Raw genomic sequence first — 72,089 nt, 5'->3', positions numbered from 1 at the left:
ATGAAAATCCTTCTTAATCAATAGATAGTTATTGATATATTATCTGCTGTATCACTGCACTGCTATAAATCTTGAGAGAGGTTTAGAAAATGTCTAGACATGGTTCAAGCTTTCAGGAGACTTATCAACCTAGTGAGGAAGACATAATGTGCACGTGTGAAACAATCCAAGCAATATATGGTTAAGTGGTTGATTTTGTGGTAAAGACTAGAAGGGATTAAAAAAAAAAAACCCATTGCCATGAATTGGGAAATACGGAAGATCAGAGAAGTCTAATGCTCTCAGAGGAGGTGTGACTTGGACTTATGTTCAAAGATGGCTAGGACTTGGCTAGATAGAGGGGGAAAGTGAAGGTGTGCGTGTGGGCACCAACAATAGTTGCCTGGATGTCCCCATCTGGGTTGAAACTGATGCAAAATATTTATTCTTATCTTTTGTTGCCGCTCGAGATAAGGAATTATAAAATAAAAATAATTCTAATAAATATGGAATTTTAGAATACAAAATTATTTTACATAAATTAAGAACTTGAAGGTCATTGTGCAACCTGGTTACAGCTTTTGTTTTAATAAAAAAAAAAAAATGTTCCCAGCAGCTAAGTTTCAATTGTCTTCTCAAATGTCTGGTGGACTTACATAAAATGGGCAGAAAACCTGCTCTTCCTAATCTGCAAGGTTTTAAGTATGAAACTGGATTAGGGTAAAAATAAATAAATAAATGTAAAAAGAAATAGGGTATAATAATAAAATAGAAAATACTATTATTGTTACAGAGCAAATGGTATAGATAAAGGAGACAAGGATGGTAATAAGCAGCGTTTTAAGAGTTATACTTGAGGCTCCTTTGGATCGCAGAGGTGAAGACTGGACTCTTACTGGCAATTCTGAGTGCAGTTTAAAAACTTCCACCCCTGTGACTCGGACTCGTTTATAGCGACTAGATCAGCTCGTTTACACCTGTGTTTTAACCTGAATCTCTTATTACCTTTATCTGTGCAAGGCTCCTTAGATGGTATGTTCATTGAGTGGAATGATTTTTGTTTTCAGAGAGGGAAATTTTACAAATTGTGCTTCACTTGTATTTCAGGACTTGAGCTGTTTTCTCCTGGGAAAACAGCTTTTTGCTTGGCAAAAATGGATGTGAAGCATTGGCGCAAACGAAAGGCCGTTTTCATTGCAAAGAAAACTGCCTTTTGCTTTTGCCAAAAAAAGCAAAACATATGAGACAAAACCCACAAATATTTCCCTGTTTGCAAACCCTGTGAAAACGTGGTTTTTCACCAGTGGTGAGAATATTTTCCCGCACAACTCTTCCTGTTTCTAAAAAATATAATTTCAGTGGTAAAAGTCATACTTTACACCCGCAAGACCTCATTGCTATCACAGAATATCATGAATATTGTTATTGAACATGCTGACTACATTTTCTGTCAGTGTGGTATTGGAGGAGATATGGTCCCTACCCTGTAAAATTATGGTCTCAACAAAGTAAAATGAAAAATGTACTGAGAAATGGTGGACCACTGACACCAAGCAACAAAGATGGAAGAGGAAAGGTGTTTGGGTTCAATTTGGATTTGATATATAGAACCTAGGTGAATGAATAAAGACTTAAGGAAACAGTAATGAAAGAGAATTAAAAAGTGGTAATAATATAATGTGGTTGAAATAGCATTGAAATGATGTTTGAGAGAATTGGATTCCAGCCCTGGGTGCAACCTTTGGCGAATCAGCTCAGTCTCTTGTGGGCTCAGATTTACCATCTGAAAACAATATGCTTCAATGAAATGACCATTCAGATTCCTTTCAGATCTAAAATTTTGCAATAACCAGAATTCAAATGCCTTTGTAAAATACTGAAATCATGAGTATCAAGGGGTCACCACTAATTATTTGACCCTCTTGATTCCAACATGACCCACTGAAGGCAGAGGGTTACTTCAGTGTTTTTAATTGCTCTTACATGGAGGTATTCACAAAACAGATTTAATTGTTAATTTTTTTGTGCCTATGATTGCCTTTAGTATCAATATGCTTTTCCTCATGCCTATGCTAAGCCCTTCCTACTGTAATTAAGCTAATTTTTTCTCATTTTCCCCAATGAAGTAGCAAGCATCCACTCACCATTTTTATATAATTAAAATATTTAATATATTCATACAGGTGTGATTCCCTTGAAGTAATAGATTTGCTCAGTAAAATGGGGTGTAAATAAATTTGTGGTGTGTGGAATATTTTTAAAAATATTCAGCTTTTAAAGCAATTCAATGACGAGGTTTTTTATTCAGCAAGGAACCATTTTATTAAATGCATTTCCAAAAGTGAATTTATTTACACAAATTTATTTTTGTGGGCATTGCAGAGAACTCTACATTCATGAAGCGTTCAGATATATTTATGGATGTTGGATCCATAGCGGATTTTAAAGACAAATTTAGATAAGTTTGAGGCACATTCTTAACCTGTGAGGATAACATATGGAGTGACTACACTCTCTGAGATTTGTGTCGAGATGTCGTAGGTTTGTATTTACAAAGGTAAAAAAAAAAACAAACAGTTGCCATGGAGTCTATTCCAACTCATGGTGACCCCATGTGTGTCAGAGTAGACCTGTGTTCCACAGGGTTTTCAGTGGCTGACTTTTCAGAAGTAGATTGCCAGGCCTTTCTTCTGAGGTGCCTCAAATCTCCAACCTTTTGTTTAGCAGCCAGTGTGTTAACCATTTGTACCACCCAGGGACTCCAGCATTCCCAAAATTCCTGTTTCTCCTACATGTGATACCTGAGACTGAGGTATTTGCCACCAGCTGAACAATTATCCCGGGCAAGTGGATTTTCAATGCCCACTGCTGTTGAGTCGGTTCCAACTCATAGTGACCCTCTAGGGCAGAGTCGAACTACCCCTTAGGGTTTCCAAGGCTGTAAATCTTTACTGGAGCAGACTGCCACATTTTTCTCCTGCAGAGAAGCTGGTAGGTTCGAACCATCGACCTTTCGGTTAGCAGCCAAGCGCTTAACGACTATGCTACCGGGGTTCCTTGGATTTCTGAAAGGTGTGGCTCGTAGAAAAGCAGCTTAAAACCACATTCCACATGTTTATATTATCTGTATAAAAACGTGATTGCTATTAAACTAATAAGCGTAATTGTAACTAATCACTACTTGCATGTTCAATTAGTTATATAATTAATAAGTTCAAGGTAGCAAATTACTATTAAAGAAAATCTATGAAGAAAGCATTTAGGAACGGTCAGATACCTTTTAAACTACTTTAGGTTTATAAATACTCTACTACCAGTACACTCATACTTACTTAGGTACTTTCCTTCTCTCTCTTCACCCCTCCCCTCCCCTTCCCTCTCCTCTGTTCTCTCTTTCTTGCAGCACAGCTCACTGTAAAACAAACATTCAGGTAGAATAAGACTGTATGAAGTAAAACGAAAAGTTTTCCAAAGCCCCACTTCTCAAAAGTTACCATGGTACTCGACTGATATCTTTTCAGCCAGACATCGTCTGTGGAAATGTACACGTGCACACATTCACGTATGCGCACACGCAGACGGTGCAGATTGCATCTTGGTAAACTGTAGAGAGTAATGGTTAACAGCTCATTCTGGAACCAGGCCACCTGGGTTCAGTTCCCAACTCTGACAATCATGTGTCAGACATTACAGCAGGCACATTAATTATTATACATATATTATATGTATATATATACACATATATATAAACCCAGTGGTGTAGTGGTTAAGTGCTACGGCTGCTAACCAAAAGGCCAGCAGTTTGAATCCACTAGGTGCTCCTTGGAAACTCTATGGGGCAGTTCTACTCTGTCCTATACGACTTAATGGCAACAGGTTTGGTTTGGCTTTTTTATATATATAATACATAGGTATATACATATATATATATAATTTGTTTTTGTTGTTGTTGAGAATATACACGGCAGAACAAATACCAGTTCAACAGTTTCTACATGTACAATTCAGTGACATCGATTCATTCTTCGAGTTGTGCAATCTTTCTACCCTCCTTTTCCGAATTGTTGTCCCCCACGAGCATAAACTCACAGCCTCCTAAGTTTCCTATCTAACCTCTCTAGTTGCTGTGTCCATTTGATCCCATATAGATAGGTCTTAAAAGAGCACAGTGCTCAAGGCAGGCATTCTTCATTGGTTAAGCTAACCTATTCTTTGGTTTTAAGAAGTTCTCAGGGGATATTTTTGGTTTAAGCTTTAAGGTTTAAGGTTATCTCAGGGCAATAGTTTCAGGGCTGCATCCAGCCTCCTCCATGGCTCCAGAAAATCTTGATTCCGTGAGAATTTGAAATTCTTTTCTGCATTCTCCCTCTTTTGATCAGGATTCTTCTATAGACTCTTTGATCACAATGTTCAGTAATAGTAGCCGGGTACCATCCAGTTCTTCTGTTCTCAAAGGGGCAGTTGTTCATGGAGACAATTAGTAATACATCCCCTTTCCCTGTCCTATTCCTGACTCTCCTTCTCCCTCTGTTATTCCAGGTGAATAGACACCAGTTGTTGTGCCCTCCATGCCCTCTTACAAGCTCTTAAGACCCTGGGCACTGGGAGGTAGAACAGAAGCACTATCCATGATATTAGCCAATTAGTTGGAATGTCCCAAGGAATGAAATCCCATAAGGTGTTTGCTTGTACATAACCTCAGCAGCTATTTTTTTTTGTCACTGTTGTAAATATATCTGTCCCACACTTTTTGTCAATTCAACTTTTTACAGATGTATGACTTACTGACAGTAATTACATTAATTGACTGTGCAATCCTACCCTTAATCAATGTGATTTTTTCATCACTGTAAACCGAAACTCCGTGCTCCATAAGCAATAACCTTCCTCCTCCCCCTCCCTCCTGCCCCTGGTGCCACTAAGAAACCTTGGTCTGTATACATTTGCCTGTTCTTGTGTTTTCATATAAGTGAGGTCATACAATATTTGTCCTTTTGTGACCGAGTTATTTCACTTAACATAATGTATTCAAGCTTCATCCATATTGTATCAAGACTTCATTTCTCTTACTGGCTGAGTAGTATTCCATTGTATGTATGTACCACATTTTGTTTAACCATTTATCCATCGTTGGGTATTTAGGTTGTTTCCACCTTTTGACTATTGTGAATAGTGCTGCAGTGGGCATTGGTATACTAGTCTCTGTTTGAGTCTCTGGTTTCAAGTCTTTTGGGTACATACTCAGGAGTGGAATTCCTGGGTCATATGGTAGCTCTACTTTTAGTTTTTTGAGGAACCACCACACTGTTTCCCAAATCGGGTGTACCATTTTGCATTCCCACCAGCAATGGATAAGGGTTCCAGTTTCCCCACATCCTCGCCGAGATTTGTTATTTTCTCTTTCTTTTTATTAGTATTTTTTTTTATCTTAGCCATCTAAGTGGAAGTGAAATGGAATCTCACTGTGGTTTTGATTTGCATCGCTCTGATACCGAATGATTTTGAGTATCTTTTCATGTGTTTGATGGCCATTTGAACGTCTTTTGTGAAATGTGCGTTCAATTCCTTTGCCCGGTTTTGATTGGGTTATTTATATTTTTGTTGTTAATTTGTTCAAGTTTTATATATGTTTTGGTTATTAGATTTTTATCAGATATGTGGTTTCCAAAGATATTCTCCCAGTGGGTAGTTTGTCTTTTCACTTTTTTGGCAAAGTCTTCTGATGAACAAATTTTTTAATTTACACGAGGTCCCATTTATTTTTTTTGTCTTTTGCTGTTTGTGCTTTTGTTATTATGCTAGATAATCTATAGTTAAAAGCTAGGCCTGACAGTGTTATCCCTGCTTTTTCTTCTAAGAATTGTATTGTTTTAGTTTGCACATTTAGGTCTTTTATCCATTTTGAATTTGGTTTTGTGTATGGTGTGAGGCATGGATCCTGTTTCGTTTTTCTGCAGGCGCATTCATTCTTTATCAACTTATCAGTTGTTTACGGATTGCTGAAAACATAGGAGACACTGTTGTTGTTGTTAGCTGCTATGAAATCGGCCCCAACTCATGGCAACCACATGCACAAGGGAACAAATGCTCCCCAGTCCTGTGCCATCCCCATGATTGGTTGCTGATTGGACCACTGTGATCCATAGGGTTTTCACTGGATGATTTTCAGTAGTAGACAGTCAGATCTTTCTACTTGGTCTGTCTTAGTCTGGAAGCTCCTCTGAAACCTGTTCAGCATCATAACAACATGTGAGCCTCCATTGATGGATGGGTGGTGGCTACCAGACACTGTTAGGCACTTTAAATATATTCTGTCATTAATCATTGTAACAAGCCCCAGGAAAGAGTTGTTGTTACTATCTTTGTGTGACAGGGCAATGCTCTACATGGTTTGGATTGCTCATAAAGTATGGCTACTCAGTCCCAAGAGGCGGTGCTTCATTTGACAGCCCTCCCCTCAACATCTTGATCTGCTTATCTACAAGGCTGCAAACCTCTTAAAAGTGTTTGATGTAAATTTTTGTGTGTACGGGGTGGAGGTTGAATAGGGAATCTTGACCGGCTTTCTGCTGCCAAAGGGCACTGCTTCCTGAAAAGAGGCTGGTCTGGGAATCATACCCAAAGTGTGAAGCTAGTGAAGCCCATAGCTCCTGTGGTAGCAGCTGGTTCTAAAGAGGCTTCTCTATATTGGTAAATTTAAGGGGTAAGCTGCCCCTCCTTGAGAATCTTGGTGGAAGGACTCCAGCCACAGTTCCAGGGCTCTTAGAATTAAATCACTCTCAAATCCCCCTTCCTTATTTTATGGGAGTTCTGAGCTGAACCAGTCTGTCCCTTCCAGAGAAGCCATTTGAAGCCCATTGCCATCCTACGCACATGGTGTCAAGAGTGGCCCATGGCGGCCATTTCCTCATGAGTGTCGCCTGTGTGGCTGGCACTGTTCTAGGCACTGAGATAGAGCTTGTCACAAGGCAGGTAATGATCCTAGCCCCATGGAGCTTGCATTCTACTTGTAGGAAACAAACAAAAAAGAAACAGAAATAAAGAAAACATCAGGTACTAACGTGGCTCCCAAAGATGGCTTAGAGCCGTTGATCCTCAACCCCACCAAACACAAAGCTCTCTTTAAAATAATAACTAGGCCCCCAGGCACCCTTTTCACTCACTACTGAAGTCACTCCTGAGGTTCACCCTTCAGCCAAATATTAGGCCCATTAAACAAAACAGGGGCCAGGACGAGAAGGCAGGAGGGAAATGAGGAACCCAAGGTCAAGAAAGGGAGAGTATTGACATGTCATGGAGTTGGCAACCAATGTCACAAAACAATATGTGTATTAATTTTTTAATGAGAAACTAATTTGCTCTGTAAATGTTCTTCTAAAGCACACACACACACAACAGATGAATGGACTAACTGTAGTACATACACACAGTGGAATACTATACAGCTTGTACTGCTCCATTTACTGCCTTGGTATGAAATTCATAGAAGATATAACAAACCTACAAATATAATTTAAAAGTTCACGATATAATACAATTTACTTGAGTATGAGTATATTTATATAAATATATAAATAAACCAAAACAAAACCCTCTGCTGTAGAGTCGATTATGACTCACAGCGACCCTATAGGGCAGAGTAGAATTGCCCCATAGAGTTTCCAAGGAGAACCTGGCAGATTCAAACCGCTGACCTTTTGGTTAGCAGCCATAGCACTTAACCACTTCACCACCAGGGTTTCCAAATATATAAATAGGAAATAAATATTTTAAAAAATTTATTTTTATTTAACATACATAAATATATATTAAATATAATATAAAAAGATATAAACAAAAGGGGAGTAATTTATCAAAATGTAATATGTATTGCAATATGTAAATGCGAGGGCACAACTACCCTAGATGTTGCTATTTCTCTGGTGGCGACCCCCAGCTTTATGTAGATTCTCACTTGTGTTTATTTTTCTCTATCACTGTTGAAAGCTTATACATATTTATGTCTTCCCTCTGAATGGGGAAAAAAAGTTTTAGCATGTTTTCTGGTCTTTTTTTTTTTACTTTACCCTGTCCTTCTGCTATTGTTTGGAGTTTTAGGTCTGAATTATCATAGATATGATAGTCCCACATATCCACAGGGGATATGTTCCAAGATCCCCGTGGATGCCTGAAACCGCAGATAATACTGAACCCTAGTTATACTATGTTTTGTTCTATACATACATACCTATGATAAAGTTTAATTTATAAATATGGTACAGTAAGAGGTTACCAGCAGTAACTAATAATAAAATAGAACAATTATAACATATACTGTGTATAAACATACTGTATTAAAAGTTATGTGAATATAGGCCCCAGTGAGACAGAGCGGGACAGAGAGAGATTTCATCTCGCCACTCATTTAACATTTGTGCACCATGGTTGACCACAGGTAGCTGAAACCATGGGTAAGGAGGGCTACCGTATTTGTGGTGGCTGGGTCGGGGGGCGGGGATCATTACCATTACCACTGGCCTGTCAGTGGAGGCTTGTGTGTTGCTGTGGTGCCAAACAGGATTCAGCAGAGCTTCCAGGCTAAAACGGACTAGGAGGAAAGACCTGACAGTCTACTTGTGAAAATCAGCCATTGAAAACCTATGGAACACAAAGACTGGATATGCAACCAGCCAGGGTATCATTTCATTCTGTCGTGCACGGGGTTGCCATGCATTGGGGGCCAATTCAGTGGGAACTAACAACAACAACATTATGCAGAAAGGGCCAGTTTTACTTCTGTTTTCTATACCTTTTAACTTATTTCTCATTCTTTATTTTCCTGAAGCTTTCTGTGAGAGTTCCTTGATCTGATCTTCCAGATCACTAAATTGTTCTTCGGCTGTATTCATTCTGATATTTAACCTACCCATCGAATCCTTTACTTGGACAATTACATTTTTCTATATACAGTATATGTAATAGTTGTATCTTCATAGTCACTTATTCCGCTTGCACGTATCCAGTATCCTCCTTTGTGTTGGGGGCTATTTATTCTGCTCATTTAAAATTCTTGTCCTGTCTTTTCCATTACTTTTGCTTCCTCTGGAAGAGTTGTTTGGTTATTTTTCTCTGTGAGTTCATCTTTTGTTCCACTGGGACTGTTAACTGCATTACCTACCAGTGTTTGTCTTGGGGGAAGGAAGAAAGTCTACTTGTGCTTTCCAGGCTAGCTTAGGTTTGGGGAGGTGGTGGCTGCTCCTCAGGCAAATAGCCCCTTGTATTACATTCTTGCTCAACCACTTGCTGTTTTCCTTGCTATAGGCATCATTTGTTCCCCAAGGAGTCTCCCAGTGCATCTGTCCAGCAAATGTTGTGGTAGGTGGCAAGGAGAAGATGCTCCAGTTCTAGCCAGGCTGCCTGCACTCACTGCTGTAGCTTCCTTTTCCTGCAGACACTGATGCTTCCCTGATGTTACCTTTCCAGCTCCAAGCGGTGCTCGGCTGGTGTTGTTGCACAAAATGATTTCCAAAGAAAAATGCAAGTGAGAGCAAAGGGCGTGAGTGGAAAGAAGGGATCCTGTGGCTCTGGCTCTCTCCCACTCTAGACCTCATTCCTCTCATGCTAGTTGCCAAGCTGAGCTCTGCAGTCCTTCAACCTCAACCTCCCACCTCTTCTGTGCTGACTTTATCCAGGGTGGGATTCAGGGGAGTCAGCAGCCCACGCTAGTTTACTATTTTTTGGACTTGACTTATTATCACTTGTCTCTCCATAATGAAAGAAATATTAATTTGGTTTAAACCAAGGCTGTTTTAACATCTGATTGGGAGGGCATTCAGAATAAAACATATAAACTATGAGATTTTAGATGTACTTTTTTTTTAAATAACTTTAATATACAAAAAGATTATTTCAAAACTTAATCAATGGTCTTATTAATATTTCATCTCAGTGGAAGCCCACACACTGAGCTCACCCAGTAACTTTGCCTTTAGGCAGATAGGATTTAGCTGGTTGGCTTTTTGAGCCTCAATTTCCAAATATAGAAAATGAAAAAGCACTTCTGAGGACACCTGTCTATACAGTTGTCCGTCATAATTTCAAAGGCCACCCACTAATACCACTACTGTGGAGAGTGCTTTTTGGTGGGGGAGGATAAATTGGAATCATTCCTTCATTCAAAACATATTTATTAAGTACCAACTGTGCCAGGCCCTATGCCAAGGTTCTCATAAGACATTATTTTATGTGAGTGATACCCAGAGTTTTTAAGTGTAAACTAATCATGCATCCTATGACAGTGTTTTCATGTCCTATTAAGATTCTGGACTTGTACTAAAATTTGGACTACGTTATCCACGAAACTTTAGTTCAATAATACCTTGGTGGTTCTAGAAATACTGTTTATTCGTTGGGTGACTATTTCCTTAGACCACCCCTTTTCGGCCTCTGATAAAGAAAAAAGGTGACGTCCTGGCCTGGAGACATAGGAGCTGAGAGCAAAGAGTCAACAGGGGACTGTTGTGGCTGTTACCTGCTGTTTAGTCAGCCCTGACTTATGGTGACTTCTTACAAAATGGAACAAACGTTGACCAGTCCTGTGCCATTCCCATGATCGGTTGGGGACCAGACCGTCGTAATCCATAGTGTTTCACTGGCTGATTTTCAGAAGTAGATCACCAAGGCTTTCTTCCTAGTCTGTCTTAGTCTGGAAGCTCCACTGAAATCTTTTCAGCATCATAGCAACACACAAGCCCCGCTAACAGTAGGGTGGTGGCTTCACTTAAGGTGCATTGGCCAGGAATTGAACCTGGGTCTCCTGCGTGGAAGATGAGAATTCCACCATTGAACCACCACTGCCCCCAGCAGAGGGCACTCCTAGGCAAATACCTGAGGTAGGTGCAATGGCCCAGATGTTGCACAATAGATTACCTGGACAGGTCACTAAAATGCAGAATCTGGGATCTTTCCAAGAGGTACTGAACTAGTGTCTCTGGGCTGGGGGGCCCAGAAGTCTGAAAGGCTTAGGGGCTTGGTTATGTGTGGGGGTCTCCTGTGAGTGTATGATAGACCAGGTGGTGGCTCTCCACATAGGAAGAAGAAAAGGAGGACCCCAATGGATGGCCAACATTGAAGAGGCACTCTGCACAGTACCCCTTGGATGGGTTGAGCCATAATAACTAAAACCTGTTGCCCTCCAGTCGATTCTGGCTCATAGTGATCCTATAGGAAGAGTATAACTGCCCCACAGGGTTTCCAAGAAGTACCTGGTGAATTTGAACTGCCAGCTTTATGGTTAGCCACCGCAGCTCTTAACCACTATGCTACCAGGGTTTCCCCTAAGTACCTAAAAAAAAAGTACCTAGCACTGTGCAAATGGTGAGGCTAGTGAGGTAGGCAGAGATCAGACTGTGCAAGGCAGGTTAAATTTTGTCTTTATCCTAAAAGCAAGTGGAAGCCATTGAACAGTTTAGGAAGGGGAGTAACATGATCAGATGGCAGGATGAAAGGCCACTCTGCTTCATTGTGGATTGGGACGGGCAGCATGGCTGCAGGCAGGACAGATGGGAGACCGTCACAGTTTCCAGATGAGAGATGATGGTAGCTTGGACTGGGGTGGTGCGGAAGTAATGAAAATGAACAGATGTGAGAAATATTTAAGTGGTTAAATTGGTAAGACATGATGCTAGATTGGATGTGGGGGTGGTTGAGAGTGGAGGAGGCTATCAGGAATCACTCCTGGATTTCTGGCTTGAGCAATTAGATGGATAATGGTGCTATTCACTGAGAGGGAAAACAGTGGAAGAAAACTGGTTGAGAATTATGATGTTTATAATCAATCTATTTCCTTTGGTTACTTCTGTTTTCTGTTGCCCAACAGGATCACTTTTATCTCCATGTTCTCTTCTCCATAATGGACTGAGTCATTGTTCAGGGCCCTGCTCTAAAGAGAAATGATTCCTAAACCAGCGGTTGATCAGTACAGGGAAGGCCATTGGGTAAAATAACTGGGAGAGACATGAAACTATCAAGTCCCACCCCAGCAATTGTGGGAAGGGAAGGACATGAATGCTTTAGTCTTGGACATTCTTCAATATGGTTATTAAGTCATTAGCATCAATCTCTCCAGCTTTCATATTCCCTTCCCCCACACATACCCACTCCCACGCATGTATCAGAGTTGGCTAACAAGCACTGACTGTTTCCAGTTTCCTTTCCTTTATTTTTTTCCTGACCCTCTGGAGCTAATGAGCAGAGAAATGTTCAAAAGGCAGGCTAAAGGCATTATTCAGGCAGTGACATTTACTGAGTCCACTTGTGAACAAAACACCTTACTTGTTTTTCTCAAGAGGTAAAGAAGAAATAGCTCTCAAGGAAATAAAGACAAAGTGAAAGCAAAGTAATGGCTAGTCCACAGACTGTATAATCCACTCCTGAGAGACCGAGAGACATGTACCGGAAGACGGCACACAGAAGCTGGGAGGGAGGTCAGTAGAGGGAGACAACTGAGCCACTGGCTTTAATATTTTAGAGGGGAAGGCTGGCAGGCCACTTGAAGCTATTGGGTTGTTTTGATTCTAGGGTTTTATAGACTTGGGCAGCTTCCTCTTACTTTTTCACTGGAAAGTACATCTTAAATGCCCCACCTGGCGAGCAAGCTGCTGAGGTAAATCCTTGAAAGTTATAAGGGCATCTTCCTGTTTGTCTTTTGTGTGCAATTTTAGAGCAAAGGAAATTAATTCCCTCTATCTAGTGGGTGAATTGATCACATGAAATTATTGAAGTAAAGTGGAAAATAATGTTTACAAGCCCGGAAATGCCAAGGGTTGCCAGCAGCAACTAGAAGCTGAAAGAGACAAAGAAGGACCTTTCCCTAGAGCTGATGCCCTGAATTCAGACTTCAAGCCTCTAGAATGGAGAGAAAATAAATTTCCATTCTTTGAAGTCATCTATTTGCATTTTTTGTTATGGCGGCACTAGGAGGCTGACACAGATTATGTAGGGGGTGACTGGGAACACAGTGTGCTCCAGGTGTGAAGGTGAGATACAGGGAAGCACCTCCAGAAACTGAGATGACCAGTCTGGCAGGAGCCGAGGACAAGGCCGGAGAAATAGGAAGGGACCAGATGGTGGGAGGGCCTCTATATTTAGATATTGTTTTGGATATCATCTTAAAGACAATTTGAAGCTGCTGAAGAAGTTTAAGAAGAGGAACATGGTCAGATTTGCATTTTAAAAGGATCACTCTGGATTTAGTATATCAAACTAAACCAGCCCCCGGCTTGTGGCAACCCCATGTGTTACAGAGTAGAACTGCCCCATAGGGTTTTCTTGGCTGTAATCTTCTAGGCAGTTAGCCAGGTCTTTCTTCCAAGGAGCCTATGATGGATTCGAAGCACCAACTTTTAGTTTATTAGATCAGCAGCCAATCACAAACCATGTGTGCGACCCAGGCCCCTTGATTCAGTGTATAAAAGTCCCAAAAGAAAAAAAAAAAATCAAAGAGATACTGAATTCTGTACTGAAGTTCAGTTTATGTATATTTATTGCATGATAATCTTTAATTTTCTACTAATCAGTATATTTCACTAACCTGAACACCATTTAACCAAATTGATCAAACAGTTATCTTGTTTGTAACAAATGGGAAAATAATTCATGGGTAAGTGATAACTATATCATGTTCCCTTGTGTTGTGTCTCATTAACCTTCATAACAAGTGGGTCTCCTGTTAAAACTGATGGAATATAAAGTGATGTGATCAGCCTAATGAAGTATAGAGCAAAGGTTTTGTAAAGGGATGAATGATAAAGACTTCCTCCTTCAAAAATTGACCAGTGAAAACTTTATGAATAGCAGCAGAACATTGTCTGATATAGTGCCAGAAGATGAGTCTCTCAGGTTAGAAGGTACTCAAAATACAACTGGGAAAGAGCTGCCTCCTCAATGCAGTCAATCTTAATGGCATGGTTGGAGTCAAGCTTTTGGGACCTACATTTGCTTATGTGGCACAACTCAAAATAAGGAGTAACAGCTGCAAACATCCATGAATCTAGGGAAGTTGGAAGTTGTCAAAAATGAAATGGAACACTTGAAGATGGATATCCTAGGCATTAGTGAGCTGAGATGGAATGGTTTTGGTCATTTTGAATTGGTCAACCATATGGTCTACTACGCTAGGAATGACAAATGGAAGAAGAATGGCATCACATTTGTTGTCAAAAAGAGCATTTTAAGATCTATCCTGAAGTACAGCACTATCAGGGATAGGATAATATTCACATACCTATAAGGAAGATCAATTAATATGACTATTATTCAAGTTTATGTACCAACCACTAATGTCAAATATGAAGAAATTGAAGATTTTTACCAACTTCTGCAGTCAAGATGCATTGATAATTACTGGTGATTGGAATGTGAAAGCTGGAAACAAAGAGAAAATGATCAGTAGCTGGAAAACATGGTGATGGAAACAACACCAGAGATTGCATGATAGAATTTTGTAAGACCAAAGAATAATTCATTGGAAACAACTTTTTTCAACAGTACAAATGGTGACTATACATGTGGACCTAGCCAGATGGGATACACAGGAATCAAATCTACTTCATCTGTGGAAAGAGATGATGGAAAAGCTCAATATCATCAGTCAGAAAACAGGGCACGGGCCAACTTCAGAACAGATAATCAATTGCTTATAAGCAATTTCAAGTTGAAGAAAATTAAAACAAGCCCACAAGAGCCAAAGTATGACCTCTAGTATATCGCACCTGAATTTAGAGACCATCTCAAGAACAGATTTGATGCATTGAACACTAATGACTGAAGACCAGACAAATTGTGGGATAACATCAAGGGCATGATACATGAAGAACGCATAAGGTCTTTGAAAAGACAGGAAAAAAGAAAAGACTAAAAAGGATGTCAAAAGAGATTCTGAAACTTGTTCTTGAATGTAGAATAGCTAAACCTAATGGAAGAAATGATGAAGTAAAAGAGCTAGGCAGAATTTCAAAGGGCAGCTCAAGAAGACAAACTAAAGAATTTTAATGACATGTGCAAGCACTGGAAACCCTGGTGGTGTAGTGGTTAAAAAGTCAGCAATTCGAATCCACCAGGTGTACCTTGCAAACTCTGTGGGGCATAGAGTCTCTATGAGTCAGAATCGACTCGACAGCAACAGGTTTGTTTGTTTGTTTGTTTCTGGTGCAAAAACTTGGAGTTAGAAAACCAAATGGGAAGAACATACTTGCGTTTATCAAGCTGAAAGAACTGAAGAAAAAATTCAAACCTGGAGTTGCAATTTTGAAGGATTCTGTGGGCAAAATATTGAATGACGCAGGAAGCATCAAAAGAAGATGGAAAGAGTACACAGTCACTGTACCAAAAAGAATTGGTCGACGTTCAACCATTTCAGGAGGTAATATATGATCAAGAATGGGTGATACTGAAGGAAGAAATTCAAGTTTTACTGAAGGCATTGGTGAAAAACTGGGCTCCAGGAACTGATGGGATACCAACTGAGATGTTTCAACAAACAGATGCAATGCTGGAAGCACTCACTAGTCTGAGCCAAGAAATTAGGAAGACAGCTATCTGACCAACCAGCTGGAAGAGATCCATATCTGTGCCTATTCCAAAGAAAGGTGATCCAACACAATGTGGAAATTGTCAAAGAATATCATTACTATCATGCACAAGTAAAACTTTGCTGGTGAAAATTCAAAAACAGTCGCAGCAATACATTGACAGGGAACTGCCAGAAATTCAAGCTGGATTCAGAAGATGACGTGGAATGAGGGACATCATTGCTGATGTTGGATGGATCATGGCTGAAAGCAGAAAACACCTGAAAGATGCGTACCTGTGTTTTATCGACTATGCAAAGGCATTAAACTGTGTGGATCACAAAAAATCATGAATAATTATGGGAATTACATAATACTTAATTGTCCCCATGCAGAAGCTGCATATAGATGAAGAGGCAGTTGTTCGAACAGAACAAGGGAGTACTGCGTGGTCTAAAATCAGGAAAGGTGTGCCTCAGGGTTGTATCCTTTCGCTGTACTTATTCAATCTGTATGCTGAGCAAATAATCCTAGAAACTGGACTATATGAGGGTAAGTCAAAAAGTTTTGTTACTACAGTTCCAGTTCACACATGCATGGGTTTTTTTCAAACAAAACATGTTTAAACATGTCTCTAGGACCAGTGGATGGCAGCAGACAAGTTCTCTCAGTAATACACTTGTCTTAGTCCTGTTACGGTACCTTCTGGAAAAAAAAAAAAAAAGAATACCTTTTGTGCCATGGAAAAAAAAACAATTCTGAGGTCAGGGCTAATACCCAATTTTTAACGAAACTCAAGTGATCATCTCCTCAAATCATTGAAGCTTTGCAACAAGTTTATGGAAATGCTGCCCCACATAGAACAACAGTTTTTAGGTGGATCAAGCATTTTAAGGAGGGTCAGGAAGATTATGGCTACTTTTTTGGGATTCCAAAGGAGTGGTCTTCCTAGACTTCCTGAAAGGACACAGGGCAATCGAGAGGGCTCATTATGAAGAGGTTTTAAGAAAACTGAAAATCGCATTGATGAAAAGAAGGCCAGAAATTTGCACTGAGGAATTTTTTTCCATCACGACGACGCACCTGCTCGTTCTTTGAGGGTAGCAAAGGCTGTCCTATGAGGATTTTGTTGGGAGACCAACCCCATCCACCCTCCAGCCTTGATCTTACCCCTTCAGACTTCTTTTTATTCCCAAAACTCAAAGAACGTTTAAAAGGAACACAAGTTGAGTCCCTCGAGGGTGCCAAACCTACTGCTTTGACATGATGTAAATCGAAGAGCGCAGAGTTCCTGGGAAGGGTTAGAGAGATGGAAACACTGCCTGCTGAAGTGTATAGACCTAGATGGAGGATATGTTGAGAAACAATAGCCTCACATTTTTATATTTTTATTTAATAAAGGTTTCTATGATTCTGTAGCAATACTTTTTTGACTTATCCTTGTATGAAGAAGAATGAGGGTCAGAATTGGAGGAAGATTCATTGACAACCTGCAGATGATCCAACATTGCTTGCTGAAAGGGAAGCGGTCTTGAAGCACTTACCAATGAAGGTCAAAGACTACAGCTTTCAGTATGGATTACGCCTCAACATAAACAAAACAGAAATCCTTACAGCTGGACCAATAAGCAACGTCATGATAAATAGAGAAAATATTCAAGTTGTCAAGGATTTCATTTTACTTGGAGCCACAATCAATGCTATGGAAGCTAAAAAAAAAAAAAAAAATGGAAGCAGGAGTCAAGAAATCAAATGACTCATTGCACTGGGCAAATCTACTGCAAAGGACCTCTTTAAAGTGTTAAAAACCAAAGATGTCATTTTGAGGACTAGGTGAACCTGACCCAAGCCATGGTATTTTCAGTCACCTCTTAGGCATACAAAAATTGGACAATGAAAAGTGAAGCCCAAAAAAGAAATGATGCCTTTGAATTATGGTGTTGGCGAAGAATATTAAATATACCATGGACTTCCAGAAGAACGAACACATCTGTCTTGGAAGAAGTACAACCAGAATGCTCCTTAGAAGTGAGGATGACAAGACTTCGTCTCACATGTTTTCAGGAGAACCTGTTCCTGGAGAAGGATATCATGCTTGGTAAAGTAGAGCATCAGCAAAAAAGAGGAAGATCCTCAACAAGATGGACTCACCCAGTGGCTGCAACAATATTCTCAAACATAGCAAGGATTGTGAGGATGGCACATGACGGGGCAGTATTTCATTCTGTTGTACTCAAGGTCGCTATGAGTCAGAACTGACTTGACGGCACCTGACAACAACAACAGGCACAGAAGAAAGCAGATAGGGAGAAGACCGACAGTATCTGAATATAATATAGGTGGCCCTGTCTACAAGCCCAGGAACTCCAGAGGTTGCATGCAACAGAAGCTGAGACAAGGATCTTCCCCCACAGCTAACAGAGATAGAGCCTTCCCCTAGAGCCAGTGCCCTGAATTCAGAGTTCTTTCCTCCTAAACTGTGAGAAAACAAATTTTTGTTCGATAAAGCCACCCACTTGTGGCATTTCTCTTATAGTAGCACAAGATAACTAAGAGAGCACAGGATGGGCAGCATTTTGTTCTGTTGTGCGTGAGGTTGCCATGAGTTGGGAGCCTACCAACAACAACATCCTTTACTTACGTGCCTAGAGTTTCAAATATGGCCACCCAAGGCTTATTTGTGCTGACAGTGCCGAATGTAGGAAATGTGGACATGACTGTGCTGGTATCCAAATGTTATACATTGGATTCATAAAACGCTACCACCATAATCTATGTGGAAAAAACGGGGACGAGGCCGGTACTTGAAAGTTCGGGGAAAATCTTAGCTGTCCCACCCGCTTCACTTTTGGTCTGATGTCGGCATGCCTGCCTCTCGAGGGCCATAATGAGAAGTGTTGTCTCTGGCAGCCATGACCTTCCATTATTTTTAAGTAGCTGTAGCCAAACAAAAGACAAATGAAAACTTTCTCTGCTTGACATTGAAAAAATCACTGGCATGTCATGTGGTAATTCATTAAAGAATTTTCATTCATCAGAACAATTCATTTTTGTTTGAATAGGCTGAATAAGCAGCTTCTTGCTGGTTTCACTGTCAGCTTCTCTGGCCACATGTGGCTCCAGTTCATTTGCAGTAATTTTATTCTTAAATATTAAGAGCTTTGGGGGCATATGTGGAATATTTGACATCAAATTGGGCTATTTATTTAGCTGTCTTTGTATATACTCATTTCCCCCATTTACTTTCTTTCTTTTGCAATTCTAATACCCAGGAGCTTGGGGGTGGGAGTGGGGGTGAGGAGAGACACAGCAAGTGGATTCTTTTTTTTTTTTTCAGAAATTGAAATAAACCCGATTGATTTGAATCCACTGGTGAACTGGACATAGGAAAATGGTCTTAGGGTTGTTAAAAAAACTTCTAATAATAATATCCCAAACTAGGAGGAATTGCCTTTCCAGAGTTTCTTAGAAACCCAAGCCCTAATTGAACTTTGCAAATGCGTGTTTTGCAAAATCCTCAGCTATAAAGCACATCCAGCCCATTCTCTATGTTAGCTATATTTAAGCACTATAGAAAGATGGCTCTTGGATGCCTCTCAATTGTATTCTCAAAAACCTTTAGTTGGGAGTATTTCCCAATACCGAATTTACACTATATACCCAATAGATTTCCTCTGCACATACACACTCACTCACTCGCTCACTCGTACTCCACTGACATTTCCTAACTTGTTTTCCTCTTCTTACTTGCTCTTGATATTCATTTTTACTTGATTTCACCTGTATAAGAAATGTGGTGTGTCTGGTACTCCCAATGCTGCAAACAGTACAGGATAAGTGGAATGTGCTTAATTATATCAATATCCTAATTAAACCACTAGTTTGGATAATCCAGAGTTAACGTACCATAATAGTAACACTTTGGCTGGCTTTATATAGCACTTAAGCCTTTTAAAGCATTTTTGCAGTTACCATTTCATTTTTATTTTTACAAATAAACCCTGTGACTCCAGTAGAGTAGATGTCATCGTCCCCTTTAACAGATTAGGAAAATCCCGCCAGAAAGGTTCAGTGACTTGCCAAATGCTGGGGTCAGACCCATGAGGGTCCACAAAGAAGTTCTGTCATCAAATATTCAAATATGACATTGGCTGACATGTATTCTTACTGAATTGTGTGTATCCCTTTTCCAACGGTTTTACTATTCTCAACGAAAGTGATTCATAACCAATGGTATCTATACACGTGACTGAACATACATAGTATAGTTGGCTGTGGTGTCTGGTTAATCTGACCACTATGTTTATGATGCCACTCAGTTAGTTGGAGATCAATGACCGGTAGTCATTTCCTGAGCCAGATGATTTTTTTTTTTTTTTTTAAGTATACCAGGCCAAGCAATACAGAAAAGAAGGGTAAGTGTTAGGTTTTCATGCTATGTTAAAATTTTCTTTTGGTTTAATTTTCTTGTGGTGAAATATACATAGCAAAACTTACACAACCGCAACAATTTCCACATGTACGACTCGTTGTTGTTGTTGTTAGGTGCCATTGAGTCAGTTCCGACTCATAGCCACCCTAGGTACAATAGAAGGAAATACTGCCAGCTCCTGCACCATCCTCACAATTGTTATGCTTGAGCCAATTGTTGCAGCCACTGGGTCAATTCATCTCATTGAGGGTATTCCTGTTTTTCACTGAGCCTCTACTTTACCAGGGTGATCATTGAGGTTGTGTGTCAACTGGCCTGGGCAATGATTCTCAGAGGTGTGGCAGTTATGATGTAGTTTGGCAGTTATATGATGATGTGTTCACTTCCATGATGAGATTTGGTATGATGTGATCACTGCCATGATGGAATCTGCTGCAAGTAGCCAATCAGTTGAAAGGGAGTTTCCTTGGAGGAGTGGCTTGCATCAAATATATGTATGATCTTTCTGGCAAGACTAGTGGGCTCTTGCTCACTCTGGATCCTGTAGCTGTCTTTTGTTCATCTGACTTCGGGCTCTTGGGGCTTGAGCTAGCAGCTTGCCTGCTTTCTTGCTTGCTAATCTGGGGATTTGTTGATCTTCGCAGCCTGTGAGCAAGAGCCCTGCTGTCTGACCTGCTGATCTTGGGATCACCAGTCCCTGAGGCTATGTGAGTCAGGAGGGGCCTCTATCCTGACCCATGGACTTGGTACGTTCCCGCCTCTACAACCATGTGAACCATTTCCTTGATATATATATATATATACACTTTACTGGTTTTGCCTCTCTGGAGAACCCAACCTAAGACACCAAGCATTATGTCCTTCTCCAGGGACTGGTCCCTCCTGATAACATGTCAAAAGTATGTAAGCCAAAGTCTCAACATCCTCGCTTCTAAGGGGCATTCTGGTTGTACTTCTTCCTAGAGATATTTGGTCATTCTTCTGGCAGTCCATGGTATATTCAATATTCTTCATCAACACCATAACTCAAAGGCATCAATTCTTCTTTGGTCTTCCTTATTCATTGTCCAACTCTCGCTTGCATATGTGGTGACTGAAAATACCATGGCTTGGGCCAGGTACACCTTAGTTCTCAAGGTTACATCTTTGCTTTTTAACACTTTAAAGAGGTCTTTTTTCCAGCAGTAACATCAATTAAACTCCTCAAGTTGTGCAACCATTCTCACTATCCTTTTCCAAATCATTCCATCACCATAACACAACCTTAATGCTCCCTAAACAAAAACTTCTCCTTCCCTCCCCCTTCCATCCCTGGTAATCACTAATAATCTTTGGTTTCTACATATTTGATTATTTCACAAAAGTGGGATCATACAATATTTTTCTTTTGCAACTGATTTATTTCACTCAGCATGATGTTTTCAAGGTTCATTCATGTTGTGGTATGCATCAGGACTTCATTTCTCTTTACAGAAAAATAATATTTCATTGTATGTATATACCACGTTTTGTTTATTCATTCATCTCTTGGTGGACATTTTGGCTGTTTTCACCTTTTGGCCATTGTGAATAGTGCTGCAATGAACACTGGTGTACAGGTTTCCGTTTGTGTTCCTGTCTTCACGTCTTCTGTTTATATAAGTATGTTTTAATTTTTTAGTGCCACTATAACAGAAATACCACAGTTGGTGGCTTTAACAAACAGAAACCTATTTTCTCACAGTTAAGGAGGCCAGAAATTCTAATTCAGAGTGCCAGCTCTAGGGGAAGGCTCTCTCTGTCCACTTTGGGGGGAAATCCTCGTGTCAGCTTCTCTAGCATTCTTCTCGGCATTCCTTGGAGATATCCACGTGGCATCTGCCATTCCCCCATTTGTGCTTGCTTCTCTGTACCTAATCTGCTCCTTTTTATATTCCCAAAAGTGAGTAGAAAATGTTGAATTGGCAAATGCTGTGTTTTATGTATATATATTTACAACAATTTTAAAAAATGAGTAGATTTAAGGCACTTTCTACAGAGATAGAAAACCCTGGTGGCATAGTGGTTAAGTGCTATGGCTGCTAACCAAAAAGTCGGCAGTTCGAATCCACCAGGCGCTCCTTGGAAACTCTATGGGGCAGTTCTACTCTGTCCTATAGGGTCGCTATGAGTCGGAATCGACTCAATGGCGGTGGGTGGTTTGGCCAGAAGAACAAACAAATCTGTCTTGGAAGGAGTATAGCCAGAATATTCCATAGAAGCAAGTATTGTGGCAGTGGGTTTTCTACAGAGATATAACCTCATTAGCATAACAAGGGAAACCCTACTCCCAAATGGGATTATATCCACAAGTATGGGAGTTGGGATTCCAACATGTTTTGGGGGCACACAATTCAATTCATAACAACCTAGGATTGGGATTTGTGAGTCACATGGTAGTTCTATTTGATAAAAGTTTTAATAGCACTGCACTGCTAACTTATTGGTAACTTATGGCCTCGCAAAGTCTTCTTTTGGGAAGCTATATCATTTAGTTTGTTTTTGGCTACAAGTAACAGAACACAAGCTGAAAATAGCTTTCGAAAGTATTATCTCACCTAAAATAGGGACAGGTAGGAAGGGTCTAGAGTTGGTCGGTTCAGCAGATCAACAGCTTCAGCAGAACTCAGGTCTTTGTATCTTCCTGCTCTGCTGACCTCACATGTTGGCTCTGACCTCAATTAGTCCCACAGAAGGAGAGAAACTGTTCTTTCATTATGTTTTTTTATAAGTATAAAGATCTTTTCCCCAGAAACCCCCAGAAGATCTTCCCTAGAAACCACTGGCCAGAATCATGTGACATGTCTGTTCCTGAGCCAATCACTGACAAAGCAATATGATGACCGTGGTGCCCATAGGAACTTGATTTATCCTTGAGTCTCATAGTGGGAACTGCTCTATGTAACACATGGGATCGCCATGAATCAGAATCCACTCCATGGCAACGGGTTTGGGGTTTTTTGCTCATGGTTGGGGCATCTGAAGCAAATGGGCTCTTCTAGCCCCTAAGAAGAGATCCCAACCAACCAACCAACTAGTTGCTGTCGAGTCAATTCGGATTCACAGCAGTTCTACGTGTGTCAGGGTAGAATTGTACTTCACAGGGTTTTCAATGGCTGATGTTTTGGAAGTAGATCACCAAGTCTTTCTTTAAGAAGAGCTTAGGCAACTAGCAATGCTGCTTTACAAGCTAAAGTAAAGCTAATTACTTTCCTACTTGTATTACAGTTCTGCCTGCCTCCCTAGTTTGAAGGTACCATCCTGGTCTCTATTAAACTCCATCCTCTTTCTGTGTGTCCATTTCTCCAGCTTGTGCAAGTTGTTTTGAAGATTAATCCTTAAGGATTCTATATTAAGTAGCAGGCATGTTATTTTTCTCTTTTCTTTTCAGTGGAGGCTTAGTGGCTTTCTCTCTCTCACTAGAACTCCACTTGTCTCTCTAACTGAATAGGACAAGCTGCTTGGCTGAGTTCCCTGCTTTGGGTTAGTTTGGAGGCACTTATTTGCAGTGCTTTCATATCTGGTCTCCATTTTTCAGACTCTTATTGAGCCCTGATAAGGCAAAAACCTTTCCCCCTGCGTTTCATCAGACAGATGTAGATGACATATGCATATAACAGACTCTCTGTCAGAGACCCTGAACATCTTTCCAATGCCTCAATCCTATTATGATACTGCATCCTGTCAATTTCAGTTTCTCCAAATGGTGGTAAATTTTATTAAGTTAAGATGCTAGGTTTTCTGCTTGTAGTAACATGGCGTCTAATAGATTATGCAGTATTTGTAAATAATTACAACCAGTAATTATTACAGTGTTTTTTAGAGGTGAGGTAGGAGGAAAACCTTAAATATAAAATAGGTAAACCATTTATATCTTTAAGTGGAAATAAACATTGACAGAAGACAGTTATCTTTTCTCCTAAAAATAGAAAAAGGCAAGAAATAAGAGTGATAGTAGGAGTGAGCTGAAGAGCTAAATCCTCCAAGTGTACTTGTTAGAGAGTGGTGAGTCCCACGGGGACATAAACCCACCAGGTTTTGGAGCCAACTGAGAAAGAGAATCTTATTCACATGGGACTTTTTTTTTTTTTTTTTTTTCAAGAAAACAAAACCGAAAAAAAAAAAAAAAAACAGAGGAAGACATAGAAAGCCATATTATTTCCTGGCAGAGTGTAAGCTGAATTTGGTGAATGAGTACAGACTCAAGGAAACCCCTGGGGTAAAATTTCTCCCAACCCCCACCACCTTACTTCTCCCCTTTATCCATCAGAGCAGACAATAAGCAAAAAAAATAAAAGAAATAAACACAATTGTCTAATGATCATTTCTGAGCCTTCTATGCCCTTTTTCTCCTACCCAAATCCCTAAAAAGGGATATGGTGGGCTTGAATCTTCTAATAGCTGAAGGAACTGGTGGGGGGGGGTGTGTATGTGTGCGTGTGTGTGTGTGTGAGTGTGATATGGTGGGCATGAGTCTTATAATAGCTGAAGGAACTGGTTCTGGGAAGTGTGTGTGTGTGTGTGACTGAAGGGGGAAGGAAAGAGAAACTATGAGGACTCTTGCACACCTGTATTCATATGATTTGAATGGAGAATGTTCTCATCCCTACCTCATCTAAAATCCACTTCAAAATCATAGAAACGCACTGAGCTTCTGTTATGGGTGATGGGAACATCTGGAAACAGGTAATGGTAATGGTTGAACAAAATAAACATAACTAATGTCACTGAATTGTACATGTGAAGAATGTCAAAAAGGCAAATGATTTGTTACATGTGTATTTACCACAATGCTTCCCTGTGAGGTATTTTTGTAAGCACACTATGCTAATTACTTCTTTTTTTTACAGCAACGTGTATGTATAGGACTGGATTCTGAAAGTGCTGGATCGAGGGGGATAGAACTATAAAGCTGAGAAAGGGAGAGTTTGTTGGTATGGGAGCATTCTCTCATGCTCCAGAATCGTCTACTCTGGCAAGGACCTGGGAAATTACACCCTGGGAATACACTGTTAGGTTGGCTCTTGGAAGCATGGGAAAAGTGATGAGCCACACGAGTGAAGTAGACCTACTAGAATCTCCATAGAAAATGAGGGAGAGAGATCAAGAAACTCGGAGATGCGGTCATGTTGGAGCAGATATACTATGAAAAGCCGGAAAATCCATCAGGTGACAATGTTATGTCAGGACCTGGAGGACACCCCAGAGGGTGGGAGATAAATCCTATAAAGTACTCTGAGGCATGCTGGAACACCCCTTCCAAAGAATATGAAGTATACTCATGAAAGGGTATTGGTGAGAACATTAGTCATGATTGTCCTCTACAGGCTATGGCTGATGGTGGGAGATGTTTGTTTTGGGTTGAATTATGTTTCCCCAAAAATTATGTTGAAATCTGAACCCCTGTACCTGTAAATATGACTCTGTTTGGAAATAGGGGTTTCCTCTGTTATGTTAATGAGGTCATACCTGAGTAGGGTGGGTCCTAACCCTAATCGCTTCTAAGTAGTGTCTTATAAAAAGCAGAATAGATGCAGACATACACATAGTGGGAAGAGACCATATGAGGAACCATCTACGAGCCAAGGAACAGCTGAGCTACTGACCAGGAAGGACTTCCTAGCACTGATGCCTTGATATGAACTTCTAGCCTCTAAAATTGTGAGATAATAAATTTCTGTTTTTTAAGGCCACCAACTTGTATTTGTGTTACAGCAGCACTAGGAAACTAAGACAATGTTGCTATTGAACTGGGCTCCCTGACAGCACTGTGGGTAATAAGATACCAAAATAAGAGAGGCCAGGTGGGCTTAATCATCAGAATCAGGTGGGTACAACTATTATAATAAGCGTCAAGGACAGAGTTGGGGGAGGAGGGAATGACCTGCAGAGAGCTGTGGTGAAGGATAATAAAACTTAGCATTCCTAGAAGCTAAAGAGATGGGGGGGGGGGCCAAGATGGCGGACTAGGTGGACGCTACCGCCGATCCCTCTTGCAACAAAGACTCGGAAAAACAAGTGAATCGATCACATACATAACAATCTATGAACTCTGAACAACAAACAGATTTAGAGACGGAGAACGAACAAATACAGGCAGACAGCGACCGTTTTCAGAACTAGGAGCCAGCATACCAGGCAGGTGACCTTCGGAGCCCGATCTGGGGCAGAGCCCAGGGGGGCAGACGACACAGACAAGGGGCCCAGCCCTACCCCCCCGAACCCATCCCGGGAGAGAGTCTAGCTGGTTGGCGCGGGTGGCGTAGCGGCGCAGCTGGAGGGAGGAGCACCGGGGAGGCAGTGACTGATCTTGGAGCGGGGAGAGCAGCGTCCCAGGCGGGGAGCCGTCCCGCAGGGAGTTTGGGGGGAAGCGGGCGGGGCGCGAGCCGGGGGGGGTCAGCTATATTTCCCTAAAGCGACCCCGGGGCGGGGCCCACACGTTCGTGCGGGGGGACGCCCATCCAGTTTGCGCGTGTGGCGCAGCGCACCGGAGGGAGAAGTCCCCGGGAGGAAGTGACTGGTCTTGGAGCAGGGAGAGCAGCGTCCCAGCTGGGGAGCCGTCCTGCTGGGATTTTGGCAAAAGCGGGTGAGGCTCGAGCGCGGGGTCCAATTATATTCCCCTGAATTGACCCAGGGGGCGGGCCCACCTGGTCGTGCGGGTGACGCCCACCCAGTTCGCGCAAGCAGTGCCGCGCACCGGAGGGAGAAGTCCCTGGGAGGAAGTGACTGGTCTCGGAGTGGGGAGAGTAGCGTCCTAACCAGGGAGCCCTCCCGCCCGGATTTTGGCGGATGGGGGCAGAGCGTGAACGCAGTGATCAGCTCTATATTCTGTGGTCCTACACTCCTAGCTCTCTGATCCCTCCCCCACCCTCCCCAGGCGGCTCCATTAACATCCAAATACCTGGAGCCAGAGGGACAATTCAGATAGGGATTGGACTGCATTTTTTTTAGCTGATTACCTGGAAAATCTAGTTTCCCAGTGATGGCTCGGAGACAGCAGTCCATATCAAACCACATAAAGAAACAGACCATGACAGCTTCTCCAACCCCCCAAACAAAAGAATCAAAATCTTTCCCAAATGAAGATACAATCCTGGAATTATCAGATACAGAATATAAAAAACTAATTTACAGAATGCTTAAAGATATCACAAATGAAATTAGGATAAATGCAGAAAAAGCCAAGGAACACACTGATAAAACTGTTGAAGAACTCAAAAAGATTATTCAAGAACATAGTGGAAAAATTAATAAGTTGCAAGAATCCATAGAGAGACAGCATGTAGAAATCCAAAAGATTAACAATAAAATTACAGAATTAGACAATGCAATAGAAAGGCAGAGGAGCAGACTCAAGCGATTAGAATGTAGACTGGGACTTCTGGAGGACCAGGGAATCAACACCAACATAGCTGGAAAAAAATCAGATAAAAGAATTTAAAAAAATGAAGAAACCCTAAGAATCATGTGGGACTCTATCAAGAAGGATAAGTTGCGAGTGATTGGAGTCCCAGAACAGGGAGGGGGGACAGAAAACACAGAGAAAATAGTTGAAGAACTCCTGACACAAAACTTCCCTGACATCATGAAAGACGAAAGGATATCTATCCAAGATGCTCATCGAACCCCATTTAAGATTGATCCAAAAAGAAAAACACCAAGACATATTATCATCAAACTTGCCAAAACCAAAGACAAACAGAAAATTTTAAAAGCAGCCAGGGAGAAAAGAAAGGTTTCCTTCAAGGGAGAATCAATAAGAATAAGTTCAGACTACTCAGCAGAAACCATGCAGGCAAGAAGGGAATGGGACGACGTATACAGAGCACTGAACGAGAAAAACTGCCAACCAAGGATCATATATCCAGCAAAACTCTCTCTGAAATATGAAGGAGAAATTAAGGTATTTACAGATAAACACAAGTTTAGAGAATTTGCAAAAACTAAACCAAGACAGCAAGAAATGCTAAAGGAGATTGTTTGGCCTGATGACCAATAATATCAGGTACCAGCACAATACAAGGTCACAAAACAGAACGCCCTGATATCAACGCAACTCAAATAGGGAAAGCACAAAAACAAACAAATTAAGACTAATTCTAAAAAATAAATAAATAAACAAAATAATACACATAACAGGAAATCATGGAAATCAATAGATAAACGATCACAATAATCAAAAAGAGGGACTAAATATAGGAGGCATTGAACTGCCAGATGGAGAGTGATACAAGGCGATATAGAATGATACAAGTTAGGTTTTTACTTAGAAAAATAGGGGTAAATAATAAGGTAACCACAAAAAGGAATATCAATTCCATAACTCAAGAAAAAAGCCAAGAAAAACATAACGACTCAACAAACACAAAGTTAAACATTATGAAAATGAGGATCTCACAAGCTACTAAGAAAAACATCTCAGCACAAAAAAGCATGTGGAAAAATGAAATGGCCAACAACACACATGAAAAGGCATCAAAATGACAGCACTAAAAACTTATTTATCTATAATTACGCTGAATGTAAATGGACTAAATGCACCAATAAAGAGACAGAGAGTCACGGACTGGATAAAGAAACACGATCCATCTATATGCTGCCTACAAGAGACACACCTTAGACTTAGAGACACAAACAAACTAAAACTCAAAGGATGGAAAAAAATATATCAAGCAAACAATAAGCAAAAAAGAAGAGGAGTAGCAATATTAATTTCTGACAAAATAGACTTTAGACTTAAATCCACCACAAAGGATAAAGAAGGACACTATATAATGATAAAAGGGACAATTGATCAGGAAGACATAACCATATTAAATATTTATGCACCCAATGACAGGGCTGCAAGATACATAAATCAAATTTTAACGGAATTGAAAAGTGAGATAGACACCTCCACATTTATAGTAGGAGACTTCAACACACCACTTTCGGAGAAGGACAGGACATCCAGTAAGAAGCTCAATAGAGACACGGAAGACCTGCTTACAACAATCAACCAACTTGACCTCATAGACTTGTACAGAACTCTCCACCCAACTGCTGCAAAATATACTTTTTTTTCTAGTGCACATGGAACATTCTCTAGAATAGACCACATATTAGGTCATAAAACAAATCTTTGCAGAATCCAAAACATCAAAATATTACAAAGCATCTTCTTAGACCACAAGGCAATGAAGCTAGAAATCAATAACAGAAAAACTAGGGAAAAGAAATCAAATACTTGGAAAATGAACAATACCCGCCTGAAAAAAGACTGGGTTATAGAAGACATCAAGGAGGGAATAAGGAAATTCTTAGAAAGCAACGAGAATGAAAATACTTCCTAAATAGATGGGCAGCCAATAAGAGTATTGCTCAATCTATGAGTCAAAAGAAATCAAGGATGTCTATATACAAAAATCAATTGTATTCATATTCAATAGCAATGAGCACCCTGAAAATAAAATTTAAAAAACAATTCCAACTACAATAGCATCAAAAAGAATGAAATACTTAGGAATAAACTTAACAAAATAAGTTCAAAACTTATACTGTGAAAATTAAAAAAAAATTATTGAAACAAATTAAAGGAGACCTAAATAAATGGAAAGACACCTGATATTCATGGATTAGAAGATTTCATACTGTTAAGATGACAATTGAGCTACAGAGTCAACACGATTCCATCAAAATCCCAACTGTTTTCTTTTCAGAAATTGAAATATGATCCTAAATTCATAGAGAAACACAAGGGACCCAGAATACCCAAAATGATCTTGAAAAAGAAGAGCAAATTTGGAGAACTCATGTGCCATTTCAAAACTTACTACAAATCTATAGTAATGAAGACACATAGATATGTTGTACTGGCATAAGGAAAGACATATAGATCAATGGAATAGAAATGAGTGTCCAGAAATAAGCCCTCACATTTACTGTTAATTAATTTTTGACAAGAATGTCAAGAAAATTCAATGAGGAAACGCTAGTCTCTTCAACAAATGGTTCTGGGACAACTGGGTTCCCACATGCAGTAGAATGAAGTTGAACTCTTCCCTCATGCCATATACAAAAACTACCTCAAAATGGATCAAAGACCTGAGTGTAAGAGCTAGAACTACAAAACTGTAAGAAGACATAGGAATACATCTTCATGACTTTGGAGTAGGCAATGATTTCTTAGATAAGACAGCAAAAGCATAAGCAACAAAAGAATAACAACAAAAAATAAATTAAAAAGAAAAAAAGAGATAAAATAGGCTTCACCAAAAAAAGGTGATAGCTAAAGGAATGCTTCAAAGGACACCATCAAGAAAGTGAAAAGACAATCCACAGGATGTGTTTTGTATTGAATTGTGTCCCCCCAAAATATGTGTTATAAATCCTAACCTCTATGCCTGTAGTTATAATCTCATTTGGGAATAGGTTATTTTGTTATGTTAATGAGGCAGAATTAGTGTAGGGTGTATCTTGAGTCAAGCTCTTTTGAGGTATAAAAGAGATAAAACACAAGCTAGCAAAGGAAGATGGGGGAAGAGAGATGCCAAGCACATGAAGATTGCTCAGGAGCAGAAGCTCAGAAGAGACAAGGACCTTCTTTCAGAGGCTGCAGAGAGAGAAAACCGTCCCCTAGAGCCAGCATGTGAATTCGGGCCTTTACCTCTTAAACTGTGAGAAAATAGATTTGTTTGTTAAAGCCAAAAAAAAAAAAAAAAAAAAAAAAAACCTCAAGGATGGATAAAGGGTAGATTTTGATCCCTTGTCCAGTTTCTGTACATAGGCCAGTCTTCAGACCTGCAACCCATTGACTGGTGTCCTTGGGAGGGAAGGACCCTGCATGACCACGACAATTGTATATGATAATGATTCCCCCAGTCTCTTCCCAAAGGGACCCACAGCCAATCATTCACGTAATCACATAGTGGGGAAAGGGGGATATCCAGATGTTTTAAGGATTATTGGACATAGGATCTGATACCTGAGGATCTGAGGCATTGTCGTGGTCCTCCTGTCAGAATAGAGCATATGGAACAAAGTAATAAATGGGGTTCTGGACCAGGACTGATTCACAGCGGGCCCACTGAGTCCATGAACCCACCAATGATCATTCATCAGTTTCTGAATATATAATCAGGATGCGCATACTTAGCAATTAGCAGAACCCCACATTGAGTCCATGGTTTGTGGAGTCAGAGCTATTGTAGCAGGGAAGGCTAAGTAAGATGCCTCTGAATCTGCTACTCCTACTCCACCAATGCCCAAATAAGATAGTAAATGAAAAACCATATTGCATCCTGGGGGAATGGCAGATATTAGCACCACTTATAAAGACCTCTGTAAAGTTTTAAAAAACAAAGATGTCACTCTGATGACTAAGGTGTACCTGACCCATGCCATCGTCTTTTCAATCACCCCATATGCGTAAGAAAGTTGGTAATGAAAAAAGAAGACAGAAGAAGAATTGATTCATTTAAACTGTGGTGTTGGCAAAGCATTTTGAATATAACATGGACTGCCAGAAGAATAAACAAACCGGTCTTAGAAGAAATACAAATCAATCTTAGAAGTGAGGATGGTGAGACTTTGTCTTGATTATTTTGGACACATCATCAGGAAAGACCATCATTAGAAAAGGACATCATGTTTGGTAAAGTGGAGAGTCAATGAAAATGATGGAAACCCTCAGTGAGATGGACTGACACAATGAGTAGCAACAATGGACTCAAACATGATCATGAAGATGGTGCTGGACTGGGCAGTGTTTTGTTCTGTAATATATAAAGTCATCATGAGTTGGAGCTGACTTGATGGCAATAACAAATAAACACCTAAAGTATCCGGAAGCAGGGGTTCTAATCATATCCCTCTTTCAATTCACCAATCTGGGCCCCACAACAACCACACAGATACTGGAGAATATGTATGACTGTTGACTCAACCAAGTAGAAGACCCATTTCCTCCTGTTACGCCAAGTTTTGGTTTTTTTTTTCACCAGCACAAAGAAATATGACCTCAAGTACATGGTATATGGCCTTGATCTGGAAAATGTGTCATTTTCCATCCTTATCAGCGAAGTGCAGTTTACATTCACATGGAGTGAGCAACAGTACATATTCGCACTATTGCTCCGGACCTAAGTTACTCCTCTGTTCTCTGCAGTAATGTAGTCCAAAGGGAAATTGGACTCTCTGGACATTTGCAGAGCATCATATTCGTACATTAATTTGATGATATCAAGTTAATAGGGTCAGATGAGCAAGATGTAGCAAGTACATTAGAGGGCACACTAGTAAGTCATGTGCTCCAGTGTGGGAGATAAACCCTACAAAGATTCAAGGGTCTAATCACATCAGTAAATATTTCCTAAAGAAAAAATTATTGCATTTAATGCCTCCCATCCCTAAAAAGGAAGTACATCATCTGGCAAGCCTCCTTGGATTCTGAACATACTCTGGCACACTTAGCAAGTGACATGGAAGGCTGGCAGTTTTGACTGGGGCTCATAGCAGGAAAGGGCTCTGCATCAGGTTTAGATTGTAATGCAAAAAGTCTGCTTCTTGGACCGTATGAGTAGCAGACCTTAAGTTATTAGAGATATCTGTGGTATAGGTTCCCTATGAGTCGGAATCGACTCAATGGCCATGGCTTTTTTTTTTTTTTTTTTGGTAGTGGGAAAAGATTCCATGTGAATTTTATGGCAAGCTAAGTGGAAGATTCACAATGTAGTCTCCTAGGACTCTGGAGGCAGGCCATGCCATCTGCAGCAGAGAATTATAAACCATTCAAAAAATAGCCGTTGGCATGCTGATGGATCCTGGCAGAGATGGAACACCTAACCATGGGACATCAAGTGACCATGTGGCCAAAACTGCCTATGATGTTCTGGGTTCTGTAGATCCATCAAGTCATAAAGTCAGTCCATCATAAGTTAGAAATGGTATATCCAGGTTTAGGCAACAGCAAGGCAAGAGGGCACAGGAAGCTGCCTAAGCAGGTGGGCCAGATGCTCATGTCAACCACCGCTGTCGGCCAACTCCTCTCCTTCAGCTCATGCCTACAACTATGTGATCATGATGGCTGCATGGCCCGTTACTTATCAATGATGGAGGAAGAAAAAGGTCAAGCTTAGTTTACGAAAGAGTCAAGTTAGCTTGTGGGTGTAAGCCAAAAATAGCTGCTGCATGATAGCCCCTGTTAGGAGTGGCCTTAAGAGACAGAGGTAAGGGAAAACTCTCCTCTCAATAGGAAGAGCACTGGGCCGTGCACTTGATCAATCACTTCTAAGGAAGGCGAAGTGGCTGTAAAGAGACTCATGGGCAATGGCAAATGGCTAAACCAAGGGCTTGGAGGGAGCATGACCAGAAATATCAGGAACAAGGAGTCTGGGAAGAGGTAAATAGATAGGTCTATGAGAGTAGGCATGAAGAGTGAAGGTCTTTGTGTTACCTTCTATGTCCACCAGAGAACATCTACTACAGAAGAGGCATTAAGCAACCAAATAGACAAATGATTCACCAATTGATGTCAGCCAGCCTCTGTTATTGGCCACCCAAGTAATGGTATGATTGGTGCATAAATATGGTAGCTACTACATCAATGATGGAAGCTATGTATTGGATCAACAGCATGGATTTCTCCTCATCAAGGCTGATCTAGTCATTACCACTGTTGAATGTCCAACCTTCAAGTCACAGAGATAAGCCCTGAATCCCAAGTCCAGCACCAGCCTTCCAAGGGACTAAATAGCCACTTAGTGGGAAGTTAATTCCTTTGTACCCCTTCCAACCCAGAAGAGAAACTGATTTATCTTGATTAGAATTGACACATACTCCAGGCATAGGTCTATTTTTCCTGCCTTGTAGGGCCTTAGGACTATTATCTGAAGTTTTACGGAGTGTTAGATCCATTGACACAGGATGCCATGTAACACTGTGTTGGACCAGCAATCCACTTTACAGCAAAGGAGGTGCAGCAGTAAACATTTGACCATGGAGTCTGTTAGTCCTATTCTATATTCACCACCTTTAGAGGCAGAGATGTCACCCTGAAGACTAAGGTGTGCCTGACCCAAGCCGTGGTGTTTTTGATTGCCTCATATGAATGTGAAAGTTGGACAATGAAAAGGTTGAAGATGACTGAGGAAGAATTGATGTCTTTGAATTGTGGTGTTGGCAAAGAATATTGAATATACCATGGACTGCCAAAAGAATGAACAAATCTGTCTTGTAAGAAGTACGATCAGAATGTCCCTTAGAAGCAAGGATGGCGAGACTATGTCTCACATACTTTGGACATGTTATCAGGAAGCATCGGTGCCTGGAGAAGGACATCATACTCGGTAAAGGAGAGGGTCAGCGAAAAAGAGAAAGACCGTCAATGACTGACACAGTGGCTGCAACATCGGGGTCAAGCATAAGAATAATTGTGAGGATGGCGCAGGACCGGGGTGTTTTGTTCTGGCGTGCCTAGCGTCGCTATGAGTCGGAATGGACTTGACAGCACCTAACAACAATGACGACAGAAGCTGCCAGCCTGATAGGGAGATGTAACAGGATTTGAAGGAGCAGCTGAGGTCCTGGCTTGAAGATGATACCCTGCAAGCATGGAACACCAACCCACAGAATCCTAAATCAATGACAACTATGATACTGTGTCCTCAAAAGGTAGAACACATAGGCCTGGGAACCAAAAGGTGAAGAGGGAGGATGGGCCCACTTACCATCACTCCCAGTGACCTACTTGGAGAAGTTGTGTTTCTCATCCCGACAACTCTGTGTTCTGTGGATTTAGAGGTTTGGGTTCCGAGGAGAAGAAAGATTGCACCAGTGGCATAGCATGAGTCTCATTCAACTTTAAGCTATAGCTGCGATGGGCCCTTTCAGGGTCCTTGCGCCAAGAGACTATCAGGCAAGGAAAGGCGTCACCGTCCTGTTGGGAATAATTGACTCTGATCCTCAGGAAGAGGTAGCAGCTGTTATACAGTGGTGTAGGGGACAGCATGCTTGCTGTGCAAGTGATCTATTTTGGCATCTCTCAGTGCTTCCCTGGCAAATTTTAATGGTAAATGGACGAATGCAGCATCCACACCTAAGAAGTACAGGGTGAATAAGGCCAGGTTCACCACACCAGATAAGCCATCTATATCAGCAGAGGTGCTGGCTGAGGATGGGGGAATAGAGAATGGATAGTATGGGGGAAAGAGTAGCAGTTGTAGCCCAAGACCAGTTGCAGCCGTATGGTTGTAGGTGGTCCTACTAATCTTCTTCTTGAAAATCCCCCAGGAAAACACATCGACTAGAATCCTGGAGACATGATTCCCAGATGGGGTGAATTTATTATACAAGTTAGGTGGACCCAAGTGGTGTAAGGACTGGATTGTGGGAGATGTGGTGATTGACCGCCAAGATCCCCCCTTCCGGATGGAGGTACGCATTTCCCCCCCACCCCCCGCCACTAGGAGTGTTGGCTGATGTCAGCTCACGAGACTTCCCCAGCCAAAGAGAGCTGTCTTGCCCAAGTTTATGCCCTGCCCCAGGGGCAGCCCACACCCAATGCCTGATGGATGTTGGGGTAAAGAGGCTCAGCTCCCAGCCTCAGTTCAGGTCTGAAGGGATGCCGCAGCTCCAGAGCACCCTGCCCCTTGCGGGTAGCTGAGGCCTCTGTTGCAACTCAACCTCTCCTCCCACCCAGTTCTGCTCCTTTCAGTCCCTCACAGGTGGGCCCCACAATGCTCCCCAGTAAATTTACTGCAGCACACCTCTGCCTCAGAGTCAGTTTCCTGGGGAGCCCAAACTTAGACAGCCTAAGCCTGACTCTGTAATAGATACCAACAGAAATAGAACAAAAACTTCTGGTTCGACTGGAACATCAACTATAAGCTTTTAAGTGTTATTTCAGCCTAAATTGCAACATTCAGATGAATGATGAAGAATGATGCTTGCAGTTTATCATTCCACAAAATTCTTCTAATTCAGGCCCAAACATCTCTTCACTGCCCATCCTCGAGCATCCTCTCACCACCCATTTGTGCAAACAAACAAATAGTTGCCGTCTAGCCGACCTTGACTCCGGGTGACACCATGTGTATCAGAGCAGAACTGTGCTCCACAGGGTTTTCAGTGGCTGATTTTTTAGAAATAGATCACCAGGCCTTTCTTCCCAGGCACCTCTGGCTGAACTAGAACCTCCAACCTTTCAGTTAGCAGTTGAGCATGTTAACCATTTGTACCACCCAAGGGCTCCACCCATTTACAGAAATAGTTTAATAGGACAAACATTTTTTGGTTTGGCAGTTCATTTGTGCTGTACCCATAAAGCAGAAGGCAAAACAGAAAAAAATAAAAACAAAACAGCACAGAGAAGTGTTTCCTTTCCAGCCAATCATATAAACATCCATGGCTAACTCAACTCTTTTTGCAGAAATCACAGGTTTTTCAATTTAAACACTAATCACCAAAAGTGACTAGTTACATCCCTGAAAAGCTACAAACAAAAACAAACAAACCAGTTGCGTCTAGTAGATTCCGACTCACAGCGACCCTATAGGGCAGAGTAGAACCACCACATAGTTTCCGAGAAGCACCTGGTGGATTCGAACTGCCGACCTTTTGGTTAGTAGCTGTAGCTCTTAACCACTATGCCACTAGGGTTTCCAAAGGAAAGATTAAAATTCCGTTTTCATAAACTCATGTCCAATTCAACGTTTTTGATGATTTTAACAGAAATTAAACATTGGGGAGAACAAGGGAAAAGATATTATTGGAGTTTAATTTGAACAGGTGTGTAAAATTCAGTGCTAGTAAACTATACTCAGATTCAGAACTTTACTTTCACTGGGCCATGAATATTCTAAATTTTTTAACTTTTTTTTTGCTGACAGAACCTTGTTTTTTTCCTCCTTTTTTTTTTTTTTTTTTTCCAGCAGGAAGGCACAATCATTCTACAATTCTGCCAAATATAACAAACATCTACAGATGGGCTGGTCTGCAGCTGGAGGCTTTAACTTTGTAGCATTTATTTGAAATCTCAAAGCCAGCGGAGCAGGGCGAAAGCGCAGTGGGCACAACCCGCAGTGTTTTGGCTCAGGAGCAGATAGCAGTTGAACTTAGTTTTTCCAGCTAAAATGGAATTTATGCAGATGTGCTTCGCACTAAATTCATTAAACAATTACATCCTGGTGCAGTTTTCACATTTTTGTAAAGGATCTGCATAAGCACTAATTAGATCTAAAACAACGTTACTGAGCAAATTACAGCGCCGATTGTTCGCCTCGCCTTGCGCCCGCATCTGCTTTGCCAGGATGATGCTAGTGTAGGTGCACGCAATACAAATGCTGCTTTTGGTTGCATTTAATAGAAATATTTATTTAAAACCTACTATAGATTAATTGATAATGTAGCCATTTTTTCAAGAGCCTCCAAATGTTTTCTTCTGGACACTCAGTGGTAAAATTCAATATGTGAAAATACAGTCGCTGAAACCTCCCACTGCTGCAGACTGGTACGTCCTCAGTGAGGGTGGCTACTGCAAAGCAACTTTGCATTTCATCTGGCTTTAAATGTAAGCTGGGCGAGCTGAATTCCAGCCGGACCTTTCGTAGTACAGCAAAGAATGTAAAGACTCTCCTACAGAGCTTCCAGTGGTGCTGACCTACAGCTGCTTCTTGGCCATTGGCTTAAAAGGGTGACTTAGTATTGAAGAATTAGTCAGTGTGTTAAATAGTTCAGATGTTAATGTGTGTTTTCCATTTTCCACATTCATCTATTTTATATTGCATATATGATTAAATACAAGAAGGTATATTAACATGTAAACAGAAAATCAATTCTGCAGAAGTGAGGACATTGAGACATGGTTTCTATGGCAACTTTGAACGTACCAATTTAATTCAGGGCCTGCTCTAGCCCAGAGTCACCTGCCTCGTTGCTGTCATCCCAGATCTCCTTTAATTTCCCTGATCATCCATGTAGTTAGGAACCCTGAGCGTAACCACACTGCACGCATCCCAGAAGCTAGCGTTACCTTCATTCCTGGGAAGGAGGCCAAAATAGTGAATCAGTTTGGCCACTAGTTTTCCAAAAACCACTCCAGTTGTTTGACTTTTCAAATGGTTACTTTTTTTGTTTCATGTAGTCAGCCATAAAAGAGCAAGCCCAGTGCCAGCGCCAACAAAAGTTAAGAGGCAAGATTAAACTCCACATTTAATCAGTGCAAATGTCCAAGGTTCAAAATATCTCTTCATGCAGGAGTACTAAGTATGAATGCAAAGCACAACAAGTATTAATGGTACTTGCAAAATTCAGCATTCATGTGCGCTCTCATTACTGGATTGCTTCTCCAACCTTTAAGTGGGCCTTTATGTTTCATTCTGCCGTTCTTGCTAGGTAAGAGGAATGATAGCTAGAAAGGTGATAATTCCATCTAGAAACCTAATTGGTAAGTCTGAAAATGCTGTGCTGGTCGAATATGAAATTATATCCTCCTTGAAGGAAAACGTAATTTAGCACTGAGGCTTTGGGCTGTTGAAAGGTAAAATGTTATTATGCCCATGAAAAAATGCAAAGTAAAATTTGTAAGGAAAATGCTATTTTTTGAAGACTCAGAAAAAAGACTTGCTTTCTATTTTGCATTTTATTGTAAAGGGGACAATAACAAGGATTTCATTTTTACCAAATTACAAATAAGGTGAGAGTTATTTCTCAAACTCCCAAAGGTTGCCCTTAGACCGATGGCAAATGGGGAAAACACTAGCCAAAATGCTGACGTTTTAGAAAGGTATGAGCAACTAGAAAGAGGGTTACTATGACAACTTTTCAATCACAACAATGTCAATTTTTCCAGGAGCTGCTAAAGGGTACAATGGCCTATGAAAGCTCTGAAGAGATAATTAGATTAACTGATTGAATTCAACTGTTGTACCTTTTGGCCAAAGGGAGTCTCACTTGTAGTTGGCTGATGCGGATGGTAGCACTTGTGGCTGTTCTTTCCCTTTAACTTCCTGGACAGTGGACATCTATGGCCCTTTGGGGCCTGAAGTGACTCTTGATTTCTTTTTATCGCTCCCCTTCTTTCCTGCTGCAAAAGATCTCTTTAAAGTGTTGAAAAAGCAAAGGTGTCACCTTGAAGGCTAAGATACACCTGACTCAAGCCATGGTGTTTTCAATTGCCTCACATACGTGAAAACTGGACAGTGAATAAGGAAGACCGAAGAAGAATTGATGCCTTTGAATTGTGGTGCTGACAAAGAATATTGAATAGATCATGGACTGCCAAAAGAACAAATAAATCTGTCTTGGAAGAAGTAACAACCAAAACGTTCCTTAGAAGCAAGGTTGGTGAGACTACGTCTCACATATTTAGGATGTGTTATCAGGAGGAATCAGTTCCTGGAGAATGACATCATGCTTAGTAAAGTAGAGGGTCAGTGAAAAAGGGGAAGACCCTCAATGAGATGGAATGACACAAGGAATCAGTTCCTGGAGAATGACATCATGCTTAGTAAAGTAGAGGGTCAGTGAAAAAGGGGAAGACCCTCAATGAGATGGAATGACACAGTGGCTGCAACAATGGGCTCAAGCATAACAATGATTGTGAAGACAGCACAGGACCAGGCGGTGTTTCGTTCTGTTGTACATAGGGTCACTGCGAGTCAGAACCGACTTGACGGACCTAACAACAACTTCTTTCCTAGCCTTTTTCCTTCTCCCATCCAGGCCAATTCAACAAGAATTTCTGGTTCTTTCTCTGGACCAGGCACCATGTTAGGCACTGTAGATCCAGAGATGAAGGAGCCAGAGGTCTTGCCTTCACAAAGTTCACAGTCTAGTGGGGAACAGTCACATATCCTTATCCAACGTGGCGCACACTTCTCGTTCCCGGTTACCTCGGGCTGTGTATTGGGGAAAACCCAGAAGTTGGATGTCATATGACTATAGTCATTATGAAGTAACTTTGTCCATTAAACTCGTTGCCATTGAGTCGATTCTGACTTATAGCAACCCTATAGGACAGAGTAGAACTGCCCCAAAGAGTTTCCAAGGAGCACTTGGTGGATTTGGACTGCCGACTTTATCTATTAATTGGGCTGAATTCCTGAATTGTATTAATCAGAATATATTATCCAATATAATGTTACATATCTGATAAAAGTCTCTGGGTGGCCCAAATGGTTAAATGCTCCACTACTAGTAGAAAGATTGGCCATTTGAATTTACCCAGAGGCACCTTAGAAAACAGGCCTGTTGATCTGCTTCCGAAAGGTCACAGCCTTGAAAACTGTGTGGAGCAGTTCTGCTCTGCACATATGGGGTCACCATGAGTAGGAATCCACTCAACTGCAATGAACAACAAAAGCAACATATCCGATATAATATTACATATATAAAGTGATCCACTCATGATTATCTAGGACAAACACAAATTAGATCTATAGCTGAGGATACCTAAAGGTTGGTGGTTCAAATCCACACAGTAGCATCATGAAAAAAAGGTCTGGTGATCTGTTTCCATAAAGATTACAGCCAAGAAAACCCTATGGAGCAGCTGTACTGTATAACACGTGGAGTCACCATGAGTTAGGATTGACTCGATGGCAATAAGCTTTTTTTTGGTTTTGAGGACACTAAAAGGCTTCTCTGGCCCCCACAATGTGTCTCCTTACAACTTTGTAGAAATTATCAGCATTAAAATTCCTGTTTAAATAGGTCCTCTCCAAGGAGCTTATCCCTTTAGTCTGTCTAACTTCATATTAACCAGATTAGCTTTATACCATCAGGACTCTCAAGTTCTTCTGGTAGAAATTTGCCATAATCTAGAAACTGCTTCTGCAATGGACAAGTGGCTAATTCTCTACTGGAAGTCCTATTATCTCTGTATCCCAGACAGCAGGAGCTCTTTGTTCTGTATGTGAAAAATAAAAAATATATATATATATTTTTTTTTATGTGAAGGAAGAACATTTAAACTTCTGCACCAGAAAGGCTGACATTATGGAGAAAGGAACATACGCTATTTTTACGCTATACAGTGTTAAATCTTTTTTAATCTGAAAGGAATGAATTTATTTAATGAATCCATTTCTATCCAATGCTTTGTAACCAAAAAAAAAAAAAAAAGGGAATATTGTGATGGGACTTGGAAGCCAGGACCCCGTGGGTAGCCAAGACAATGCTGAGTTCTCGCGAACTGGTGGCCTCACAAAGTGCTAGGGGAAGCTTAAAAGTGCGCCTAAGAGACGCTACATTTCCTTCACGATTTTACCTGGAATTTGCCCTGCCCCTTACCTCCAGGGAGCCCTGCTAGCATAGTGGTTAGGAGCTCAGGCTGCTAACCAAAAGATCGGTGGTTCAACTCTACCAGCCGCTCCTTGGAAAACCTATGGGGCAGTTCTACCCTGTCTTACAGGGTCACTATGAGTTGGAATCAACTCCACAGCAACGGCTTTGTTTGTTTTTCTTACCTCCATATCATCCTTTAAAACACCCATCAACATACATGTACTAGGAGGAGGTTGAGTGCTGGGCTAGGCCGTCCTTGCCCTACATGTCAAATTCTGGTCCATTCAATATATTTTTTTTTGTAGGGAGGAGGGTTTGGTTTGGTTTTGCTTTTTTAGTGGTTTTGTTTCCCTTTGTTTTATTTTAATTACGTTCATTGTGCTGTGCATCATCACCGCTATCCATTTCCAAATTTTTCCATCACCCTTAACACATTTTTATTGACCTACTATGTGCCAGACATGTGCTGTGCTTTGAAGATATAACAAGGTAAAAGACATATGGTTCCTCCCTGACACCAGCCTCTGCTTAGTCAGGCAGGAACCTCGCCTGTCATTCCCCATTATACCCTGAAGGCACAGCACAGTACCTGGCCCATCTTGGCTGTTTTCTGCAGCAGTTGCCTGAACAGATAGTTTCAATATAAAACAGTAAGTAAGGACGTAATGAAAGTCCACAGAAGAAGCCTCTAACCCAACCTCTTTGAGTCCTAAGGGATCAGTATGTGTTAGCTGGGCCAAGAAAACCAGAAGGGTCTTCCAGACAGGGAGAATTGTATGAGCAAAACCCATTGCCATCAAGTCGATTATGACTCATAGTTACCCTACAGGACGGAGTAGAACTGCCCCACAGGGTTTCCAAGGAGCAGCTGGTGGATTTGAACTGCTGACCTTTTGGTTAGTATCCGAGCTCTTATGGAGATGTAAAACTAAGTGGTACTTGGGAAAACTGTAAGTGGTGTGATGTTAATAAAGCCAAGAGCTCAAGGTAGATTGCTTGAGAGATAGAATTTAAGAGGTAGACTCTGGACCAAATTTGTGTGGTCCACATCCGTATCTCTCTCATAAATATGACAGACACTCTACAAGTTTAAGATAGACCTCTTTATCCAGCTGCAAAATGATAGCTAAAGAAGACTGTTTAAGTGTCATGTTTTTCTCTTAATTCTGCTTAAAAAATACCTGTTAGGCATAGGTAAGCACAATTACCATATAATTAGGGTTGCCAAATAAAATACAGGATGTCCAGTTAAATCCGACGTTCAGATAAGCAATGAATATTTTTAATAATAATTTTTGATGTAAATAGGTCCCAAATTTTGCACTGTATCTCATGCAATATTTGAGACGTATTTACACTAAAAAATTATTGATTATTTACCTGAAGTTCAGATTTTACTGGGTGTCCTATTTTTATTTGCTGCATCTAGCAACGCTATTTATAACATTATTGTTTTTATCACTTAAGTGATGAGAAGCAAGGTTAGCTCCATGGGGTAGAAGATCCTGTTTGCCCCAAAACCACAGCAATTCTTCATTCTTTTCCCAACTCTTGTGTTCAGCTATTAGTGAAGAGGCCTAATGGGCATGTGGCTTGATGACTAAAATGACAACTGATAATGGGGTTTGATTTATTAATCTTCTACTTTGTTTCCTTATTACAATTGGTTTGAAACAAACAAACAGAAATGAATGGGTTAACTGCTTTATTTTCTCTTCTGCCTCTTATTTCATTAAACATCTGTGAAATATCCTCTCCTCTGTGTTGTGCCTCTCATTTTCCTCAAAAGCAGATTTTCATCTGTTAGAGTGGTGACCCTAAATTACTCCAAAGAAGCCCTGCTTTGATAACAACTAATAATGGTTAAGACAGCTATTTAACAAAACTTTAATTAGGGAATTCTCCCTACATGGAGAAGTGTCTAAGATGTCTACTGTGATTTAAATACTGTTGGTGCTCCTGGAACTCACCAGACAGTCCCCTCCTGGGGACAGTGCTGTGTCATTAAAATGGAGACCACTGTGAGAGACAACAGTCACATTTACTGAACGAAACACTAAAGCCAGGGTGAGTATTTTTTAGGCTTTATCTCAAGATTTTCATGTACTCCCTGCCTACTGGTTACTTCAGTTTGCTGCCTAGGACACCCCTGCTTCTCCATTAGAGGCTGTGCTTGGTTTCTATAAACAGTGGCAGGTGTGGTGGTGAAAATACTACAGCCAAGAACCAGAAGAGCCAAGAACCAGAAGACACAGGTCCCAGCTTGGGTTCTGCTGCCTGGAGTCCTGTGACCTTGGGTGTGTCATGTAACCTCAGAGAGCTTCAGTTGCCACAGCCATACAGTTGAGAATAATGAGTGTCCTTGAAAGCAGATGAAACGGGATCCCCAAAAGGCTATGAGGACAACACCAGGCACGTGTGGGAAGGGCCCTTTTGGGAAGCCCTTTTCCATCCTCAGAGGTCGCTGGTGGGACAAACATCTTTTATTTGCTAAATCTTGAACTCGCAGTTCAAGTCTACCCAGTAGTGCCACGGTAAGATTAAGACAAAACAAAACAAAACAAAACAAAACAAACCCATTGCTGTCAAGTTGATTCCGACTCATGGCGACCCCATGAGACAGATTAGAAGGGCTCCATAGAGTTTTCTTGGCTGTAATCTTTACAGAAGCAGATCACCAGGCCTTTCTTCCAGTATGATGCTGGGTGGGTTTCAACTGCCAACCCTTCAGTTAGTGTAGAGCACAAACCGTATGCGCCACCCAGGGACCTGCATGGTAAGATGAGAGCCATTGAAAATCCTGTGTCCTTCGTTCTACTTGGACACACATGGAGTCACCATGAGTTGGAATCTGCTCCATGGCAATGGGTTTGTTTCCTCCCCTCCCCCATCATCAAGAGCTCCAGCCTCCCCTGAGCTTAAGGGAGGTGGGGGATGAATAACTGACCTTCCTCTGCTCTATCCTCATCCTCTGGACCCCTCTGGCCTTCTCCTTGCCTTCTTGTGTCATCACCAAGCTGTCATTCACACAGGAGCACTTCCTGACTGTGGTTTTCTTTGTCAAACTCAACCACATGCAGGCCCAAAGGGCAGTAGTCTGGTACCCTGGGACTGTGAGCAGCCTGCCCCCCTTCAAGGAACACAATAGAGCTGGGTTTTTAATTTAATATCCAACGTATTTAAATAACAAATTTAAGAGCTCAGTCTCCTAAAGCCTTTAAAGTTATTTTACAAATGAGAAATAGTTTTAATTCTCCTGGAATCCAGATTTCTGAGGTCCATGGAGTTAGGGTGACCCACCCGGGCCTTTGATCTGAGGTAATCTTTTGAACCCTGAGCCTTGAGCAGACTGGTTTCCTAAAAGTCACCTTTAAGTCAAACAATGTTGTTGTTGTTGTTAGGTGCCAAGTGTGTTTCCACTGAAAGCGACCCTATGCGTAACAGAATGAAACACTGCCCAGTCCCATGCCATCCTCACAATTGTTGCTATGCTTAAGCCCATTGTTGCAGCCACTGTGTCAACCTATCTTGTTGAGGGTCTTCCTCTTTTTCGATGACCCGTCACCAAGTGCGATGTCCTTTTCCAGGGAGTAGTCAAACAATAGTCTTAGTGAAGACCATTTTGCCTTAGGCATCATTGTGCTCTTTTGAAGAATTCAGTCAGTTTCAGGAAACAGAAACTCCAGGGTCTGACTGGAAGCTGTGTTTTAGGGTAAATTGTTATTATGAAAACACTGTTCTGGCCCTGTTCTCACGGCAATGTTGATAAGATACGGGGTTTAAGTCTTCGGAGGTTCTCTTATCTTCAGAACATTTTTGACTCCTGAGTCGGAATCGACTTAATGGCAATGGGTAGTGGGAATGTGGAGCTCTGGTGGTGCAATGGTTAAGAGCTCGGCTGCTGACCAAAAGGTTTGCAGCTTGAATCCACCAACCACTCGTTAGAAACCCTACGGGGCAGTTCTACAGGTTTAGTGAAAATGTCACCCCACTTTATAAATTATATATTCAATAAACTTCAATCAATTTCTCTTATTGGCTTAATACGATTTTTGTTTGAACAGAAATCTAGTTGAACTGTTTAAATATCTAGTATGCTTTATATAAAATAAGAAGAAATGCCTTTGCTTAGTTTTTGATTGGCTCAAGTTGAAGAGACAAAATTCTTCTTAAACTATCAGCGCCATTTATATTAATTATTAGTTTCTCTTAAGCATTTTAAACTGCACTGATAAATTTAGTATATCAAATTTTCTTTTTAAGCAATTCAAATACCTGGCCTGACAAGCTAATGACTAACAAGCAAACTCTTCCAACAAGTTTAAACTTTTAGAAATCTAGTAAATTGAGAATTGCAAATATTGTGACTCTCAAATTTTCTTAGCTCTTCCAACAGTGTTTCACAAATTTAATAAAATTATTATGTTCAACTTATCAATTATGAGTCTTAAAATTATACTTTAAAAAGTGTATTCACAATGCTAAACCAAACCAAACCAAACCCACTGCCGTCGAGTCAATTCCGACTCATAGCGACGCTATAGGACAGAGTAGAACTGCCCCATAGAGTTTCCAAGGAGCACCTGGTGGATTTGAACTACTGACCTCTTAGTTAAGAGCCGTAGCACTTAACCACTATGCCACCAGGGTTTCCTTCACAATGCTAAGTTGTTAAATTTTCAAATACGCCAAATTTTCTTAAATCTTACAATTAAGTAATGCAAACACCTGTATTATTCTGAATTTAACATAAAAGTATTAATACTGTGTATGGGCTTGATATATTTGACTTACTTCATCATCTTTATGCTTAATTCTACACTGGGGCAGGGTGTACCAATAAGAGAACCTTTTTCAGCAAGCTGAGGAAGGGATACCAATTCAACACAGGCCATCCCTTCAGGAGACTGGAAGTTATTGGGGTGACAGTTTATGACCAATTTATGGGTCAGACATCCAAAAGTAGGGTTTGGGACCAGACAACTACAGACTTCTGATGTTCTCGGTGTTTTTGTTAGTTGACATTGAGCCAGCTCTGACTCTTGGTGGCCTTATGTACAACAGAACAAAATGTTGCCCTGTCCTGTGCCATCTGCCTGATATTTGATATATTTGAGCCCGTTATTGTGGCTGTTGTTTCAATTCATCTCACTGAGGGTTTCTCTCATTTTTGGTGCCCTTCACTTTGCTAAACGTGGTGTCCTTTCCTAGAGATTGGCTTCCTTGATGACGTGTCCAAAGAAAGCAAGACAAATATTGCCATCCTCGTTTCTAAGGAACATTCCCAATTTTAATTCTTCTAAGACTGATTTCACACTGATGCCATCTGGAGGACTAAGGTGCACCTGACCCAAGACATGCTATTTTTAATATGCTTGTGAAAGCTGGACAATGAATAAGGAAGACTGAAGAATTGATGCCTTTGAATTACGGTGTTGGCGAAGAATACTGAATATACCACGGACTGCCGAAAGAATAAACAAATCTGTCTTGGGAGAAGTACAGCCAGAATACTCTCTGTCTCACCTACTTTGGACATGTTATCAGGAGGGACCAGTCCCTGGACAAGGATATCATGCTTCGTAAAGTAGAGGGTCTGCAAAAAAGAGGAACACCCTCAATGAGATGGATTGACACAGTGGCTGCAACAATGGGGTCAAACGTAATGATTGTGAGGATGGCAAAGGACTGGGTGGTGTTTCATTCTGCTGTACATAGGGTCGCTATGAGTTGGAACTGACTGAAGGCACCTAACAAAACAAAGACGGATTTGCTTGTTCTTCTGGCAGTTCATTGTATATTCAATATTCTTTGCCAACAACACAAGTCAAAGGCATCAGTGCTTCTGTCTTCTTTTTTCGCTGTCCAGTTTTCCCATGCATGTAAGATGATTGAAAAGACCATGTCTTGGGTCAAAACCAACAACCAAACCCACTGCCGTTGAGTTGATTTCGACTCATAGCGACCCTATAGGACAGAGTAGAACTGCCCCATAGAGTTTCCAAGGAGTGCCTGGCTGATTCGAACTGCCGACCTTTTGATCAGCAGCTGTAGCACAGTGTACCTTAATCATCAGATGACGTCTTTGCTGCTTCTACGGTGATTCTATCAGCACCTCCTAGAAGCACACCAAACTCCTTTTATACAGTAACTATAAAAACAAGAGACTCATTGTCCACACCTTTGAGTGGGTTGGTTTCTCAGTGGGCCCAACAGACTCCTAACATTTACCCCGAATAGATGGAAGTTTTGCAACCCACTATCCAGGTAGCCACTAAAGTCCTTCAAGTAACCTTCTTAATGCTGAATGAGTTATATATTCTTAAATAGCCTGCCTGTCTTCTTTGGTGCTGATTGGATTTTTCATACCTTTTATACCATTGTTGGCTCAGAGATGTCTGCACTGTTGTTGTTAGGTGCCTTCAAGTCGGTTCTGACTATAGCTACACTATGTACAACAGGACAAAACAATGCCCAGTCCTGCACCATCCTCACAATCATTATTATGTTTGAGCACATTGTTGCAGCCACTGTGTCAATCCATCTGTTGAGGGTCTTCTTCTCTTTTGCCGACCCTCCACTTTACCAAGCATGATGTCCTTCTCCATGACTGGTCCTTCCTAATAACATGTCTAAAATATGTGAAATGAAGTCTCGCCATTCTTGCTTCCAAGGAGCATTCTGGCTGTACTTCCTCTAAGACAGACTTATTGTTCTTTCTGCAGTCCGTGGTACATTCAATATTCTTCACCAACACCATAATTCAAAGGCATCAATTCTTCTTTGGTTTTCCTTATTCGATGTCCAGCTTTCACATGCATATGGGCGATTGAAAATACCATGGCTTGGGTCAGGTGCACCTAAGTCTTCAAAGTGACATCTTTGCTTTTTAACACTCTCAAGAGGTCTTTTGCAGCAGATTTGCCCAATGCAATGCATCTTTTGATTTCTTGACTTGCTTCCATGGGTGCTGATTGTGAATCCAAATAAAACGAAATCCTTGCCAACTTCAATCTTTTCACCGTTTATCACGAAGTTACTTATCAGTCCAGTGTGAGGATTTTTGTTTTCTTTATGTTGAGGTGTAATCCATACTGAAGGCTGTAGTCTTTGATCTTTATCAGTAAGTGCCTCAAGGCATCTTTGCTTTCAGCAAGGAAGGTTGTCTGCACTGAAGTCATGCTAATAGCAGTGAAGGAGAATCAAATAAAGTAAGAAACATTCCCTGCTCTTAAGCAGCTAAGTGTCCAACTGAAAGATTTAGAGGACAAGGGAGTAAACAACACAAACCGTAAGTGCACCTGGGTGTGGTCCTGGCAAACCTTGGGAGGCTATGGAGTAACCACTGGTGGCCGCTGTTGATCAAAACGTCTTTTAGAAGATCTCCATTCCCAGCTTCACGTACTTCTGAATAATGTTGATAAAGACAAACACTTGTCTTAGAAGATTATATTTAATTTTGGGAAATAGCTGAAGTTATTCAGAGTTAAATTTGGTGAATAAACAATGTAGGTATTCAGACTGGGTGATAAAACTTTTAGTGAAAAGGGGATGACTGTAAAGTAATAGGGAGCCCTAGTGGCGCAGTCGTTAAGAGCTCAGCTGCTAACTAAAGGTTGGCAGTTCAAATCCACCAGCCGCTCCTTAGAAACCCTGTAGGGCAGTTCTACTCTGTCCTCTAGGGTCTCTGTGAGTTGGAATCCACTCAATGGCAGCGGGTTTAGTTTTGGTTTAAACTTTACAGGAGCAAATCACCAGGTTTTTCTCTGCAGAGCCATTGGATGGGTCTGAACTGCTGACCTTCTAGTTAGCAGCCTTCCAGTTAACTGTTAGGCCACCAGGGCTCCTTGTTGTGGTGGGAAATGTTTCTCTTCCCTTCTGCATTCTACCTTGGGATGTTATGGAGAATCAAGGATTGGTGTTCTTTTTGGTGATCTACTTCATGGCTAGTTTATGGCTTCATTTTTACTCGACGAACACTTTAATTGCCTGTAATATTTTTAAAGTAAGGACAATTATTATCTTCATTTTACAGGTCAGATGAGATCTAGAAGGTTTGGAACTTGCCTGGGGTTACACAGTTAAGTGGCAGAGAAGGAATTAAAACTCACTAGTTTTTTTTATTAGTCTAATTTCAGAGTCCATGCTGTTAACCTGTATACCACACCCTCCATGAAAGCGCCGGGTATACACGAGAAGAAAGGTGCTCTGTTATTTAAACAAGAATAAATGCAATTTTTTTTTTTCTGGAGAGTTAAAACGTGCCTTAAAAATGTTAATTTTCCATCTGTGGTCACTTTACTTTCACCCAAACTAAGATTCAATAAAGTTTTATTTTTAAAGAATTGGCAATTAAAAATGGAGCTTGTTGCTCCAACAATTATATATTTTAATAGAAGAATTTGAAATTAAGTAATGTTTGTAAGGGTAAACTGAATTTCTAGAGCCTAGGGATAATTTACATTATAAAGAACTTCCTGACTGTCTTCTGTGCATGAATAGGCTTAAAACGCGGTGATGAATGTTATTGTTCACAAGACTAGAGTTATTTCTTTGAACGTACAAAGTGCTTTAAAATCACAAATTAATTATTAATGAGTATATTGTTCATTATATGAGCAATTTTGAATATGTTTGAAAGGAATATGATTGTCCCATAGAAAATGTGTTTTATATGTCATAACTCAGTGTGGGTATGCAAACTCGGAATTGACCAATCATGAAGTATTTCAGATCTCCTGTTTATTTTGTTGTTATTAGCTGCCATCAAGTCAATTCTGAGTCATGGCAACCTTATATACAACAGAACAAAACTGCTGTGGTCCTATGTCATCTTCATGATCTCTGGTACGTTTGAGTTCATCGTTGCACCTACCAAGCCATTCCATCTCCCCAAGGGTCTCCCCCACTCTCACTGGCCCTCTACTTCACTAAATCAGATGTCCTTCTCCAGCGATTGATCCCTCCTGATGACATTTCCAAAGAAAGCTAGTTGGACAGTGTACTGTTGTGATCCATGAGGGTTTCTTTGGTCAATTTCCAGAAATAGGACACCACATCTTTCTTCCTAGCCTGTCTTAGTCTGGAAGCTTGGCTGAAACCTGTCCAACATGGGTGACCCTGCTTGTATTTGAAATACTGGTGGCATAGCTTCCAGCATTATAGCAACATGCAAGCCCCTATGACATGACAAACTGACAGACGGAAACAATAGGAGCCAAGTAAATTGCATGTCAATTTTAGATCTAATTACTGCTATTGTTTGTCCCTTACTGGACTCTTTCTCCTAAGAAGCAAATTAGGCTTCAGATAAATTTTATTCATGAGACCCTTGGCCACATCTCTAGCCAAACCAATAAATAAGCCATTCTTTGAATATAAAATGCTCCGATCACCATCAGCTTTTATGTTCTTGGTTGTTTTTCTCATAATAGTAATAGGCTTGTGTTAACCACACGTTGTCTCTCATCTAGTTCCTGTGCAGTCGATGGCCCTCCCTTTGTGAGGCGGTTTGGCCCTGCAGCCATTGCCCAGATAATGGCCTATCTTGATATATTGGCTTTGGCCTTTTAAGAACACATTCTCATGAATGAGCAAATGGTCCTTGGCTAGACTCCTAAAAATAACTTTTTTTTTTTTTGCTTGCTGTCTGCACATCTGATTGCGAAGTTGGTGATATGAGTTATTAAGTAAATGCGGATCTAACAAAAATGTGCTGTGGTTTGTGCATCGTTTATCTTATGTCGTGGTTTGAAACAAAGTCAGAATTTCAACTGACTTTTCTGAGTTTACATATGCATTTGGATTTGAGTGAAATCTTTTACGCAGGATTTGGATTTCTCCTTCAGGCCTGGTGTCATGCAACAAAAACTGTACAGCACGGTTGTATTTTCATCTGTGTGCAGGCTGCCCCCTTGGGGTTTGAACATTAGTATTTGCTGATTTTTCCTGCCATGTATATTTAAGTGCAAAAGTGATTCATTTAGATGCAGAAAGGCCTGGAGGTGTGAGGGGTGTAATTTTTCAATAACAAGCTTAGTGTGTATAAATAGGTGATGGGCAGTTTTACATGAACTATTTATAAACTACTGAAGGGGGGAAAAAAGCACAGTCCATTCTTGTTATTAGGATAAGGCAAACGAGACAAGAAGACTCTGTTCATTCAAGTTTAACTGATCCATATCAAAGGCTCAGAAAAGGTGGAAGTCGGTGTTTCAAAAAGACAGCAGGCTAAATAAAAAAATACCATACAACATTAATTCCAAGTAGTCTTTTTTTTTTTTTTTTCTTTCTGGCTACAGTTTATTAGAGCACTTGTAATAATAAAAGGAACCAGAAAAATGACGATGGGAATGATCCTATTTCCGAGTTATTTGATAGTCTCATAACTGCAATCCAATATTTTGACTCTGACTGGCCTCTTGTTTGAAAGTGTCTTTGTTTATAGACCAGATTGTTCTTAAGTGGATATATAATCTACTTTCTGGGCTTTTCTAAATGAAAAAAATTAAATCGTATTTCATCCTATTCTAGCTTCTTGTTTACTGAGAAATCCACTAATTCTTTTAAAGGTATTATGTGAAGAGCCAGACTGTTAGTTATAGTTTTCTAGTTGTTAATAGTTCACCTGCACTGATTTAATTTTTCTTTTTTCTGGTGTTCATGTGTTCACAGGAACTCAGTCCAAATGGTTAGGAGTTAGACAGATTAATTGTAAATACTTAATACAACAAACCAAAACCAAACCCTTTGTGATCAAGTGAATTCCAACTCATAGTGACCCTAGGACGGAGTAGAACTGCCCCCACAGGGTTTCCAAGGCTGTAATCTTTACGGGAACAGACTACCACATCTTTCTCCTGCAGAGAGGCTGGTGGGTTCCAACTGCCGACCTTTCAGTTAGCAGCTAAGCTTTTAACCACTGTGCTACCGGGGCTCCTTGTTTAATACAACAGCACATTATAAAGATAACCATACTATCCCCTGCCTCTAGAGGTGAGGACAGAGGCTGCAGTGAGGTTAATTATACACTTTACTCACAATCACTCAATCACTGGGGGAGCAAGGATATGGATTTAGTCCCCTTATATCAAGCTGGTGACCAAAGGCTGTGACAACTGTATTCTAAGCCCCAAGTAACACTGTTTCATTCACTGCAGAGGTGAGGCAGGCCAGGGTTTCTCCATCTTTGGCAGGAAACAGACTCAACGGGGAGGCTTTTACAGGCCCACCTCCCTGGGCCCAGTGTCTAGGCACTACCCTTGGAGATTCTGATTTGGTAAGTCTGAGGTGGGACCCTGGCAACTGTACTTAGGAAGAGCACCCAGGTGATTCTGATGAGCACCAAAGAGTGTGAATTAGTGACATTGACCCATGGTCACAGCTCCAAACCTGCATACATGGAGAAAGAGATAGGGGAATGAAGGGATTAGCCTAGTTCTAGCTCTGCCCCAGAAAGTACTGGAAGGCTGAAGAATTCCTAATGGTGTTCCTATAGTTTGGAGCCACAATCAGATAGCCAAGAAATCTCTGCTTTTGCCTTAAGCCACAAAACTCTGGCAAGATCCTTGGCAATTTCTTTACGGTAGATGAATGAACCAGTTGCCATGGAGTAATTCCAACTCATGGCGACCCCATGTGTGTCAGAGCAGAACTGTGCTTCACAGGGTTTTCAATGGCTGATTTTTCTGAACCAGATTGCCAGGCTTTTTTCTGAGGTGTCTCTGGATGGACTTGAACCTCCAACCTTTCTGTTAGCAGCCAAGCATGCTCCAAGCCACTAGCAGAATAATGGCTCCATTCTATATTGACAACCTTACTCACTACACCTCTTTAGAGATGCTGGAGCCCCATTTGTCCAGGTGTGTTTCCTGCTGGGGCTCTCGGGAATCTTCTCTCTGCTCACTGAAGTTCATGTGAGGACTACTTGACTATTGATCCTCCTCTTCTCCCAGTCCTATGGAGTCCCGGTAGCTCATCATTCATTCATTCAAAAAACTCTTGAATGCCTACTGTGTGACAGACTTGTTAGTTGTGTGGCCTCAGTAATCCTAAATCTAATAAAATAACCTTAAAATGGGGCCTCCTTGAAACCTACAGAAAGCAATGAGAAGTCTTTGCATTTTTAACTTAAAATTTTTGGTTTTACAAAAGCATTTCTATGCAATTTCCTTTTTTATGCCCTATGAATATCGATCCTTCAGAATTCTTTAGTTAACACAAAAATTATAAATTCACTTTTGCGTTTCCAGTGAACAAACTAAAGCATCAAAGCTTGCCTTATATTTCACCTAGGAAATAGACAAATCACCTAAAATTTACCTCTGTATATCATGTGTCTGAAATAGTTGGACAAGAGCTGAACTTCAAAATCAAACCATCAGAGGAAATAACTGTTAACGGTAACATCTGCTGGACAGTCCTGAAAATAGAGGTTGTAAAATATTTACAAAAAGGCAGAAAAGATTCTTAAGTGTGACAGGCAATAACTTGTCCTATGGTGCAGTCTGTAAATTAGTACTTAAGCGGAAATGGAACTTGTCTTTAATCCTCTCGAATCTGTTATTCTTTATCCCAATCATGTTTCTGCAAATGGTTTGGTTTTAATAATTGCCCAGAATTTGAGAGAAGCATTGGTTCAATAAAACCATCACGACTGATTTTTAAAGGAAAAAAAGAGAGAGACACATATACACGCGTCTATATATGTACATACGTACATATAGGCATATATACATGTTTTTGGAATATCTAATCCTATTAAAGAAAACTTAAATGATCTTATTTTGCACAAGTATCAGGTAGCTCAAAATCACAACAGCCTACCAAATACACAATGGTGCTGTAAGAAGGAACGGAAAGCTCACTATCTTCCTTTGTCGTCTCCAGCAATGCTCTCCCCAGCCACCACTTAAATACGTTTTTAACCAGTTTGTTCAGCAATATAAAGCCCTAGGGAAGCACTTCTTAATGTTCTCCATAGATGTTAAAAAATCACCACGCATATGGGAAAAGCACAGGAAAAAGGAGAAAGAACACTGTTAGGAATGAAAAGAACAATGGTTGGCCAGGGCTTGTGATCGAAGCTGTGATGTTTTGGGGAGCTCATCTTTCTTCTCAGAAACGTCTGAGTCTTAGATGTTTCAATATCAAAGTGAGCTAAGAAGAAAATTTTGCTACGTAATGAACTGTATCCTTGAACCAGTGGTCCTTGTTTAAGCTGGCCTTTTAAAAAGGAGTTAAAAATAGGGATGCTGGACACTACATTTTCAGTTCATTTATTGTGTAACAGAAAGCTAATGCTCGTGTTTCTTCCCTTCTTCCTGGGAACACAGCTAAACTGCATCTTCGAGATGCTCTTGCAGCTACTTTAGGGCCATGTGACTGAGTTCTGGCCAGTGGAATGAAGGTAGAGGTGTCAAATGCCACTGTTGTTGTTGTTAGGTGCCGTGGAGTCGTGGTGTCAATTCCAACTCATAGCAACCCCATGTGACAGAGTAGAACTGCCCCATAGGGTTTCCTAGGCTGTAATCTTTATGGGAGCAGATCACCAGGTCTTTTTCCTGTGGAGATGCTGGGTAGGTCAAAAACTTAACCATTTGTACCACCAGGGCTCCTTAAATGCCACTGTAGGCCTGACTTATTACAAATCTCCCAAGCATGACCCTCCACTCCTCTCCCCAGTCTGTGGAGACTTGGGAGGCCATACACTGAATGTGGTCTGAATCCATGATGGTCAAGATAGAAGGAATCTTGGTCCCTGAATAACTGCATGGAACAGAGGCCCCACATAGTTCCCCTGTCCCAACCAGCCCATCTTAGACTATTATGCCAGAAGCAACTTCTGTTTATTAAGTCACTGAGGTTGGAGGGTTGGTTTTTACAGCTAGAATTACTTACCCTAATTCACATTTTTATGGAGCCCTGGTGGCGTAGTGGTTAAGAGTTCAGCTGCTAACCAAAGAGTCAGCAATTTGAAACCACCAGGTGCTCCTTGGAAACACTATGGGGCAGTTCTACTCCGTCCTGTAGGGTCACTATGAGTCAGAATCAACTCGACAGCAACAGGTTTGGAGACCTGATGGCACAGTGATTAAGAGCTATGGCTGCTAACCAAAAGGTCGGTAGCTCAAATCCACCAGCTGCTCCTTGGATACCCTGAGGGGCAGTTCTACTCTGTCCTACAGGGTTGCTATGAGTTGGAACCGACTTGATGGCACCCAACAACGACAACAACAACAATACTCTTATACATATTAAATACTTGCATAAGCCTATTAGAATCTAATCTTTACCTGTAGCCTTTGTTAAGTTGCTATACTTACATGTTATATTCCATTTAAAGCTGTGAACCTTGTGTAAGCGCACACTCTACTTCCCACTGGGCTTTAAGAGAAGACATGTGTAAAGCATCAGTTAGGATTAGGCTCCGCTCTGAAGAAACTCAAAAAAAAAAAAAAAACAAGGCCTTCGACAAAAAAAAAAAACTGCCTTTGAGTCAGTTCTGACTCATGGCAACCCCTATGTCTGTCAGGGTAGAACAGTACTCCACGGGGTTTTCAATGGCTGAGTTTTTGAAGTAGATTGCCAGGCCTTTTTTCAGAGGCACCTCTGGGAGAACCTTTCAGTTACCAGCTGAGCACATGAACCGTTTGTACTACCCAGGAACTCTTTAAACAAAATAGACATGGTTTATCACTTACAGCAACAAAGTCAGGAAGTGGGCAGTCCTGTGCTGGTATGGTCACTCTCTGAAGGTATTAGTTGAAAAGCTTCTTCCAGCTCACCTCTCCAGCATTCCTATAGTATGGCTGTCATTCTTGTGGTCCATTATGTCAGCCCAAACTCCAGCCGTCACGTCTATATTCCAGACAGTAAAAACAGACAAAGAGGAGTTGGGTCAAAGGCCTATCGATTACCTTTTAAGGGAACTTCCCATAAACTGCCACAAAACACTTCCATTTATATGCTTGTCCGGAGCTGGTTACCTGGATAACTAGCAGCAAGGGAAGCTGGCAAGTTCAGTTTTTATTTTTGGGCAACCATTTACTTAGTAAAAATTGAAAGGTTTATTACTGAAAAAGAAAGGGAGAGCAGCTACTGGGATAGACTACTGATGTTCTCACTACATTTAGTAAGTACAAACTTCTACTGTGAAGGAAAAATTGGCTTCTACAAAATGCAATTTTTGGCATACTTAAGTGTACATAATGCCCTTTTTTGTTTACATTAAGAAACACATAACGCATATAGCTGAACACTGTCACCCTAGCCTCAGCCCAGCAGGATTCCTCTGTAGTCAGTGAACTAACTCTTCTCCAGTGTTTTGGGTGTAAACATAACGGCAGCAGAAAACAAAGGAAGACTAGGAATACTTTATTCTGGACTCAGAAGGAAAATCATTTTGTGTATCAGGATAACAGAAATCAGTAATTACCTGCACCTATGAATATAAGTAACAGGTTCTACAATTGTTTCAACATAATCAGGGCGGGTATTGTGATCACTGCATTGATCTAGGGGTAGTCTATCCTGAGTGTGTGTCTCTGAGCACGTGCGTGACGGAATGGCAAGACCTTGCTATGCTTTCTATTTCTATAATGCCTACTACTATATAGAATTACAGAAAAATTCTGGTAGAATAAATAAATATTGTCTTAAGTTGGGTTCTCTAGAGGAGCAAAACCAGTGAGGCATATACATAGAGAGAGATCTAGCCTAAGGAAATAGCTCACTAAGTTGCAGAGGCTGGCAAGTCCCAAATCTGTGGGTCAGGCATCAGGGTGGAGGCTTTTCCTGACTCAAGTGGTTGCAGGGGCTGACTAACCCCAAATCGGCAGGTCAGGTGGAAAGCTGCTGGCTCAAAGGGTTGCAGGAGTTTTCACATCCCCAAATCTGCAGGTCAGGCGCCAGGCTGCTGGCTCAAGTCCCAAGAACTGGAGGTGAGAGTATGACAGGTCATATGCAGGATGGAGAGTGAGTGAGCTTTTCCAAAACTTCCATATATATTGGATGCAGGCCACACCCCCAAGGAAACTCCCCTCACCTCAGATCACAAAATGGAGGATAATTACGTAATAGCAAGACTCATGTCCTATCCATGTAGACACATAACATTAACCATCACAAATATAAAATAGATAACTCTCTCTAAATTTGATATAGGGTAGAAATCTTTCTTTTTTGTAACGTTTCCTTTCTGTATACTCTATTTTATAGGTACATAAGGAAATGGATTGACACAGAGGCTGCAACAATGGGCTCAAGCATAACAACTATTATGAGGATGGTGCAGGATCAGGCAGTGTTTTGTCCTGTTGTACATAGGGTTGTGAAGAGTTGGAACCGAACTGATGGCACCTAATAACAACAATACATATACCACATTTCCCCCCATTTCCTATGACATTATTAATACCCTCCCCAGTGTAATACTGTATTATTTTACTTTTATCTATATCTATCTATCTATCTCTGCCCCTCATTCCCCACCCATCTACGCTTATTCCATCATTGTGTTTGCCCACAGTACCCCTAATGAAATAGAGGCAGTGGTGGTTCAGTAGTAAATATTTTGCTTGCAAAGGGGGAAATCTGGGTTCAATTCCTGGCCAATACACCTCCTGACAGACACCACCCATCTGTCAGTGCAGCAAAATTGTGCATTACTATGATGCTGAACAGATTTTTGAGGCACTTCCAGACTAAGATGGGCTAGGAAGAAAGGCCTGGCAGTGTACTTCCTAAAATCAGCCAACGAAAACCCTATGGATCACAGTAGTGGAATCCACAATTGCTCAAGGGAATGGTGCAGGATTAGCCAGTGTTTCATTCCGTTGTGCACTGGATCACCATGAGCTGACAGCAACAACAACCCTTAATGAAACGGAACAAGAAATGTTTCATACCAAAGACTTTGGGTTTTGAGTGACCTCAGGGATCAGGTGTTAGGAAAGTCCAAAAAGTGGCTCCTTTCAAACTAGGGCTAATTAACTACCTGTCAGGCACTACCTAAATGCTTTATAAAAGACTATCTCTCTTAATTCCACACCAGTCCTATAATGAAGTTAGATGCTGCTATTGTCATCCCATTTTTAGAGAGGTGGGAACTAAGGCTTGGCCATGTTAAAGCAACCTGGTTACAATTATTGGGAGGAGCCTGACCTGAAATGCAGATGGTCTGCCTTCAAAGCCCATTCTTTCCATCACTACATCCTGCTGCCTCCATTATGTTGTTGTTGGTGGTGCCGACCCCTGGCCACCCCATGCACAACAGAATGAAATGTTGCCCGGTCTTCATGATCTTTGGTATGTATTGTCGAGTCCATTGTTGAGGCCATTTTGTATTTTGAGTGCCTCCCAACCTAGGGGGCTCATCCTCCAGCACTATATTAGACAATATTCTGTTGTGATCCTTAGGGTTGTCAGTGGCTAGTTGTCAGAAGTAGATCACCCAGGCCTTTCTCTGCTGAAACCTGTCCAACATGGGCTACCCTGCTGGTATTTGAAATACTGGTGGCATAGCTTCCAGCATCAGAGCAACATGCAAGCCACACTGTACAACAGTCAGATGGGTGGTGGCCTCCATTATGGATCCTTACTATATCCATGATCCCCCTAGTGCTGGTATGTCAACAAAGCACTTTTGGGGAGCTCTGCCTTAGATGGGGCACCATGGTAAAAGACACAGTCCCTTCCTGGGAAAGCCCACAGTCTAATTAGGAAAACAACCCAAGGACATGGAAGTGGCCTGAATACCAAATACCTGACCCACAGGAACACGTTGATCTCAAGACTGAAGTAGCCTCATAACTGCAAAGAATTAAGAACAGGTGTACTCGACTCGGGCTGCTAACAGACTTTCTTGGACCACCTTGCCTCACTATGACTGACACAGTAGTTTGAGGCAAAGGTTTTGTCGAGATTTTTCCTCAGGCGTTTCTTGTCTTGCCACGAATTAACCACCAACTCTTCTCAGATACTCTTGCTCTTCTCTCCCCACCTCCCCCCCCCAAGTCATTTATTTGCTGTCACGTTCAGGTATCGTGGGCACTGCAAGTTGGTTAACAAGGAAGAAGGAAACTGATAAAGACATTGTTAATGGATCTCTTTGTGCATAAAAAGAACTCCCATCTTCCCTCCCACATGCTGTCCTGAATTCCCCTTTTTCTCCTTCTCAAAGTTTTACTTTTTCTCAGAATGTCTGCGTGTGCCATATGACAGTGATTTTCTGTGGTAATTGCTTTATTCTTCCACGCAAACCTTTCCAATCGCCAACTCCTACAATACTCACGTGTAAATTAGGTCTGTTCCCAAGGCAAAAATCGTAACTTGCGTGTCATCATTTTTAACGATGAAAAAAAATGCCCCTGGAATGTGAGTAGAATTTTGAGTGGTGCCAAATAAATAAGTAAATAATAACTTCCTTTTTAAGATTAAAAAAAAAAAAATCCCCTTTGCATCTAGAGTTTCACGTGTCCGGGTTTACAATTCAGGATCTCAGAGTACACTGGTCATGGGTTCCTTTCCCAATTGTCAGCTTTTCCAAGACAGAGTAGGTTGTTTCGTTCTGTTTTCTATAAAAGACCGGTGGAATTCTATATAAAAGCGATTTTTAAAAGACTCTCGGCTGACTAGCAGTGTTCAGAGCAGGCTGGCTACGGAGGTTGAGGGTGGCCCTGTCCCCAAGCAGCAGGGCCCGGCAGGAGGAAAAAGCCACACACCTTATCCGGGGGCCCCAAAAGAAAGGATGGCGGTAGCAGTAGCTTGATTTTGCTCTCTTGCAACAACAAAACGATGCCACAGACGAAAACTGTCATGTCCCACCCACTCCATCTGTCCTGTGCTGTGCACCCACAGATCCCCTCATTCTACAAATTAATCTTTCACACATTTTTTTAACAAAAAAAGTGTTAATGTTATAAAAGAAAAAAAAAAAAACCCCAAGGAAAACAGAAAAGGCTGTGTAGAAAATAAATTAAATTTAAATTTGATGGCAGTTATGACTTTTTTTATTGACTATAAGAGCAAACAGTCACATCAAATTGGTGCCACTGGCATGTCATTAAAACTACAGGACACCCTTAATGATCTCTGACAATGATCCCGAGCATGTTTTTTTTTTAAATATAGCCTGCACATTTTGTCCAATTTGGGCTCTTTTTTCCTGTCGCTTTTGTCCTCTTTCTGAGTGGGTATTATTCATGAACTGAGTCTTTATTATCTATTTGGCCATCTGCATAGCATTGGCCATAGTCCCCCGTGTTGCAATTTTGAGTGAAAATCAGGACGATTGCAGACTGCAACCTAAAAATAATAATAATGATCTGTGTTAAGAACCCAAAAGTAAAAAGCTTAAAGAAAGATATTTGGGATGGAGGTAAGATCTGGAGGCTCATGGCGTGGAGGTAGGAGAATAAACATAAATCACTCGGTTCACTCATTTAGGCCAAGGGAATCAGGATAAGCTCTCAGATTAAACTAACACCTACTTGCCTTGACCACAGATAACTCTGAAAGTGACGCTTTTTTTTGTGCTAGAATGTCTTTGAAAGAAATTTTTTTTTTTTACTCTTTTCTCGGTCCTCTCTTGCTTCAGAAGTCCACACATCTCTTAGCAGAATGGCAGTCCGAAACGGTGGCCCAGTTCCCCTTTGCTATCAAGATTTTAGTGAATATTCATCTTTACAAGCATTGGGTGCCTTGCTTGTAGTTTAATGAAGGGAGATTTTTTTTTTAATCTGAAATATTAGAGTGTATTATTTCTAATTTTAAAAAATTTGGACAAAGAACTAACCAAAAACTTGTACAATTGTTTTATTTCTAAAACTTTGCGTAATTTTATTTGGATCTCTCCATCCTTCTTTCTGTTTTTTTCCTTTTGATCTTTTCTTTCTTTCTGAAATTGTCTCTATCAGTGGTGTTGTTGTGTGCTGTCCAGTTGATTGTGACTTGTAGCAACTCTACAGGACAGAGTAGAACTGCCCTGTAGGGTTTCCAGCCATGCCTTTTTCTCCTGCAGAGTCGGTTAGCAGCCAAGCTAACCAGGGCCCCTAATCAGTGTTAGCTTACCTTTTAAAAATTTTCCTTCCACTTGTCAGATCTTCTCTGTACCCACTGGAAAGCCATGAAAATCAGCCGATTGGATGATGAAGATGGGTTAGCAATGAAACATCTTCCGGAGAAAAGTAAATACACAAGGTTATAATATGCTCATGACAATTATATTTTTATTTCTAATGAAAATGTATAATATCCTGTTTGTTCCTTAATGTTCTTTGGTTTTTTGCTTACAGTAGATTCCTACTAAACTTGAGGAATATCCAGTTAAAGCTGGGCTTTCACAAACACACACAGACTTCTTGGTCTTACTACCAAAGCAAGATGAACTCTGTCAATTATTTCATTATTTAGAAAACAAATGAGTGGAAACCCTAGTGGTGTAGTGGTTAAGTGCTATGGCTGCTAACCAAAAAGTTGGCAGTTCAAATCCGCCAGGCGCTCCTTGGGAACTCTATGGAGCAGTTCTACTCTGTCCTATAGGGTCGCCGTCACTTGGAATCGACACGATGGCAGTGGGTTTTGGGTTTTACCTGTGATTTAAAATAATGTTTTTTTTTTTTTTTTGTATTTATCTTTTTCCTCCCGATTGGTTCATGTATGTATATAGTAACAACCTAAGTGACATCAACTTTTCAAGATAATCACTTTACTATTCTATTGATTTACCAAAAACCAATGAAAAATTTCTAAAATCAAGGGGAAAGATAATCTGGTTTCAAACACAGGGCACTTATTCTTGGTGGGTAAAATTTAGGTCATATGCTCTTATTTATTTTCACGTCTATTTACCTTGTATGGATAGGATATGCTGGCCATTTAAAAAAATTAGAATTAATTATTGGTTTTATTTTCAATACTGCTTTAATTAGAAATATTATAATAGCCTAGAAATATTACACATTTCTTTCGTTGAATGGAGTGCAATTTTTATAATATTATAAAATGTTTATGTTTATCTATTTATATTATATATGCTACTCCCATGAGGTTTGGAGAAAATAAAAACATAATGTTATTTTACGCACCTGTTTTAGGCTATCAGTTCCATTTTCACTAAATTACCGTGATAACTATTGATGTTTTTAAACCTTATACAGATGTGCATTTAATAATACAGTACAGATTTCTCTTTAACAAACTATATTTCAAGGTTAATTCTTTAAAAAAAAAAAAAAATTGCCCCAAAATAATGAAACTCACAGTCTTGAGCATTCCCAATTGAAGGCCAAAGTTTTCACTGTTGGAACACACTGAGAATAAAGTGATTAAAAAACATGAATTTAAAAATCTTCAGAAATATAGAAATACTTTAAATAATGTTAAAAAAAAAAAAAAAAAACACTAGCATGAAGTGGTTTTGGCCAATATCACATGTCTTAGCCTTCTTTTGGATTGCCTCCTCAACTCTCCCCCAAAGTACTACCTTGATCTGAACGTTATCTGAACGTTAAACATTATCTCTTAACCATAGCTTACAACTGGTCTGAGTCTGCTCTGAATCTAACTAGACATTCCAAGCGGGAAATAATGAATAGGGGGCCTCTCTCCATTCACTCTCATTTCAAGGGAGTTTTCAACTGGTTTAGAACAGCAGAATTGGAGAAATGAAGCACTAATATGCTTAGGTAAGACGTGCTCATTCTTGGATATTTCTATAGCTGTTTTTAAGTGTTGCAGACTGATATTAACAGGAGCTGTGTATGAAGAAGGGATCTCAGTCAGATTTCTGACCAGATCCCAGAAGCCTCCCTATGGCCGTGAAAGTTTAATTTTCATTTAAACAACAATAAATATAGGCATAAGGGTTTGAGATGAATTATGTAAGCCCTTTAGCCATAACCATTACATTCTGCCACCAAATGAGCTGCTGTTCTCACTTTGTTTTATGGGCTCTGTGTAGCCTGTGTTATTGTATCTGCCAAATAAAACCCAGCAAACCATGCAAATGAAAATATAATCTTTTATCTTTCATAGTCACCCGATGCACCCATAGATACAGTTTTATAGATTCCTCCCTACCAGATTTACTGCTATTAGGAGCCTACTGTCCTGATAGGATCTACAGAAAAGGAAAACATCTTTCTTAGAGGCATCTTCATTTATATTCACCAATGGCATATGTCTTTAGTTGAAACTACACTTGAAAAGTCAGGAAAATTCCTTTCATAATATTTTTAGCTTGCCTTCTCTCTTCTATGTAGTTAAATTGAGATCATGGATTTTTTTCCTTAAGGATAAAGACCAAATAGGCTGTATTTTTTCAAAGCATAACCAAACCCATTGCCGTTGAGTGGATCCCGACTCATAGTGACCCTACAGGACAGAGTAGAACTGCCCCATAGGGTTTCCAAGGAGCACCTGGTGGATTCGAACTGCCGACCTTTTGGTTAGCAGCCCAACACTTAACCACTACGTCACAAGGGTTTCCTTTCAAAGCATAGCAAAATACAAATTTGTTTTTTAAAAAATGGTGTTTCTTTTATTTTCAGAGTGGCCTAAATATTTTAAGAACCTTAACTTCAGTGAATTGATGAGTAACCAATTCTGCAATTCACCAATCTTAATTTGGGGCCTTGGACAAGTCACTTAGCCAGGCTGTTTCAATATTCTCCCCAAGTTATGACAATATCAACATGTCTTATACCTATAAGAGGTGTTTTGGAGAATAACTCATTTCTAAAATGCCTCAGAGATGAAATATTCTTTATATATGCTAGAGAATTGCTGTGATTCTGCCAGGAGTGAAGTCTCTACCACATCCACCCGAGTTATTTCTGTGCTGGGTTAGAGTACCCGCAAGAAGGTAAATACACATTTTTCTGGTAGTACATGGAATAAACTGTACTTTTCACTTTTTCCTGAGTTTGAAGGATGCATTTGAAAACATAAAAAAGCATTGCTATTCCCTCTAGCCTCTGGAAAAGTGCAAATGACAGTTGTTTCTTTCATCTCTCCGCTTCCTTCCTTCCTTCCTTTCTTCCTTTCTTCCTTCCTTCCTTCCTCCCTCCCTCCCTCCCTCCCTCCTCCTTCTTCTTCTTTTACTCCCTATTTCCCTCCTTTCTTCCCACAGGTGTTTTTTGGGTACTTATTTTGTTCCAGAGCCCTAGTGGCACAGTGCTTAAGAGCTCAGCTGCTAACCAAAAGGTCAGCTGTTCAAATCTACCAGCCACTCCTTGGAAACGCTATGGAGCAGTTCTACTCTGTCCTATAGAGTTGCTATGAGTCAGAATCGACTTGATGGCAATGGGCTTGGGCTTTTATTATATTTCAGGAGCCCTGGTGGTGCAGTGTTTAGGAGCTTGGCTGCTAACCAAAAGGTTAGCAGTTCGAATCCACCAGCTGCTCCTTGGAAATCCTATGGGGCAATTCTACTGTGCCCTATAGAGTGGCTATGAATCAGAAGCAACTCAACAGCAATAGATTTTTATTATGTTCCAAGTGCCATTCTAGGTATAAGAGTACAGCTGTGAATTTCATAGAAAAAGTCCCCATCCTGAGGGAGCTTATTATACTTTATCAAGGGAGAATTATGGGAATTTCTGTGGTTCACATGAAGTGGTTCAACCCTGTTACTTTCCAATACTAATTCATGCATCTGGTTTTGATCTGAGCCAGATGTTTTGTCCAGAGGCTGACGTGCCTAGTACTGGGCCCTATGTATGTTAATTGTTTGGTGACTGATGGACGAATAGAAAAAATATTTGAAATGCAGTTAGGTTAATTCACAGCTCATATTCCTCAATGAAATGTCAATATTTCCCCACAAGGTCAATTTAAAATTACATAATGATTTTTGTATGAATCTATACTCAGAAAATCTAGTTTCTATCAAGCAGGTCTTATCTTTAAAAGCAGCCAAACCAGTGACCTAGGTATGTGCATGAGCACCTTGATTGTAGCAATTTAATGACCGGGAAGAGTTAAATGCCAAGTATATTCCAGTCCTGTCTTTACTTTTAGGCTATTTCATAAAGCATTGATTTCAGGACAATGAGCCGGATATGATTTTTTGTTGTTGTTGTTCTTTAGATGAAGGTTTACAGAACGAACTAGCCCCTCATTAAACAGTTACTACACGTATTGTTTTATGACATTGGTGAACAACCCCAAGACATGTCAACACTCTCCCTTCTAGACCTTGGGTTCCCTGTTACCAGCTTTCCTGTCCCCTCCTGGCTTCTAGTCCCTGCCCCAGGGCTGGTGCTCCCCTTTGATCTTGTTTTGTTTTATGGGCCTGACCAATCTTTGGCTGAAGGGTGAACCTCAGGAGTGACTTCATTACTGAGCTAAAAGGGTGTCCAGGGGCCATACTCTCAGTGTTTTTCCAGTCTCTGTCAGCCAGTAAGTCTGGCCTTTTTTTGTGAGTTAGAATTTTGTTCTACATTTTTCCAGCAGGATATGAGTTGACAAAAAACATAGTAGCACAGGATTAGCAGAACCCAGGAAGGCACATTATTATCTCTGCTTTATCTACCGTGCTGCTGTGACCACCTTCACCAGCACCACCTCTACCCCCATGGCCTCCACCTCTGACCGCTTCCGGTTGGAATCTTCCTTCACTCTGCTTCTTCAGGTAGCTTCCTCTCTATACTGTCCCCGTCTTCTCACTGTTCTTTAAAGTCCTCCCTCCACTCTGAATAGCTATTGTTCCTTATTCCACTCTTCTCCATCTGTCATTTGTCTCTGTCTAAAATGTCCTATTGTGCATGTGTCTTTGTTACAAAGTCTCTTGTTGCTGTTCTGTCTTAGTGAGTCTGTGTTCCTGCATTGGTCCTATATTCCAAGTGCTAAGGCATGGGGCTTGGCATAGTAGACGAGTTGTCACTCAGGTTTTTTTTTTTTTTTGCCATGACCTTGCTGAATAGCTTTGATTTGTAAAACAGCTACAGAGCAATGGGTTCTCAGTTAAACATGTGCCAATACATTACTGTACAGAGACAGGAACAAGAGAAACTTCAAGGCAACTAGAAGGAATTAGAAATCTGTTTTCTCTAGTTCATATTCAAGAACCATTTTTCCTATTGTCTCACATAAAGCCATTACTGCAGCTTCAATTTAAAATGCTTATTTTTACTGGGTTTAATTTAGATACACATTTGCATTGTAAAACGGGTACTTTAAAAATAATCATTTTAGTCTTAAGCATAAATGCTAGCTCTTTGTAAGAGAAGCAAACTTCCTGAGTTACATGTTCTTGCTAAGGGCGAAGCAAATTTCTGGAGAGAGATTTAACCTTACGTCTGCTCTTATTATGAGGAATAGTTTGAATTTAGCATGTATCAAGACTTTTGTGTCAAATTTATACGACTACTTTATAATAAAGGATTTTTATGAAGACAGTTTTATATTATATACATTATATTAAAATTACGTTGGACTATAATTTTGTATTATATTACAGCAGTTAGGATTGGTATGCATTTATTAGGCACCAACAATATATTAGCCACTGAAAGAAAAATGAAATGTTATCTTTGTCCAGTGGGTTCACAATGAAATTTATACACAACTAAGTCATAAATATAAAGAAGAATGATATTATTTCATGTCTTGTTGGCACCTAGCACATGGTGGAAATTTTACAAGAATCATCCTAAGAATTTCAGATTTCTCTAATGTATTGTAAGTTCTCATTAGATAGTTTTGGGGTGTATCATTTTCTTTTCTGCCTGTTGAAGTCTGAGAAGGTGCTGCGTTAAAGAATGGAGAAAGCATGAAAGGAAGGGAAAACCTCCCCCCTGTGGGAGACATACAAGGGGACAAGGTTTCTACCTTTTGGTAAGAAGCACAGCACGGAACACATAGTAGGCGTGCAGTGTCGTTATCTACCGATAATCTCTCTCCTTCTCCGTACTTCACCTTTTCTAAGTTCCTTTGCACCCAAAATTTCTACAAATCCCAATTTAAGAGACTGAACAGAATTAAGATTAGCACCTAAATATTTAGAAATTTTCTTCTTTCACTGGGGACATAAACTACTTCTATTTCCTACATATATTCCAGAATTTTAGAGCCATCGACACTCCTTAATGATTTACATTATGGGCCATTAATATCATGGGTTCATATTACACCTTTCTGAATAGAGCCTACTCATCTGGAAAAGTCATAGGTTTCATTAGATTATTAAAAACTTAAATCTAAAAACATCTACAGATGAAATGAAGGCATCTTCTAATGATCGAAATTAATGCAACCTCCTAAACGACAGATAAACTCCATTCTCCGGCTTTGGGAGGTAATGTGTGGTTTTCAAGGGTGGTAGACTTACCTAGACAAATTTGTTTTTTATTTAAGGTGATATTTAAATGATTTTTAATTGATTGAACTCACATCAATGGACGGCAGGAAGGCTTTCTGTGTAGCAAAGAAGAGAGCTGGCCTGAGACTGGAGAAAGTTGCCTGGGGTTATACACCAAGCAAATAATGCATATGTTTATATTAACTATAAAAAGCATCATTGTATATATATTTTTTCTTCCATATGCCATAAGGCATAATGCATTTTATGAGAGAAAGAGAGAGAGGAGAGAAGTGTAGGTTGGGTAGCTAATGAAACACCTCTTGGCTTTGTTCCTAAATTCTTCAAAGTGGCCAGTCTTGGTCCCAACCAAGCCTGAACTATCAGCCTCCCTCAGCCATTATGCCGACTCTGGATTCATGGTGGCCAAGTAAAAGCACTCATTACAGTAAGCAACTGAAAACTGGAAAACAGTTCTGGGAAGACTGTATCTTCTGCTGCACTCTGCCCCTAACTCTCAAACGGGCCTGAATTACTGGTGTAGGTTCATTCTGCTCTCAGTTTAGGGGCATACCCCCAAATCTCTGTATAAATCTGCTGAGGACCCTCCCTTGAGGGTTTAGGGTCACATTATTTCTTATCTTTAGGGCTGAGAATCAGGCTGAATTTCCTTCTATTTACAGATTAGCATAGTTCAGGAATTTAATAAATCAACTCAAGTCTCATAAAATTTATAACCCAGGGAATTGGTTTGGGATATAAAGGGCTTTGCAGAGTATAAATATATACATTTTAAAAACCATGCTGTGGGAAATGAGCTCCCTGCTCAAGTCATGATTGTGGTGTGTGTTCGTTTGTTCATTTACTTTTTTTGTCATTGTCTCAGATGTGTTTCTGTGTCTTCTCCTCCCTTTAGGCCATAGCAACCTGTTCATTGCTAAAATCCCGATGCTTGAGAGAGAGAGGACAGGAGCTAGACAAGTTAACAGAGTCTCATGACACTGAAAGTGAGTGGGCTTAACAGAAGCTTGAACAAATTTTTCATGTTTTTTTTTTTTCCTCTCTAGATTCAAACCTGGTTAAACCTCTACTCACATTCTGTTACATTTTAAGTTATTATATTTAAAAAATTACACCTTGGAAAATCTGGTCTTTTAGGTTTTTATCCATGTTTGTCTCCCTAATTTTTAGAGAAAAACTTTCCAATTATATATGAAGTTAATGGTGTCATTAAAAGCTAGCATTCAAAAATTACTTTTATAGGTAACTTTTTCAATGTGACCTATTTCACAAAATAATAAAAAAAAAAAAATTGCTGTCTTTCAAGGATTTGACCTGCGGTTCACATTTAAAAAGTCAGACATTCATTTTACAGAATTGCACATCACATTAAATTTGATGTGGTCCGTCAACATTTTATAGTGTTAAATTGTTATTGGTCAAAGTGTATGTGCTATTAAAATAAAACTTGTTCTCTGGCCAGAAATCTAATCATGAATGTAGCTTCACTTGGATCATTTTTAATTTCAGGACTCCCAGAAAAGCATGGATTAACTGGACACTCTACAAGACTGTGATTCCTCCAGAGGGAAAGTTTAATTGTTTATTTTTTCCAGTAGCTAGAGACTGTAGTTTTTGTAATTTTTTTCTTTTTTCACTGGGGGGGGGGGCAGGGAAGACAGTAGATTACTAACCCAAAACAAAACCCTTAGCTCTTAAAAAAAATCTGCCATGAAAGTATCATGGGACTATGTTAAGCCTATTATACAGAGGTAAACAGACGCTCCTTTAAGGAGCTTACTCAAGGGAGGAGTTTAGAGTTGGACTTATTACCTTTCACAGCTCCGGTGCGTGCTGAAGAAAAATAGTAATCATTCTGTATTATGACGTCTCTGATATCAGTCTTGTTTTTTTGGACATTTTGTATGCTGATGTCTTTCCAAAGAGGATTAAAGGTATCATTTGCACAATACACTTAACAAAAAACAGTTCAAAGTCAGAAAGTGAAAATTATTTTAAAGACATAAAAGAAAAAAAATACAATTGCACCAGGGATTGGGGATAAAATGTAGCAACTGAACATTAAATTTAACTCCGAGATTCATATCCTATTACATTGTCATTTAGTGTCTCTGTTGTTTGGCATTTTAATATATTTATGCCACTTCTTTCCCAACTAAATTTAAGTTCCAGGAAGAAGAAAACTTGTCTTGCACTTTTTTGATGTCTCCCGTATCCCTAGCAGAGCACCTTCCTTGCATACAATCAATGCCCAGAAACATTTTTATTGATTTTTGACAGTGCATGAATGTTCCAGGCATTTTCATAAATTCATAAATCTTTCATATAATTGAGGGGGGCATGCTTGCTTCTCTAAATAACCATTTAGTCTATATTTCCTGGACGAGCTAGTCAGTTCTCAAAATGGAATCTAGTAATAACTGTTATGAGAAAAAAAATGGTCATAACTTTTGATCCATCAGTTTCTCCCTCCCTCTTTGCTCCCCCCAATCTCTGATGGCTGTTAATTCTACTTCTAGATGAATCTCTAAAACCTTGTTTTAAGGCTGTGATGTTGCTCTATATGGTTTACAGCTGAATTTGTAAGCTTATGTACATTCTGAATGCTTTAATTTTCTCATGAAATGTACTGTTTAATACCTGAGCCCTATCAAATACTTTGTCCATTCATCCAGAGATCTCTTATCTTCCTGATTTTTAATTTTTAGTGAGAAACAGCTTCGAGAATGCAAACTTTTTTTTTCTCTTTATTCCTGAGCTGTTAGCAAAACATGATACACGATACTCCCTTTTCCATCTCTCTCTCTCTCTCTCTTTTTTTTTTTTTTACAGTGTATATCATCTATCCAGAGTTCCCTAACTTTAAAGAGGTCGGGCTGGAGTTGGGCCTAGAATTCATCAAAGCACAGATACAGCAATAGATTGCAAGGAGTAAAACACTCTAGTTATCACAAGATGACCTTCATATCAGTGTGCAGTCATCAGGGTACAAAGAAGGGTGAGTGAACAGTAGACAGCATCATTATTGTTTCTAACAGGATATTCCAATGGTACTTTAGTTCCAGCAATTTTGTGTGCTCCTGTTTTCACTTTATTAGCAATTCAACATGTCTGATTTGCTCCAACAGTACTTTCCGACCTGTAACAAAGAGAAAACCACCACATTTTACTCTGTTGAAAGGTCTCCTGGCAAGTTGTTTAGCAACGGGCTTCTCAGTTCTCGGTCACTTAGCAAAGAATAAATACATTTCATTTGACGATGAACATTATTACACTGTCTCCCTTACTACGCTATTTCCTATTTTCTTGAAACTTTTTTTTTCACTTGTCATTCAACTTTTTACTTGTAATCTTTGCCTCCTCGAATTTTTAATTTCTTGAGGGTAAAAATTTCTACCCTTCTTTGTGGCCGCGGCAGTGATTAACACGATTCGTGGAGAACAGGTACTGAGCAAAAGTTTACTGGAGGGGAGAGAAAAGTGACACAAGTCCTCCCTCGTAGTTTAAAGTTGTGGCTGGATAAGTACCAATTAAGCAATCAGGCTAGGGCATCTACAAGTACCCATTTTACTGTAAACTCTCTACAATTTGGTCACTTGGGAATGCCCTTACTTTTAACACTGTAAGTACATATAGGGCATGAGAGTTCTGCGAGGAATTCAGGCGTTTTACTTTGCCCGAAACATGACGACAGAAGGAAGAAAACGCCCGGAAACTGTGCCTCTGGGCGGGTCGCGTCCTCAGCGCCCTGAGGTGCACCTGGAGACCGGACACCGCAGGACGCAGCGAGAACGTTCCGAGTCCTGCCTCGCCGCGCTCGGGCAGGCGAGGACCTGGGCGTCGTCACCAGCAGCAGGAAGAAGCGGAGGGAGCCACCTAACGCCGGACTCGAGTCATCTGTGTCCCCGTCTACCCTGCCTCCTGAGGATACCTGCGTAACTTAGAGCAGCCAAGACCCACTGCACTTGAAAGTGCATTTACGGTTGTCACGGGGCGCACCGAAACGCTTGCTCCGCACCCCCAGGGCGCGCGAGGCCTCCTAGCCTGGAAACAAGCCCCTCCCAGCGCAGCTGTCGCCGCCGCCTGCGGGCTCCTTTCACTTTCTCACGGCCAAGTCACCCAGAGGGGCGCCGCTGCCGCTGCCGCCGCCGCCGCGGCCGCTGCGCCTCAGGACTCCACCCCTCGCCACTTTGCTGCCGGCCCCGCCCGGCCCGGGCCCCGCCCACCCCAACAGTTTCTGCCTTTGATTGGCACATGCAAGCGGCAGCCCCGGCTCGCCTCTCCCATTGGCAGGGCCCGCTTGTCAGTCCGACGATTGCCCACCACCTCCTTCACCTTCCCGAAAAGCCGCCTTCCTATTGGAAGAGACTGCGGGATGGGGGCGGGCGGGGAGCGCCGGTCCAGCCGCTTTCGGTCAATCGCTGAAGCCCAACGCCGGGAGGGCGGGAGGCAGGCGGAGGAGAGGGGCGGACTGAGGGGGGAACATCTGGCCGGCGCCGCCGCGTGCGTGCGTGGTGCGTCCTCCCGC

Source organism: Elephas maximus, chromosome 24 (assembly GCF_024166365.1).
Source record: "Elephas maximus indicus isolate mEleMax1 chromosome 24, mEleMax1 primary haplotype, whole genome shotgun sequence".
Lineage (NCBI taxonomy): Eukaryota > Metazoa > Chordata > Mammalia > Proboscidea > Elephantidae > Elephas > Elephas maximus.
This window is presented reverse-complemented; position numbering follows the sequence as displayed.